At 47.9% G+C, this 55,908-nt stretch overlaps 2 protein-coding genes across 3 annotated transcripts; one reads left to right on the forward strand and one right to left on the reverse strand.

The window, feature by feature from the left end:
- The first annotated feature begins 629 nt into the window (after nucleotides 1-629).
- SSH3 (slingshot protein phosphatase 3) lies at nucleotides 630-36,227 on the forward strand. Of its 2 annotated transcripts, XM_072130245.1 has the most exons (15): nucleotides 630-789; nucleotides 13,613-13,650; nucleotides 13,762-13,921; nucleotides 17,061-17,179; nucleotides 20,657-20,728; nucleotides 20,809-20,874; nucleotides 20,956-21,138; nucleotides 23,463-23,544; nucleotides 24,091-24,219; nucleotides 25,115-25,161; nucleotides 26,653-26,799; nucleotides 27,524-27,721; nucleotides 29,998-30,415; nucleotides 35,408-35,678; nucleotides 35,764-36,227. In XM_072130245.1, exons 1-14 carry the CDS (start codon nucleotides 727-729, stop codon nucleotides 35,666-35,668), a joined length of 1,983 nt encoding a protein of 660 aa, XP_071986346.1. In that variant the 5' UTR covers nucleotides 630-726; the 3' UTR covers nucleotides 35,669-35,678; nucleotides 35,764-36,227. The 2 variants fall into 2 exon arrangements, with proteins under 2 accessions (XP_071986346.1, XP_071986345.1); XM_072130244.1 differs by having other exon boundaries at nucleotides 35,408-36,227.
- Nucleotides 36,228-41,452: 5,225 nt separating this feature from the next.
- POLD4 (DNA polymerase delta 4, accessory subunit) lies at nucleotides 41,453-44,812 on the reverse strand. The gene is made up of 4 exons (XM_072130437.1): nucleotides 44,566-44,812; nucleotides 43,517-43,594; nucleotides 43,325-43,436; nucleotides 41,453-43,103 (listed from the first exon to the last, which is right to left on the reverse strand). The coding sequence occupies exons 1-4, from the start codon at nucleotides 44,759-44,761 to the stop codon at nucleotides 43,079-43,081; spliced, it is 411 nt and encodes a 136-aa protein (XP_071986538.1). The 5' UTR covers nucleotides 44,762-44,812; the 3' UTR covers nucleotides 41,453-43,078.
- Between the last annotated feature and the right edge of the window lie 11,096 nt (nucleotides 44,813-55,908).

Below are 55,908 nucleotides of genomic sequence, written 5' to 3' on the forward strand. Positions count from 1 at the left end.
AAGGGAGAAAACGCCAAGTAAAGACACTTTAACTAGAAGCCAATTTGAAAAAACAAAGATACACAACTGATGCTTTGTGAGAAGATGCTAAATCGTGTTCACAATTACCGGAAAATACAAAGTTCTAAAACATGTTGGTTCTCATGGAGTTAATAATTAAGCGGTTCCGCTTTGAAGTACTTCACACCCCCCAGCTGGTGTAGCGAAGAGCTTCTGCAGCAGCTGCAGCGCTTGCTCCGGGCCCCAACGCCTCCATGTAGGGGCATGTTATACCTCCGCCTCACATACCTCCCCAGCGCCCGGCTCCTCCCCCTCACATACCTCTACGGGTCCTGCTCCTCCCCCTCAAGTACCTCCCCAGGGCCCGGTTCCTTCCCCTCAAGTACCTCCCCAGGGCCCGGCTCCACCCCTTTCGGTCCGGCTCTCCCCTTCCCTCATATATCTCCCCAGGGCCTGACTCCTCCCCCTCACGTACCTCCCCAGGGCCCTATTCCTACCCCTCACATACCTCTACAGGCCCCGGCTCCTCCCCCTTACATACCTCCCCAGTCCTGGCTCCTCCCCCTCAGATACCTCTACGTGCCCGGCTCCTCCCCCTAACATACCTCTCCAGGCCCGGCTCCTCCCTCGGGGGGCGGGCTTCTCTCTCTTCCTGGTTGCTGCAGGCAAAGTAAGGACCGAGAGCCCAGAAAGTCCGGGGGAGAGGCAGGAAGAACCGGGGGCGATATGGCGCTGGTCACCCTGCAGCTGTCCCCTCTGGAGGAAGGGGGCAGCACCTCACCTGCCCAGGTAACACCCGCATCCGTGTATGTGCACACGTCCTGTATAGCATATACGTGTCCCCGTGTCCCGTATATACAGGTTATATGGTGCTGGGGGTGTATGAGGAGATAGTATATACAGGTTATATGGTACTGGGGGTGTATGAGGAGATAGTATATACAGGTTATATGGTACTGGGGTGTATGAGGAGATAGTATATACAGGTTATATGGTGCTGGGGTGTATGAGGATATAGTATATACGGGTTATATGGTACTGGGGGTGTATGAGGATATAGTATATACAGGTTATATGGTGCTGGGGGTGTATGAGGATATAGTATATACAGGTTATATGGTGCTGGGGGTGTATGAGGATATAGTATATACAGGTTATATGGTACTGGGGGTGTATGAGGATATAGTATATACAGGTTATATGGTGCTGGGGGTGTATGAGGATATAGTATATACGGGTTATATGGTGCTGGGGGTGTATGAGGATATAGTATATACAGGGTTATATGGTACTGGGGGTGTATGAGGATATAGTATATACAGGTTATATGGTGCTGGGGGTGTATGAGGATATAGTATATACAGGTTATATGGTGCTGGGGGTGTATGAGGATATAGTATATACAGGTTATATGGTACTGGGGGTGTATGAGGATATAGTATATACAGGTTATATGGTGCTGGGGGTGTATGAGGATATAGTATATACAGGTTATATGGTGCTGGGGGTGTATGAGGATATAGTATATACAGGTTATATGGTACTGGGGGTGTATGAGGATATAGTATATACAGGTTATATGGTGCTGGGGGTGTATGAGGATATAGTATATACAGGTTATATGGTACTGGGGGTGTATGAGGATATAGTATATACAGGTTATATGGTACTGGGGGTGTATGAGGATATAGTATATACAGGTTATATGGTACTGGGGGTGTATGAGGATATAGTATATACAGGTTATATGGTACTGGGGTGTATGAGGATATAGTATATACAGGTTATATGGTACTGGGGGTGTATGAGGATATAGTATATACAGGTTATATGGTACTGGGGTGTATGAGGATATAGTATATACAGGTTATATGGTACTGGGGTGTATGAGGATATAGTATATACAGGTTATATGGTACTGGGGTGTATGAGGATATAGTATATACAGGGTTATATGGTACTGGGGTGTATGAGGATATAGTATATACAGGGTTATATGGTACTGGGGGTGTATGAGGATATAGTATATACAGGGTTATATGGTACTGGGGGTGTATGAGGATATAGTATATACAGGTTATATGGTACTGGGGGTGTATGAGGATATAGTATATACAGGTTATATGGTACTGGGGGTGTATGAGGATATAGTATATACAGGTTATATGGTACTGGGGGTGTATGAGGATATAGTATATACAGGTTATATGGTACTGGGGGTGTATGAGGATATAGTATATACAGGTTATATGGTGCTGGGGGAGTATGAGGATATAGTACACTCACCGGCCACTTTATTAGGTACACCATGCTAGTAACGGGTTGGACCCCCTTTTGCCTTCAGAACTGCCTCAATTCTTCGTGGCATAGATACAACAAGGTGCTGGAAGCTCCTCAGAGATTTTGGTCCATATTGACATGATGGCATCACACAGTTGCCGCAGATTTGTCGGCTGCACATCCATGATGCGAATCTCCCGTTCCACCACATCCCAAAGATGCTCTATTGGATTGAGATCTGGTGACTGTGGAGCCATTTGTGTCCAGTGACCTCATTGTCATGTTCAAGAAACCAGTCTGAGATGATTCCAGCTTTATGACATGGCGCATTATCCTGCTGAAAGTAGCCATCAGATGTTACAGGGGACATTGTGCTCATAAAGGGATGGACATGGGCAGCAACAATACTCAGGTAGGCTGTGGCGTTGTACCAAGGGGCCCAAAGACACCATGACATCACCACCACCAGCCTGACCCACTGATACAAGGCAGGATGGATCCATGACACCACCACCACCAGCCTGACCCGCTGATACAAGGCAGGATGGATCCATGCTTTCATGTTGTTGACGCCAAATTCGATCCCTACCATCCGAATGTCGCAGCAGAAATCGAGACTCATCAGACCAGGCAACGTTTTTCCAATCTTCTACTGTCCAATTTCGATGAGCTTGTGCAAATTGTAGCCTCAGTTTCCTGTTCTTAGCTGAAAGGAGTGGCACCCAGTGTGGTCTTCTGCTGCTGTAGCCCATCTGCCTCAAAGGTCGATGTACTGTGCGTTCAGAGATGCACTTCTGCCTACCTTGGTTGTAACGGGTGGCGATTTGAGTCACTGTCGCCTTTCTATCAGCTCGAACCAGTCTGCCCATTCTCCTCTGACCTCTGGCATCAACAAGGCATTTCCGCCCACAGAACTGCCGCTCACTGGATGTTTTTTCTTTTTCGGACCATTCTCTGTAAACCCTAGAGATGGTTGTGTGTGAAAATCCCAGTAGATCAGCAGTTTCTGAAATACTCAGACCAGCCCTTCTGGCACCAACAACCATGCCACGTTCAAAGGCCACAAATCACCTTTCTTCCCCATACTGATGCTCGGGAGAACTGCAGGAGATTGTCTTGACCATGTCTACATGCCTAAATGCACTGAGTTGCCGCCATGTGATTGGCTGATTAGAAATTAAGTGTTAACGAGCAGTTGGACAGGTGTACCTAATAAAGATGCCGGTGAGTGTATGTACAGGTTATATGGTGCTGGGGGAGTATGAGGATATAGTATATACAGGTTATATGGTACTGGGGGTGTATGATGATATAGTATATACAGGTTATATGGTACTGGGGGTGTATGAGGATATAGTATATACAGGTTATATGGTACTGGGGTGTATGAGGATATAGTATATACAGGTTATATGGTACTGGGGGTGTATGAGGATATAGTATATACAGGTTATATGGTACTGGGGGTGTATGAGGATATAGTATATACGGGTTATATGGTGCTGGGGGTGTATGAGGATATAGTATATACAGGTTATATGGTGCTGGGGGTGTATGAGGATATAGTATATACAGGTTATATGGTGCTGGGGGTGTATGAGGATATAGTATATACAGGTTATATGGTACTGGGGTGTATGAGGATATAGTATATACGGGTTATATGGTGCTGGGGGTGTATGAGGATATAGTATATACGGGTTATATGGTGCTGGGGGTGTATGAGGATATAGTATATACAGGTTATATGGTACTGGGGGTGTATGAGGATATAGTATATACAGGTTATATGGTACTGGGGGTGTATGATGATATAGTATATACAGGTTATATGGTACTGGGGGTGTATGAGGATATAGTATATACAGGTTATATGGTACTGGGGTGTATGAGGATATAGTATATACAGGTTATATGGTGCTGGGGGTGTATGAGGATATAGTATATACGGGTTATATGGTGCTGGGGGTGTATGAGGATATAGTATATACAGGTTATATGGTGCTGGGGGTGTATGAGGATATAGTATATACGGGTTATATGGTGCTGGGGGTGTATGAGGAGATAGTATATACAGGTTATATGGTGCTGGGGGTGTATGAGGAGATAGTATATACGGGTTATATGGTGCTGGGGGTGTATAAGGTTATACACATGCTGTATAGGTATTAGCATAGGATGCCCACCTGTGTATATGTATGTGATGTGGGGGCCCCCTGTGTATATGCTGCGGGTGCCCCCTGTGTATATGTATGTGATGTGGGGGCCCCCTGTGTATATGTATGTGATGTGGGGGGCCCCCTGTGTATATGCTGCGGGTGCCCCCTGTGTATTTGTATATGCTGCGGGAGCCCCCTGTGTATATGTATATGCTGCGGGAGCCCCCTGTGTACATGTATACGCTGTGGGTGCCCCCTGTGTACATGTATACGCTGTGGGTGCCCCCTGTGTACATGTATACGCTGCGGGTGCCCCCTGTGTACATGTATACGCTGCGGGTGCCCCCTGTGTACATGTATACGCTGCGGGTGCCCCCTGTGTACGTGTATACGCTGCGGGTGCCCCCTGTGTACGTGTATACGCTGCGGGTGCCCCCTGTGTACATGTATACGCTGCGGGTGCCCCCTGTGTACGTGTATACGCTGCGGGTGCCCCCTGTGTACGTGTATACGCTGCGGGTGCCCCCTGTGTACGTGTATACGCTGCGGGTGCCCCCTGTGTACGTGTATACGCTGCGGGTGCCCCCTGTGTACGTGTATACGCTGCGGGTGCCCCCTGTGTACGTGTATACGCTGCGGGTGCCCCCTGTGTACGTGTATACGCTGCGGGTGCCCCCTGTGTACGTGTATACGCTGCGGGTGCCCCCTGTGTACGTGTATACGCTGCGGGTGCCCCCTGTGTACGTGTATACGCTGCGGGTGCCCCCTGTGTACGTGTATACGCTGCGGGTGCCCCCTGTGTACGTGTATACGCTGCGGGTGCCCCCTGTGTACGTGTATACGCTGCGGGTGCCCCCTGTGTACGTGTATACGCTGCGGGTGCCCCCTGTGTACGTGTATACGCTGCGGGTGCCCCCTGTGTACATGGATGTGATGTGGGGGCCCCCTGTGTACATGTATACGCTGCGGTGTGGTCCCTCCTATACTGCAGGCAGCTGGTACAGCGGGCATCATACAGATGGCAGGAGGCAGTGATGCCAGGGTGATGTCGTGTCTCTGCTGCTATGAGAAGTATTTGTCGGCAGTAATTACATCTTCCTGACTTGTAATAGAATTTCCTGGCAGCTGATAATGCGGCCGCTCCTCGTGTGACTGGGCCCGGGCTCTCCTCAGCCCTGGGAAGTAGATTGACCATTTGTCATGTAGTCGCTTGTTCAGGGAAGGGACAGGACAAAGTGCAGCATAGCCCGTGGGGGTGGGTGCAGCATAGCCCCGGGGGGTGGGGGTGGGTGCAGCATAGCCCCGGGGGGTGGGGGGGTGGGTGCAGCATAGCCCCGGGGGGTGGGGGGGTGGGTGCAGCATAGCCCCGGGGGGTGGGGGGGTGGGTGCAGCATAGCCCCGGGGGGTGGGGGGGTGGGTGCAGCATAGCCCCGGGGGGTGGGGGTGGGTGCAGCATAGCCCCGGGGGGTGGGGGTGGGTGCAGCATAGCCCCAGGGGGGTGGTGGGTGCAGCATAGCCCCGGGGGGTGGTGGGTGCAGCATAGCCCCGGGGGGTTGGGGTGGGTGCAGCATAGCCCCGGGGGGTTGGGGTGGGTGCAGCATAGCCCTGGGGGGTTGGGGTGGGTGCAGCATAGCCCCGGGGGGTGGGGGTGGGTGCAGCATAGCCCCGGGGGTGGTGGGTGCTGCTGCCCTCTCATAGTCTATGTCCTTGTATAGCTATGTAATACATCATGGCTGCTGTACTGTATGTCCTGCTGCCCGAGGCCTAGATAACACAGGCCGGGGCAGCTGAAAGTATTAATGGGACTAATTTACCATCATACAATCCATCCTGATAAACCAGGGACATTACTCGTAGATCCGGGCTCCGGGACTGTGGTGTTTTTTATATCTGTTATCCATGGTCTCCTTCCTTCCATAATCAACTTTGATAATTATTGTAATGAGCCTAAGGGGCTCTGAGGCGTGTACCCAGAGCCCCTTCATACTGCAGCCTCTCCCCTTCAGCTTCCTGAGCACTTCCTCCCTCTCTCTGCCTGATATAATGTCACCGCAGTAGTGATGGGTCAGTCGTGAACGAGTCGGCTCTTTATGGTAAACGACAGGAATCGAGTAGCCCCACCTTTTTATTGGTGAACCACGCCCCTTTTATCCCAAAATGTTTAAGTTAAAAGTGGAGTGAGGATGTCTGTCTGTCTACATTCCCTATGTAAGTACACAGGGAGCCGTTTAAGAGATAGAAGAGCCGACTCTTTATAGTGAGCCTAGTTTAATGATCCAGCTCGCTACAAGGAGCCGGACTTACCATCACTACACTGCAGCAGAGGAAGTTTCAGGGAGTGCTTCCTGCACAGAGTAATAGCCTATGAATCTAACACAGAGGGGTTCATGTAACGTGTACTGTGGACTTACTGTAAAAGTCATGTCTGTAGTAGATGCAAAAGAGTTTAAAGGAAATGTAGCACATGGATGCAGCATTGTACCCCAGGCACACTTACACGTTGGTTAGTGTCCCTGGAAACAGAATCTGTTCTTACTTTATCCTCTAATGTCCTCGTTTTGAAGAAAATTGTCTGTTAAAAGTGAGCCTCAGGGGCTCCTGTCTATATCACAGAAGCCCCTTCTTTTAATTATAAACGCCTCTGTTTGGTGCTTGTGCCTGCCTTATCCCACCCCACCCCAGCCAGAGAGACGGTGATGTCATTATTAGCAGACGAACGAGCCAAAGAGGCTTCTGTGATGTAGACCGGAGCCCCTGAGGCTCATTTTTGTCACTCTTTAATAGTTGATTTTTATAAAAAAACAAGGCCATTGGAAGATAAAGGAAGAACTGATCCTATTTGATGGAACACAAAGTTATAGGTGTAGAAACTCCAAAGTTCTTCACCGTCCAGCTTGGGGAAATCAAGAAATCAAGTCCCGAAAAATACGATAGTAGGATTTCTTTAAAAGTACCCTCAGGCCGCGTTCACGCTATGCAGTTCAATTGTCTTTAGAAATGTAACTCTAGCGCAGTGGTGGGAGAACTACTCCTAAGGCTAAATTCAGACAGCCGTGTATCCGCCCTACCAGGGATAGGGGAAGGGGGTGAAAACCGCTCACCTCCGCCCCTCTCCATAGAGAAATATGGCGCACGGTGCCGTATTCTGGGAAAAGATAAGACATGTCCTATCTATTCCCCAGCTACGGAATGATATGGTGCCACACGTGTGCGGCACTGTACCTCTCCATACGGTGATGTGCGCCCATTGCCGCTGTATGGGGGTCATATATCCGACATATATACCTCCCCCAACGCCCGTCTGAATGGAGCCTAAATGCTTGTGTTTGGGGATTGATCCTTTTCATTTGAAAAAAAAAAACTAACTCTAAAAAACCTTCTGTCCAGTTTAGTTAATTGCGACGAATCTGTTGGTGAATAAAATGACATGTTTGTCCAGCCGGACGCCAGACTGCTTGTTCTAGTTCTGGGCTCCATAATTTGGAGCTTAGCCATGACATCTCTGTATATGTAGCAAGAAGTGCCTTGTGTTTTTAGCTGTTTTGCTTTATTACATACCTGTCATTGCCCCGTCTGCAACTTTGTAGTTGTAGTACCATTTGTTTTCATGCATTGTGAACAAAAAATACCTTGAGAATGCTGTAGAGACACTGATGCAGAAACATATCTTGTTTCATCCCTGAACTGAGTGGTTTTGCTCAAAAATGAATTATAAAATTCAGGACCTTGGGAAAGCTGTGTGCAGACTGGCTGCCCCAAATAAACCTATTCCTTCCACATACACAGGAGCTGCCTGAACTGTCAAGACATGACTAATCAACCTGAGCTGGATGACTCCTACACAGCAGCTGCGATTGATTACTTTTGCCTGTCAGGAACAACACAGGGATGACATATTCTCAGCAGGACAAAGCTGGAGCAGTGCAGCCACAGGAGCGAGCCTCAATATCATTTTATAATTGTTTTTTCAGCAAAACCTCTCAATTCAGGGATTAAACAAGATATGTTTATGCATCAGTGTCGCTACAGCATTTTCAAAGTATGTTTGGTTCATGTTTGTATTCTATTTTATTCTATTCGGAATAAATCTATCCTATCAAATTAGAGGCTTGTGTATATATGTTAAAAAATGTATTATTTAAAATTGTTATGATGTCTAAAGGGTTAAGAGGCCTTATCCTGGAAAAAAATCAAGCAAACCTCATTACTATGCACAAATACCAGAATTGTCAGTCCAAAGACCTTTTTATACCTAGACCTGTAACCAGGACAAGGGGAATATCCTCTACACCTAGAGGAGAGGAGGTTCTACCATCACCATAGACAGGGGGCATCCTCTACACCTAGAGGAGAGGAGATTCTACCATCACCATAGACAGGGGGCATCCTCTACACCTAGAGGAGAGGAGGATCTACCATCACCATAGACAGGGGACATCCTCTACACCTAGAGGAGAGGAGGTTCTATCATCACCATAGACAGGGGACATCCTCTACACCTAGAGGAGAGGAGGATCTACCATCACCATAGACAGGGGGCATCCTCCACACCTAGAGGAGGGGAGATTCTACCATCACCATAGACAGGGGGCATCCTCTACACCTAGAGGAGAGGAGGTTCTACCATCACCATAGACAGGGGACATCCTCTACACCTAGAGGAGAGGAGGATCTACCATCACCATAGACAGGGGGCATCCTCCACACCTAGAGGAGGGGAGATTCTACCATCACCATAGACAGGGGGCATCCTCTACACCGAGAGGAGAGGAGGTTCTACCATCACCATAGACAGGAGGCATCCTCTACACCTAGAGGAGAGGAGGATCTACCATCACCATAGACAGGGGACATCCTCTACACCTAGAGGAGAGGAGGTTCTATCATCACCATAGACAGGGGACATCCTCTACACCTAGAGGAGAGGAGGATCTACCATCACCATAGACAGGGGGCATCCTCCACACCTAGAGGAGGGGAGATTCTACCATCACCATAGACAGGGGACATCCTCTACACCTAGAGGAGAGGAGGTTCTACCATCACCATAGACAGGGGGCATCCTCTACACCTAGAGAAGAGGAGGTTCTACCATCACCATAGACAGGGGGCATCCTCTACACCTAGAGGAGAGGAGGTTCTATCATCACTATAGACAGGGGACATCCTCTACACCGAGAGGAGGTTCTACCATCACCCTAGACAGGGGGCATCCTCTACACCTAGAGGAGAGGAGGTTCTACCATCACCATAGACAGGGGGCATCCTCTACACCTAGAGGAGAGGAGGTTCTACCATCACCATAGACAGGGGGCATCCTCTACACCTAGAGGAGAGGAGGTTCTACCATCACCATAGACAGGGGGCATCCTCTACACCTAGAGGAGAGGAGGTTCTATCATCACTATAGACAGGGGACATCCTCTACACCGAGAGGAGGTTCTACCATCACCCTAGACAGGGGACATCCTCTACACCGAGAGGAGGTTCTACCATCACCATAGACAGGGGGCATCCTCTACACCTAGAGGAGAGGAGGTTCTACCATCACCATAGACAGGAGGCATCCTCTACACCTAGAGGAGAGGAGGTTCTATCATCACTATAGACAGGGGACATCCTCTACACCGAGAGGAGGTTCTACCATCACCCTAGACAGGGGGCATCCTCTACACCTAGAGGAGAGGCGGTTCTACCATCACCATAGACAGGGGACATCCTCTACACCTAGAGGAGAGGAGGTTCTACCACCACCATAGACAGGGGGCATCCTCTACACCTAGAGGAGAGGAGGTTCTACCATCACCATAGACAGGGGGCATCCTCTACACCTAGAGGAGAGGAGGTTCTACCATCACCATAGACAGGGGCATCCTCTACACCTAGAGGAGAGGAGGTTCTACCATCACCATAGACAGGGAGCATCCTCTACACCTAGAGGAGGGGAGATTCTACCATCACCATAGACAGGGGACATCCTCTACACCTAGAGGAGAGGAGGTTCTACCATCACCATAGACAGGGGGCATCCTCTACACATAGAGAAGAGGAGGTTCTACCATCACCATAGACAGGGGGCATCCTCTACACCTAGAGGAGAGGAGGTTCTATCATCACTATAGACAGGGGACATCCTCTACACCGAGAGGAGGTTCTACCATCACCCTAGACAGGGGGCATCCTCTACACCTAGAGGAGAGGAGGTTCTACCATCACCATAGACAGGGGGCATCCTCTACACCTAGAGGAGAGGAGGTTCTACCATCACCATAGACAGGGGGCATCCTCTACACCTAGAGGAGAGGAGGTTCTACCATCACCATAGACAGGGGGCATCCTCTACACCTAGAGGAGAGGAGGTTCTATCATCACTATAGACAGGGGACATCCTCTACACCGAGAGGAGGTTCTACCATCACCCTAAACAGGGGACATCCTCTACACCGAGAGGAGGTTCTACCATCACCATAGACAGGGGGCATCCTCTACACCTAGAGGAGAGGAGGTTCTACCATCACCATAGACAGGGGGCATCCTCTACACCTAGAGGAGAGGAGGTTCTACCATCACCATAGACAGGGGGCATCCTCTACACCTAGAGGAGAGGAGATTCTACCATCACCATAGACAGGGGACATCCTCTACACCTAGAGGAGAGGAGGATCTACCATCACCATAGACAGGGGACATCCTCTACACCTAGAGGAGAGGAGGTTCTATCATCACCATAGACAGGGGACATCCTCTACACCTAGAGGAGAGGAGGATCTACCATCACCATAGACAGGGGGCATCCTCCACACCTAGAGAAGAGGAGGTTCTACCATCACCATAGACAGGGGGCATCCTCTACACCTAGAGGAGAGGAGGTTCTATCATCACTATAGACAGGGGACATCCTCTACACCGAGAGGAGGTTCTACCATCACCCTAGACAGGGGGCATCCTCTACACCTAGAGGAGAGGAGGTTCTACCATCACCATAGACAGGGGGCATCCTCTACACCTAGAGGAGAGGAGGTTCTACCATCACCATAGACAGGGGGCATCCTCTACACCTAGAGGAGAGGAGGTTCTACCATCACCATAGACAGGGGGCATCCTCTACACCTAGAGGAGAGGAGGTTCTATCATCACTATAGACAGGGGACATCCTCTACACCGAGAGGAGGTTCTACCATCACCCTAGACAGGGGACATCCTCTACACCGAGAGGAGGTTCTACCATCACCATAGACAGGGGGCATCCTCTACACCTAGAGGAGAGGAGGTTCTACCATCACCATAGACAGGAGGCATCCTCTACACCTAGAGGAGAGGAGGTTCTATCATCACTATAGACAGGGGACATCCTCTACACCGAGAGGAGGTTCTACCATCACCCTAGACAGGGGGCATCCTCTACACCTAGAGGAGAGGCGGTTCTACCATCACCATAGACAGGGGACATCCTCTACACCTAGAGGAGAGGAGGTTCTACCACCACCATAGACAGGGGGCATCCTCTACACCTAGAGGAGAGGAGGTTCTACCATCACCATAGACAGGGGGCATCCTCTACACCTAGAGGAGAGGAGGTTCTACCATCACCATAGACAGGGGCATCCTCTACACCTAGAGGAGAGGAGGTTCTACCATCACCATAGACAGGGAGCATCCTCTACACCTAGAGGAGAGGAGGTTCTACCATCACCATAGACAGGGAGCATCCTCTACACCTAGAGGAGAGGAGGTTCTACCATCACCATAGACAGGGAGCATCCTCTACACCTAGAGGAGAGGAGGTTCTACCATCACCATAGACAGGGGGCATCCTCTACACCTAGAGGAGAGGAGGTTCTACCATCATCATAGACAGGGGGCATCCTCTACACCTAGAGGAGGTTCTACCATCACCATAGACAGGGGGCATCCTCTACACCTAGTGGAGAGGAGGTTCTACCATCACCATAGACAGGGGGCATCCTCTACACCTAGAGGAGAGAAGGTTCTACCATCACCATAGACAGGGGACATCCTCTACACCTAGAGGAGGTTCTACCATCACCATAGACAGGGGGCATCCTCTACACCTAGAGGAGAGGAGGTTCTACCATCACCATAGACAGGGGGCATCCTCTACACCTAGTGGAGGTTCTACCATCACCATAGACAGGGGGCACCCTCTACACCTAGAGGAGAGGAGGTTCTACCATCACCATAGACAGGGGGCATCCTCTACACCTAGTGGAGAGGAGGTTATACCATCACCATAGACAGGGGACATCCTCTACACCTAGAGGAGAGGAGGTTCTACCATCACCATAGACAGGGGACATCTTCTACACCTAGAGGAGAGGAGGTTCTACCATCACCATAGACAGGGGGCATCCTCTACACCTAGAGGAGAGAAGGTTCTACCACCACCATAGACAGGGGCATCCTCTACACCTAGAGGAGAGAAGGTTCTACCACCACCATAGACAGGAGGCATCCTAACACCTAGAGGAGAGGCTGTTCTACCATCACCATAGACAGGGGACATCCTCTACACCTAGAGGAGAGGAGGTTCTACCATCACCATAGACAGGGGACATCCTCTACACCTAGTGGAGAGGAGGTTCTACCATCACCATAGACAGGGGGCATCCTCTACACCTAGTGGAGAGGAGGTTCTACCATCACCATAGACGGGGGACATCCTCTACACCTAGTGGAGAGGAGGTTCTACCATCACCATAGACAGGGGGCATCCTCTACACCTAGTGGAGAGGAGGTTCTACCATCACCATAGACAGGGGGCATCCTCTACACCTAGAGGAGAGGAGGTTCTACCATCACCATAGACAGGAGACATCCTCTACATCTAGAGGACAGGAGGTTCTACCATCACCATACACAGGGGCATCCTCTACACCTAGAGGAGAGGAGGTTCTACCATCACCATAGACAGGGGGCATCCTCTACACCTAGAGGAGAGGAGGTTCTACCATCACCATAGACAGGGGGCATCCTCTACACCTAGTATAGAGGAGGTTCTACCATCACCATAGACCGGGGGCATCCTCTACACCTAGTGAGTACTTTGTGTTAATATATCTTATAGTCCTGTTAACTTCTAGATCTAATCTATGAATAAGCTAAGATTGATGGGAAGTGTTTTTCTATTTTTTAAGATGTAATTTTTTTTTCAGGATGATGAAAAAAGCAGAAGGAAGCGAATGCAAAGACGGTGAGAGATCTCCCTATCTCTAAGTGGCCCTGTGTGACCTCTATTTAACCCTTTACTCTGTTAATTTTGGGGTTTGCATGATGTCTACCATACGTGTCCATCTCTTTGCAGGCAAAGCTTTGTCATGGTAAAGGGTGCTGCCCTTCTTCTACAGGAGGAGGGTGAGCCCGAAGAGATTGCGGAGCCTCCCCAAACATCCGGTCCCAGTGAGCAGGAGCTCCACCTACAGTCCATGTTAAGACTTCTTTGGGAGGAGGACACTTTGAAACTGGTGAGATTCATTGACTTGACATTTGAACATCGCATGGAAGAAATGATAGGACCTGCATGTGGTTGGTTGGATGTATAGCTTCTTATAGAGTAACCATCTTTGAAATTGTGTGGGGGGGGGGGGAGTGTTGTGAACATTTTTCTAATATACTTCATTAAGAAATTCTGCTTGGTTTCTAAAGAAACCGACTGCAAAGTGCCCTCTAGTTACAATGTTACTTCTTCGTCTCTCTCCTCCGCTGTTTGTAAAATAAGGGTGAAGAAAGGGGGAAGGGTAACATTTTTGTTTTCTGTATTTTCATGACTTTAAAAATTGGAGATTCACGCTCAAGGCATCAAAACTAGGAAACAACTGAGAATCTGTCTTATATTCCAGGTTCCGTCTGCTGTTATTACTGCTTTGCACACTCTTGGCTTCTCTTGATGAGATACAAGAGGTAGTGACCTGAAAAGGTTTTCACATCACAGGTGCCCTTTCAGGGGTAATAAGTGGAATTTTTTGCCTTATAAATGGGGTTGGGAGCATCAGATGTGTTGTGCAGCCATCACGTGGATACACGTTTGATGGTCCTACTGAATAGTAGGAGTACTCTTGTCGTAATCGCCGTTGCGTAGGGTAGGAGTAGGGGGGGTACGGGTCGCCGCTGTTTGAAAGGTCGCCAGTGGGGGGGGGGGTGTTGGCGCTGTGGGTACGGGGTGGCAGCGGTCGCCTCTGTGGGGGGGTAGGGGTTGCCGCTGCAGGGGCTAGGGGTCGCTGCTTACAGGGTTACAGCAGCTAAGAGGAGACTGTACAGCAGCCTTCATGGTAACATCGCTGCTAGGAAAACACTAAGGACCGGCAACAAGCATCAGAGATACACGGAATGGACATTCCACCAGGGTAAATCTGGGCTTTGCTCAGATGAGTCCAAATTTAAAATCTTTGGTTTCAACCACCATGTCTTTGTGCAGCATCGAAAAGGTGATGGAATGGACTCTACTTGCCTGGATCCCACCGTGAAACATGGAGGAGGAGGTGTGATGGTGTGTGTGGGGGCTTTGCCGGTGACACTGTTGGGTGTGATGGTGTGGGGGGACTTTGGTGGTGACACTGTTGGGTCTGAAGTTGTGGGGGGACTTTGCTGGTGACACTGTTGGGTGTGAAGTTGTGGGGCGGCTCTGCATGTGACACTGTTGGGTGTGATGGGGGGGGGGGTCTTTACTGGTGACACTGTTGGGGATTATACTGGACCAGCATGGTGACCACAGCATCTTGCAGCTGCTACTTTTCCATCCGGTTTGCGTTTAGTTGGACCCTCATTTATTTTTTAACAGGACAGTGACCCCAAACACCTCCAGGCTGTATAAGGGCTATTAGACCAAGAAGGAGAATGATGGGGGCTACGCCAGGTGACCTGGCCTCCACGGTCACCAGACCTGAACCCAATCCAGATGGTTTGGGGCTGGACCACAGAGTGAAGGCAAAAGGACCAAAAATTGCTGAGCATCTATGGGAACTTCTTCTAGACTGTTGGAAAACCATTTCAGGTGACTACCTCTTGTATCTCATCAAGAGAAGCCAAGAGTATGCAAAGCAGTAATCACAGCAGAAGGACCTGGAATATAAGACAGATTTTCAGTTGTTTCACACTTTTTTCTATAATTCCACATGTGATAATTCATAGTTTTGATGCCTTCAGTTTTATAGTTAGGAAAATACAGAAAACTCTTTGAATGAGAAGGTGGGTCCAAACTTTTGGTCTGTACTGTATAAAAACACAATAAATAAGGATAAATGTTCTACCCATGAAGCGCATCATGGATAAAACATTTCTCATTTTTTATTGTATTTTTGTACATCTTTATCACCACATTGTATTATTACTTTACTACTATTCATTTTATATATAAATTTTTTTTAGAATTTTCTTATTGTTTTGGTTTGTATTGTTTTTAGTATCTGATTTGACAAAGATGTCAGTTTGTTGTCAAACACCTAAATATAATAAAATTTTCAAATACTAATTTATGATATTATCTCTCACCCAAAAGCGCAAATTTCACCCTTCCTCCTTTTTCACTCTATATTTTACTTATTTTATTTTCTCATCCACTACCGGAACATAGGGTGTGTGCTGCTTCCATTGGTTGAAACAATGAATGATTTTATGATTGAGTCCTTAATACTTCTGACAACAATACTCCTTTTACCACTCTACACCACTAGGCGTCTTCTTTTAAAATTTTGTTTTTATGAATACACTTCCCTGTTTGTTAACCTCTCCTGCTCTCTCCCTGATCGTAATATTCTATTCTGAAAGTGAATCTGTTAATCCTCCCTTCTCAGAGCTGTGTAACCAAACACAGGGAGATTAGATGTGAGCTCATGCAGCCTCCATAGTCACATGGTGTACATGCTGTATATACACATCTCTATGGGAAGGAGGAGTTGGCTTGAGAGCAAGTAAACAGAATGTGTTAATGAAGTTAATCCTTCCTCCTTAGAGCTGTGTAACTAAACACAGGGAGATTAGATGTGAGCTCCTGTAGCCTCCATAGACACCCACCGTACAGGCTGGATATGCACATCTCTATGGGAAGGAGGAGTTGGCTTGAGAGAAAGTAAACAGAATGCGTTAATGAAGTTAATCCTTCCTTCTTAGAGCTGTGTAACCAAACACGGGGAGATTAGATGTGAGCTCTTGTAGCCTCCATAGACACAGATTGTACAGGCTGCAATATACATCTCTATGGGAAGGAGGAGCTTGATATATATATATATATATATATATATATATATATATATATATATATATATATATATATATATATATATATATTACAATCTACGCAGACTTTGTTAATGAAGTATATTAGTAAAATGTTCACCACATCCCCCTACACACAATATACAAATTATCTCAAATTACGCTTTATTGCCTGCAGTTCATGGTTATCCTGAATTTTTCTTTTTGTATTGTTTCTCCACTTCAGAACTTTGGCCAACTTCTATTTTATCCCTGCCACACATGCGAACTTGACTACCCCAAGTTTCTTGAAAAAAACATTATTTTTATTGACTTTTTGTTCCAGTTGTTCTTTGCATTTACTCCATCCTTCTTAGCAACCCAACTCAAGTCATGGTTATCTGTTCCCAACAGGCTATCCGCTTGGAGCCCGTCCGGTCCTGTCTAACTAGATATCTGGTTGTGGTTTCCTCTAAGGGAAGATCTACAGAAGAGCTGACAATTCTGCTAGGTGTGGACTTTGCCCATGATGGGTAAGACTCTCTAACTTCCGTTCTATGACTGGACAGAAAGTTGCTGTAACAAAACGTGGCCACAAAAAAGGTTTTGTCCAAATATTATTATGGTATTTAAAGAGAACCTGACATTAAATTAACCTACCCCAAAAATATCTAAATATCCATAAAAATTATGTACAGCAGTAACCTGGTTGTCATACGACGGCCGGGCCCCTGCTCCAGCAGTCCGGATCGGAGGGAGTCCTGAACTGGACTGCTTAACCATTTAGATCCCGTGGTCAACTCTGTGATTGCGGGATCTACTCCCTCTCCTCCCGGCACCCTGCGATATGATCACAGGGTGCTGTATTCACTGCCGGACAGCCGGGGAACAAATTAAGGTCCCTGGGTCTGTCCGAGTTAAAGCCTGCCATGGGTGACCATGTAACTGTACCTCAATCACAGCAGGTACATAAGATCAAGGGGACCTTTTCCTGCAGGTCCTCTAATGTGGTCTACCTTACTATGTGTGAACAGTGTCCAACCACAGGCCTTTATGTTGGGACTCCATCAACGTATGAACTCGCACAGATCTGATATTAAAAATGAAAGGAAAGATCTCCCAGTGGCTGCACATTTCTCCAGAGAGGACCACACTATGGAAGATTTCCAGAGAGGCGTGCGTGCCAACAGAGAGGGCTCTGGGTGCCCTGTCCGGCACACGTGCCATAGGTTCGCCACCAATGACCTAGGGGGCCTGAAAAAAAAAGTTAAATAAATTAAAAAATCCTTAAATTTCAAATCGCCCCTCTTTCCCTAGAACTGATAAATATAAACAGTAAAAATCATAAACATGTTGGGTATCGCTGCATCCCAAAATGTCCAATCTATCAAAGTAGAATAATGGTTATTGCCGTGTAACCCCATAACGGGAAATAGCTCCCAAAGTTGAAAATGGCACTACAGTCCTAAAAATGGTAGAACTGAAAACATAATGGGCCAGATTTACTTACCCGGTCCGTTCGCGATCCAGCGGCGCGTTCTCTGCGCTGGATTCGGGTCCGGCCGGGATTCATCAAAGCAGTTCCTCCGACGTCCACCAGGTGGCGCTGCTGCGCTGAAGTCCGCTGGAATGCCTCGAAATACACCGGCCTATCCAGGATGAAGGTAAGTGTAATTTTCGCAACACAATTTTTTTTTTAAATGCGGCGGCTTTTCCGAATACGTCGGGTTTTCGTTCGGCCACGCCCCCCGATTTCCGTCGCGTGCATGCCAGCGCCGATGCGCCACAATCCGATCGCGTGCGCCAAAAACCCGGGGCAATTCAGGTACAATCGGCGCAAATCGGAAATATTCGGGTAACACGTCGGGAAAACCCGAATCGGGCCCTTAGTAAATGACCGCCAATCTCGTCTGACAAAAAAAAACCGCAGCTCTCTACGCTGAAGCATTAAAAAGTTATTAGCGCAAGAAGATGGCAAAATAAGGAAAACATTTTTTTGATACCCGAGGTTTTATTTTTTGTAAATGTATGAAAACATTATAAAACCTTTTATAAATTTGTTATCCCCATGATCGTACCGACCCAAAGAATAAAGTAGACCTGTCATTTGGGGCGCTCAGTGAAAACTGTAAAATCCAAGCCCACAAGAAAATGGCGCAGCTGGTCTACACTGTGAATCACGTTTTGGAGCACCCTGACTAATTTCCATATGGCCATGTCCACTTTCTTAAAAACCACTCCCATTTTACGCCCTCTTTATGTGAGAAATAGGAAAATGGGCAAAAAATATGTCCAAAAGCCTTCATAAATGTGTCAGAAGGCATTTTAGACAATTTTTTGGTGCAAGTTTGTCATTTTCTGACATAGGAACAATAATGAACCCCCCCCACTGTGAGTAAGATCACATGAACATGGATCGGGTGTTTATCTACAGGAAGTAAACATAGAAGCTTCCTGTTGCACGACAGAGCAGAGAGCTAGAAAATGAAGAATTGATAAAGGTGTATAGGAAAATTTGACAACTTTTCATTCGCCATATTCTGTAAATAGCTTTTTCATACTTTGGTGAACAAAACTATATAAGGTGTAAGTTTTTGCAGGGCAAGATGATGTTTTCATTGCCACCATATCAGGACTGTATGACCTTTTTGATCACTTTTAGTTCCAAATATTATGTGTTGGAAAATGGCATAAAATTGGTGTTACAGACATTTGGGCGCTATTTTCGATTACAGGGTTCACTGCCAGGAATAGCCAATTTTACATTCTGATAGATTAGGATTTTTGGGATTGGATGATACCCAACATGATTTTATTTGTTTATTTTTATCTGTTCAGTTTTTAAAACTTTTTTTTTTGTACTGTATTTGCAAGCCCCCTGACTACTTTAACCCTAGAGGGTCTGATCATTTATACTATATGCATATATATATAGTCCCTGAGTTACTTACAAGATTTTGTAGGTTTGTTCTTAGGTTGAATTTGTATGCAAGTTGGAACTGGCACTGGTTCAGCCTAGAGCTTAAATTGTAGTAAATTACCAGCACCCTGAGTTCTTCACCAGAGGTCACAATGAACAGAGAGGTTCTTTTGTAACTAGGGGTCAACTGTAAGTCGATCTTGTTCTGCAATACATTTTTCAGTACATGGTGGATTCACTGATGATCTGTTGAAATGTGCCACCGCCACATTGTAACAGATATTCAGAAATGACAATACCTACAGACTCCAGTCTGGTATGGCGATGAATCGTCACTCCCTAATGACGTCATGGGGACATCGATCCCCACTAAGAATTTAAAGAACATCTACCTCCAGGATGAAGGATTGTAAACCAAGTACACTGACATACTGGTGTGTGCCCCCTCTGGCAGGATCTGCTCTTCTTTTAGCCTCTTATGCCCTGTTTTTTTTTCTTTGGGCTTTTAATGGTTTCAGTGTTGACCCTTTGCGCTACTTCCGTTTTGGCTTCTGTTACTCTGGACAGAAAAAAAACAACACTGCAGCTTCCATCCAATTTTCTTCTGAAATAATGGAAGCGCTTGTGTAACTACCGGGAGTCCATTGTAATTAAGGGTGATGCCACACATGGCGTTTTGAAACCGTTTTTGCTCCATTATTAAGCAGTCCGTCAAAAAACGCATGCGTTAAAAAACGTATCTGGTTTTGACCAGTTTTAATTAAGATAATTGGTAAAATATGTCAAAAACAGATGCGTTTTCCAAAAACGCATGTATTTTTAAAAAACGGATGTGTTTTTTAACGCATGCGTTTTTTAATGGACTGCTAAAAAACGGACCAAAAATGGTTTCAAAACGCCATGTGTGCCATCCCCCTAATGGACAACCATCCGGTTACGCTAGACTTCGGGTATTATCACTTTATTGACGTAGATAATAATAAAGGTGTGAATTGGGTCAAACAATGTAACTGGCTTTTTGGTCCTCCTCCTTGTTGGAAAGTTTCTATGACATTGCCCCGGAATCGCCTATTTTTGTTTTGTTTTCAAGGTCCAACGTTTGCACGATTGGCTCAGTTTTACCAGTGGGGAGCAACACTCAGGTCTTCCTAGATGGAGATGGGTGAGTGCACTGCCAATGCCATGGATGTGCTATGGTAACTCTTGGCATTCGATGATTTACCTTCTTCTTTGTACTTCCAGAGGGTTTAGTGTTACGAGTGGGATGGACCTCAGGGCGTTCAAACCTATATCTGTGCAAACAATGTGGTGAGTTAATAATCTGAGCCGCTGGGTCCCTGTGTGTTTCATACTGTCCTCGTATACTCAGGTAGTTGCATGTTCTTGTAGGTCACTGCTGCAGATGCTCCACAAAGCCTGTGAGGCTGCAGAGGCAAATAACTATATTCCAGGCACCAGTCCTGGGCTGTCCTACTACCTGGATCATCACCGCTCACCCCAGGTGTGTATTAATGCATGGACTGCCACGTCTGACATGACTTCTACACGGAGAGATGCCACCACCCCGGAGAGGTGAGAAACGAGGAGACTTGGGCTGATGAATGGGAACATTTTATATGAAAAAAAAAGATTAAAAAAAAAAAGTTATTTTTTCCATGTAACCGACCTTCATGACTTATGCATCAATATAATATTAGAAGGGGGTCCCAGACCTTTTACAATACTACCAGATTAAATCAGCCTTATAGAAGGCTAAAACTCCAATTATGAAATCCTATAAGATGACAACTCCGATATCGTCTAAGAAAATCGGCTATTAAAGTAGATATGAAAATTGAGAATAAACAATGGCAAATAGCATTTAATATCCCCTCTCAGATATCTACCGTATTTTTCGGACTATAAGGCGCACAAAAGGTGCGCCTTATAGTCCAGTGCGCCTTATATATGAACCGTACTTACAGACAACAGCTGCCTTGTACTGCGCACAGGTCTGCTACCTGCTGGTCATTCATCATTATAATCCAGTGCCCCTTATATATGAAACTAGATGTTTTAGCAGGCATTTATTGATGGTGCTCCTTATAATCCGGTGCGCCTTATATTCCGAAAAATACGGTAAATGTATAAACCATTTGGAAAATGCAGTTAAAATGAGATATTGTTGGTATCTGACGCCTTGCAGACTGTCACATATATAAACAATGACTATAGGTGTCCCAAAATAAATAGGCGAATATTGGAGAAACCCAGACCTGCCGCACATAGCGGAGATAATAGGAGCAGTTAATGAAAATTGCCTGTAAGAAAAAATTATAGCCCACTGTATGCATGAAGTAAATGCGTTCCAGAACAACTGGAATCTAAGGATTAATTCTACATATAACAAAATAATGTCCCCCTGGTAATATCTCTATTATACTTTGCTGCTGTAACTCATAAGAATGAATTTAAAACGTTGCCAAGTTACAGTTTTGGTTATGTTCTATTTTGTCTCCCCCCTTCTTTCATCCTTCCCTTATAACATGACCCCCGTTTCCCTTCCCTTTCCCCTTTATACCTGTAACAACAATGAAGACGCTGAGCAGACCGTTTCGGTTAATTGACTTGTAACTTTATTACCTTATTACTGTAAATTCATTGTATACATTGTACAAACAAAATCAGTGTACAAAAACAATTGTTATAGTAACTTGTGACCCCACCAGCCTTCAGCCCCAAAATAATAACGGAGAACTTAGGCCGAGCTCCTGCTCCTTAGAAAGGCGTCTTACTGTAATGTCCGGGGCTGACTACTGAAGTACCCGGGCTTCGTAGATCTCGCTAGGTGCAGTATTCGGGAGATGGATGAAATGTGGGTGAGAAGGATAAATGGTTTTACTTCCTAGTTTTGTGTCTGCATTCAGAAGAGGAAGGAGATGCAGCAACACAACTATCTATATCAGGGGCGTCACTCATTTCCACATCAGTCTTTTGGTTTTCCTAAAAGGGCTGAATTTTATTACTGTATAAATGTTTTTACTCGAGCTGTTAAAGGGGTTTTCCCATCTGGGCATTTACATTTAATTAAATTCAATTACCATATGTAAACATTTCTTCAATTAGATGTTATTAAAAAAAATGTTCCTGTGTGAAGATAATTTCTCATAAATGTAGTGATATAGTCCCTTAGAAACGAGACTGCATCCTTGGATACGGCCACCTAACACTCTGGCAGCAGTGGCCAGACATGCGCTATTGAGCCCTGCCTGACCACCTGGATTCGGCAATCATTACTACAGGACGGCTGTGCGACATGCAGTCACTCTCAGACATTTCATATACAAAAACAATTTGTTTGTTTGTGCACTCAATCCAGCAGAGGTGGTCGTATCCAAGGAAGCTATCTCGTTTCTAAGGGACCAAATCACTACATTCATGAGAAATTATCTTCCCACAGGAACATTTGTTTGAATAACATCTAATTGAAGAAATGTTTACATATGGCAGATTTATCAAACTGAATGTGAGTGCCCAGACGAGACTACCCTCTTTAAGAAGTTACATTTATAACGCATTACCTCTACAACCAACCATTTGAGGGCATCCACAAAGTTGAACATACTGTTAAATAAACTCTGCCATGCGCCCCTGCAACCAGTAGTGGCAGCGCCCCCCCCCCCCCCGCCGCGGCCAGCAGTAGTAGTAGCCCCCCCTCCCCCGCGGCCGGTAGTGTATATTGACATTGATTGTGCTTAAAGTGTAAGATTAAAAATGTGTCCTCACGATATAATTAGTACAGTGTCCCCACCTATCTGATGTTTTTCTGTATGTTACAATAACTATACGGTTGTTCCTATCATGTAGTAATAGTAAAGGTGAATAAGGCCTGTTCTTGGCAATTTTTTGTTGTGTAGGGAAGAAACTGAGAGGATCATCAGGAGAAAGCTGAGAGACATCCTACGAGAGAGCGACCTAGAGAATATAACCTCAAAGCAGGTAACAAGTGGGGCAGATACAGGAGCACATTTGCTTTTATTATACTAGGTTGTTGGCTATTTGGAAGGCAAAATATGGTGAATAATGATATCCTTGATATCACTAATAATATTATTACTATAGATAGTCGGGTGGGGGGGAGATCTTACATCCTAATATATCCGGAGGGCGGCTGCACAGCATATATTTGTATGTCGGGTCAGTAATTATAGCGAGTGCAGGTGCGGTGCTAACGTGCCCTACGCCGGCCCACGCTTCTGCTGGCCACGACCCACGGCGGCCCACGCTGCCGTTGGCCACGCCCCTGGTAGACGGCTTCATGGGGCAATAATCACAAGTGTTGGCGGTTCACTAGCAATTGCGGATACTTCAGGGCTTCTGATAAATGTGTCCCCCCTGTTATTTGCTGATACCCCTTTAACATCTAACCGGACTGCACCCCTAAAGGACATTTCCTTGAATTGCCTGAACATACTGCTCCGTCAGGTTCTTCAGCGTCGCTGCATTGGGTGATGACGGTTTTCCTGCTCTCCCGCTCTTTTTCAGGTGCGCACGGCTCTGGAGCAGCACACACATTGCGCTCTGCAGGATTACACAGAATTCATTGATAATGAGATGATCATGATCCTGGCTCAATTGGACCGGCCCTCCGAGATCTTCCCCTATCTTTATTTGGTAAGGAAGCCCATTGCTCGTCAGGGCTGGGATTGGATGTTAGCTGTAGTGTAGCATATGCTGCACCTATAGAAACGACATGAATAATAACCGGGCTGCATCATATTACCTGTGGTCCCAGCTACAGGGTAGATTTTGAGTAATTGTCATTCAATAAAATAGGCATACATATAAGTTTTAAAAAATGTCTGAATGCATGAAGGACTGTATGCAAATGAGCCTGAGAGGCTCCAGGCTCCAATTAACACCTATGGAGCCTAGAGCCCCTCAGGCTAATTTGCATACAGTCCTTCATGCTGGAGGTAGATGTCCTTTAAAAAGACATGACTGAAATTTGAGTGCAACATGGCACAAAATGCAACAAGATAAACTGCAGCAACATATGGAAAAGATGTTATCCAGATTGGCCAACAGCGGCCATAACTAAAGAAAAAGACGAGACACATAAGGTATAGGTAAGGTAATTGCATGGGGGTTGGAGGGAGTCCAATGGATACTCCTTAAGTGTTCACTACAGACATGGCGCTGCCCGTAGTAAAGCAAGTAGTAGTGGGGGAGGTGGGCTGGAAAGTAATCCAAGGGGAACAGATTTTATCTGCCGTTGTCACTGGCATGTAGCTCCTCCATGTACACGATGGAGTCAGGAGCCTCTGTCCACTGCACCTTGGACGCAGCCTTGGTGGACTGTAGGGATTAAAAAGTGCTGGAGAATACTCTTTTTATATTTGGAAATATGACCAGGGAACATGAACAGAAGCGCTAGTTAGCGGAATGAAAATTATTAATAGAGACTTTTGCTTATGAAATGATTATTAATGCTGTAGTCCTGCAGGTGAGTAAACCTTTGTCTTCTTTGTCTTCTTTCTCCTCTTTCTCTATTCTTCACCTGTTGAAGGGATCGGAGTGGAATGCCTCTAATTTAGAAGAACTTCAGAGGAACAAGTACGTTTTCGTATTCCTTATGTGTCATATGTCAATTATCCTACTGATACCCATGAACTATCAAACTATCTATAAATCAATTCCTATTGCTTTTAATAGACCAAATAAAATACCCTTCTTGAGATCATTGATTCAAAACATCCTTCTTGCTGCTTATAATTGTTAATGGCTGTTACTTACAAGATATACGGCACATGATATATCCATCATATATACAACTATATAACTCCAGGAAAATCAAACTTCTGTGAAATCAAACTGTCCACTTAGGAAGCTGCACTGATTGACAATCAATTTCACATGCAAATGACAACGGTGGTTCTGCAGGTGGGGACCACAGACCACTTCTCAGTATCTATGCTTTCCAGATGATGTTTTGGTCAATTTTGAATGTTGTTGGTGCTTTCACACTCGTGGTAGCATGAGATGGACAACCCACATAAGTGGCTTAGGTAGTGCTGCTCCCAGGATGGCACATCAATGCGAGCTGTGGCCAGAAAGTTTGCGGTGTCTGTCAGTGTAGTTCATTCTGTCACATCCCCTCCATGTCACACACAGCCCGCACCCCCCACATTCCCCCCCCCCCCATGTCACACACAGCCCGCACCCCCCACATTCCCCCCCCCCCATGTCACACACAGCCTGCACCCCCACATCCCCCCATGTCACACACAGCCTGCACCCCCACATTCCCCCATGTCACACATTCATCTAGGAGGTGTCATCTAGGAGGTGTTCCCTTTATTTTTTGAGCAGTGTATATATGTGTGTATATTTTTTAATTATATTTTTAATCATTACTGTGGGCAGGGTGGGCCACAGGTGAAGTGGGCGGGCCGGCAACATGCGAGGTGGGTAGTGCAGGGCGGGGCTGCTAAGGTCCTTCAGCAGCAGTCAGGGGAGGTGGAATTATACTTTGCCCCCGGGCCCATCCCACTACCTCTCCGCCCACCTCCTATGCGGCCTGAGATCAGCGGCGAACCTGGGCCCCATAATACGGCGCCACATCGTCGTGGTGGGCCCCTTTTGGAGCTCTGGGGCCCCAGCACGCCGGGCCTGAGCAGGATACACGTTTCTATGTATTATAGAAGCGGCTTCTGAATTGACACTACCCCTGCAACCACCTAAAAGGCCAAATTTTGTTTGCTTGAGAGACATTTATCTGTTCAATAACGTAAAGCCGAGGACTACGACTGTATATCCCATGTATAATGATATAAAATACCCTCCAGAGGTTTATCCCTGCTGGACAGAAACACATCTACAACAATCTGCCTGCTCTAAACTAATTATAAAATCTGTTGAAAAGCCTAACTGAACTTGCATAAAACAAGCCCTTATGTAACTGTATATACGAGGGGGGAAAAAGAGTTACCATGATGGAAGGTGAGGCAAAAGTTTCACTTCTGCCCTTTAATGTGGAGCAGTCTGACCATAAAAGATGGAGCCCTGCTGCTTTTGTGTCCTCTCACAGTTTGTTTTCCTCCTCAGGGTCACTCACATACTTAATGTCACTCGTGAAATTGATAACTTCTTTCCTGAGACATTTACCTATTTAAATATCCGGGTCCTGGATGAGGAGAGCACAAACCTGTTGCAGTACTGGAAGGAGACGCACAATTTCATCTCTGCTGCTAGGTAGGTTCAAGCTCCATTCACAACCCAATTAAAGAGACTTTGTCATATAAATCACTGATGAGCCCCCGAGGTCAAAGTGTAGGCATCTTTTTAAAAAAAATTGTTATGGATATGCAATTTTAAGCCTTTCTGTAATTGTATTAGTTACCTGAATCTTGCTCCTTTCACTGCTATTCAGTAGACTTCTCCCTGCTATCAGTGACTCCTCAGATGGCTGTTGCTAGGCAGCTTGCCCCTGTCCCCCAGGATATAGCATGCAGCCCCCCAGTATTTAGCCTGCAGCTTCTGCCCTCCCTCCCAGTATAAAGCCTGCAGCTCCTGCCCCCCCACCCAGTATATAGCCTGCAGCCCCTGCGCCTCCCAAGTACATAGCCAGCCAGCCCCTACCCCCCAGTATATAGCCAGCCTATCCTCCTCCCCTCCCCCCAGTATATAGCCAGCCTATCCTCCTCCCCTCCCCTGCAGTATATAGCCTGCAGCCCTTGCCCCTCAGTATATAGCCTGCACCGCAGTACATAGCCAGCCAGCCCCTACTCTCCAGTATATGTAAATATATGGGGTATATGTAAATAGGAAGTATATGAGCGGGTGCTTGGTACATTTGGGCACCTGGTCTTTCCTGGGATTTACTTTTCCCTTTGGTTTCAGATGTAAAAACGTTGTATGACTTATGCTGGAGTATGTCTGCCCTTTCTTATAGCAGCCGTCCCCTTTGTCCTTACAGACAACAAGGCAAAGTCCTGGTGCACTGTAAGATGGGCGTCTCTCGATCAGCCTCCACGGTTATAGCTCACGCCATGAAGGAGTACGAGTGGACATTTGAGGAAGCTTTGAAACATGTCAAAGACAGAAGGAGCATTGTGCAGCCAAATGCTGGATTCCTCCGCCAGCTTCAGACTTACCAGGGCATCTTAGGAGCGAGGTGGGTATGCAACAAAATAAAGCAAAATGACCCTCCGTTACCACTGTGACGCGTCGATATGTGACTGGTACAGGCTGAATCACATACCGATTCTGTGTTACATTTACTTTCTACATACATCATGTCTAATGCATTGTAAAATAAACCCGTTTCTAACTTTTTTTGTGCAGCAAATGGAAAAAAATGCAATTTTTAATCCTCAGTGTTTCTTGATGATGTTTTTCTGGGTCAGTGCCATTCTGCAAAGTATATTAAACTTTTGGGATGGTGCGGAGGAGAGGAACAATTAATGAGGAGACACAGGCAACACATGGGGCTCGTCACACGCTGCTGGCAGGGAGCCAGGTGATGTGAAATAAGCTTATATAAGCTACTGAAATGATTCAGAATGCTGATATAGGCATTTTTTTAAAATCCACATATCTTAGGCTATTGGAAATCCTGAAAGATCCAACTTGTATTGGTAACATTTAGAAACACAAATTTAAAATGGTTTGTGAGGTGTAAGCGGAAGATGATAGGCTCCCCTCTACGCATTTTGGGTGAAACCGTCCTTATGCATGGCGCAGAGAACTATACACGTGTAATGTTAAAAACGCATTTAAAATGTGCAGCAATGTCACAATTATAATATCCCAATATAATAGCAAATCTTATTCCAAAGTCAATGCAGAACCACCGGAATAACGTAACTGAGAATGGTACCATACGGACACATGAGGTATTACGAATATAAGAGAGGATAGAGTATGGGGTTATACAGAGGAATAACATATTTCAGAGGTATAATCTATTAGATTACTATAACATAATGACAGTGGAAATTGAGCCAGGGAGGTGGGATGGTACGGACCATTAGATGACCTGACACATCACCTAATAAAAAAAAAAGACACTCGTCCAACAAGTTCAACCAAGGAAGGGAAGGGATTGGTTGAGGAAGGGATTTAGGGGAAACAATTCTATATAACATAACCATCAATGTTATTTAGATGTAAAAAGTTCATCTAGACCCTTCTTGAAGCTCTCTGCTGTCCCTGCTGTGACCAGCGCCTGAGCTCTCTGCTGTCCCTGCTGTGACCAGCGCCTGAGCTCTCTGCTGTCCCTGCTGTGACCAGCGCCTGAGCTCTCTGCTGTCCCTGCTGTGACCAGCGCCTGAGCTCTCTGCTGTCCCTGCTGTGACCAGCGCCTGAGCTCTCTGCTGTCCCTGCTGTGACCAGCGCCTGAGCTCTCTGCTGTCCCTGCTGTGACCAGCGCCTGAGCTCAGCTATTCCACAGATTGACAGTTCTCATAGTAAAAAAGCCCTGTCGCCTCTGGTGATTAAACCTTGTTTTCTCCAGACGGAGACAGTGCCCTCTCGTCTTTTGATTTGATTTAATCTGGAACAACTTACCACCATATTTTTTGTATGGACCATTCATATATTTATATAAATTAATCATGTCTCCTCGTAGTCGTCTCTTCTCCAGACTAAATAAATCCAGTTGTTTTTATCTTTCCTCATAACTAAGACCCTCCATACCCCTTATCATTTTTGTGCCTCTCCAGCTCCAGGGCCTCCTTTTTATGGACCGGAGCCCTGAACTGGACGGCATATTCCAGGTGAGGCCGAACCAATGGCTTGTACAGTGTAATATTACATCCCTATCACGAGAGTCCATACCACTTTTGATACATGACATGATCCTACTAGCTTTAGAGGCAGCTGATTGACATTGCATGCTGTTATTTAATTTATGATCTACTAGTCACCCAGGTCCTTCTCAACAAGGGACTCTCCCAGATTAACCCCCCAAGGACATATGTTGCCTGTGGATTGATAGCCCACAGGTGCATAACCTTATATTTATCCACATTGAACCTCATTTGCCAAGTGGATGACCAAACACTCAGTTTTGGGTATGTTGTATCTAACTCTATGATCCAAAATGCCTCCCTGTTCAAAAGTTCTCCAATCCCCCCACCCCTGCCCCCTGTCTCCTAGGACACACAACATACCTCTGACATGTATAACCCCATACACTATCCTCCTTCTGGAGGTTCTGCATATTTTATGCATTGTAATAAGATATGAGATCCTTCAGTTCTCAGGATAGAAGACTTCAGAAGTCCCTTTACTCTTTGTAAAATGTGACATATCCTAGTCATATGCTGTACTTTATGCCATTTACGTATTTTTTATAGCATCTTGTATATATCAATGTAAAAGCTGTATACAGAGTAAATATGATATTATTTTTCCTAATTAACTTCTTAATGTCCCGGTTTCCTGCAGTAAGCAAAGACACAGTTATTTGTGGGACCCAAGCTCCGCACCCCCACCACCGCCACCATTAACTACTCCAACAGAACCTCTGTTGGGCTCATCTGTTGTATCAATTGGTCTTAGACAGAGAAAAATGAACTTGCGAGCTCTAATGAGATCCATTAGTGAGATGGAGGGAACAGACCCTGCACCAGAGGAGAAGAACAAGCACGAAGATGAAAGACGCCCAGAAAAACTAGGTACTGTGTCCGAAAGTCAGGAGAGCATGTCAGAACAGCGGGACAGTGTATCTTCCATTGACCTGACATTATCCAAGGAACAGGAGAGTTTTATGGACCAAGAGGAGAGTTTACAGAACGAAGAATTGCTGGAGCAGAATCTGGAGCAGAGTTCTGCATTGGTGGAGCAGAGTCTCTCTCTGGATGAGGTAAGGACATGTATGCTTAAGACATATGTGCAATTCTGGTACCAAAAAGTAGTAGTAGTGCACCTGTGGAGCTAGCTGTGGACGAGCGTGGGCAGGAATTTCAGACAGTCCCCCATAGGACTGCGGCTGTGAGGAGGCGGGGGAGCTTAACTGGATCCAAGAGCTCTCCCACCTCCGTGGCTAGATCCAAGAGCTCTCCCACCTCCGTGGCTAGATCCAAGAGCTCTCCCGCCTCCGTGGCTAGATCCAAGAGCTCTCCCGCCTCAGTGGCTAGATCCAAGAGCTGTCCCGCCTCAGTGGCTAGATCCAAGAGCTGTCCCGCCTCAGTGGCTAGATCCAAGAGCTGTCCCGCCTCAGTGGCTAGATCCAAGAGCTGTCCCGCCTCAGTGGCTAGATCCAAGAGCTGTCCCGCCTCAGTGGCTAGATCCAAGAGCTCTCCCGCCTCAGTGGCTAGATCCAAGAGCTGTCCCGCCTCAGTGGCTAGATCCAAGAGCTGTCCCGCCTCAGTGGCTAGATCCAAGAGCTGTCCCGCCTCAGTGGCTAGATCCAAGAGCTGTCCCGCCTCAGTGGCTAGATCCAAGAGCTGTCCCGCCTCAGTGGCTAGATCCAAGAGCTGTCCCGCCTCAGTGGCTAGATCCAAGAGCTGTCCCGCCTCAGTGGCTAGATCCAAGAGCTCTCCCGCCTCAGTGGCTAGATCCAAGAGCTCTCCCGCCTCAGTGGCTAGATCCAAGAGCTCTCCCGCCTCAGTGGCTAGATCCAAGAGCTCTCCCGCCTCAGTGGCTAGATCCAAGAGCTCTCCCGCCTCAGTGGCTAGATCCAAGAGCTCTCCCGCCTCAGTGGCTAGATCCAAGAGCTCTCCCGCCTCAGTGGCTAGATCCAAGAGCTCTCCCGCCTCAGTGGCTAGATCCAAGAGCTCTCCCGCCTCAGTGGCTAGATCCAAGAGCTCTCCCGCCTCAGTGGCTAGATCCAAGAGCTCTCCCGCCTCAGTGGCTAGATCCAAGAGCTCTCCCGCCTCAGTGGCTAGATCCAAGAGCTCTCCCGCCTCAGTGGCTAGATCCAAGAGCTCTCCCGCCTCAGTGGCTAGATCCAAGAGCTCTCCCGCCTCAGTGGCTAGATCCAAGAGCTCTCCCGCCTCAGTGGCTAGATCCAAGAGCTCTCCCGCCTCAGTGGCTAGATCCAAGAGCTCTCCCGCCTCAGTGGCTAGATCCAAGAGCTCTCCCGCCTCAGTGGCTAGATCCAAGAGCTCTCCCGCCTCAGTGGCTAGATCCAAGAGCTCTCCCGCCTCAGTGGCTAGATCCAAGAGCTCTCCCGCCTCAGTGGCTAGATCCAAGAGCTCTCCCGCCTCAGTGGCTAGATCCAAGAGCTCTCCCGCCTCAGTGGCTAGATCCAAGAGCTCTCCCGCCTCAGTGGCTAGATCCAAGAGCTCTCCCGCCTCAGTGGCTAGATCCAAGAGCTCTCCCGCCTCAGTGGCTAGATCCAAGAGCTCTCCCGCCTCAGTGGCTAGATCCAAGAGCTCTCCCGCCTCAGTGGCTAGATCCAAGAGCTCTCCCGCCTCAGTGGCTAGATCCAAGAGCTCTCCCGCCTCAGTGGCTAGATCCAAGAGCTCTCCCGCCTCAGTGGCTAGATCCAAGAGCTCTCCCGCCTCAGTGGCTAGATCCAAGAGCTCTCCCGCCTCAGTGGCTAGATCCAAGAGCTCTCCCGCCTCAGTGGCTAGATCCAAGAGCTCTCCCGCCTCAGTGGCTAGATCCAAGAGCTCTCCCGCCTCAGTGGCTAGATCCAAGAGCTCTCCCGCCTCAGTGGCTAGATCCAAGAGCTCTCCCGCCTCAGTGGCTAGATCCAAGAGCTCTCCCGCCTCAGTGGCTAGATCCAAGAGCTCTCCCGCCTCAGTGGCTAGATCCAAGAGCTCTCCCGCCTCAGTGGCTAGATCCAAGAGCTCTCCCGCCTCAGTGGCTAGATCCAAGAGCTCTCCCGCCTCAGTGGCTAGATCCAAGAGCTCTCCCGCCTCAGTGGCTAGATCCAAGAGCTCTCCCGCCTCAGTGGCTAGATCCAAGAGCTCTCCCGCCTCAGTGGCTAGATCCAAGAGCTCTCCCGCCTCAGTGGCTAGATCCAAGAGCTCTCCCGCCTCAGTGGCTAGATCCAAGAGCTCTCCCGCCTCAGTGGCTAGATCCAAGAGCTCTCCCGCCTCAGTGGCTAGATCCAAGAGCTCTCCCGCCTCAGTGGCTAGATCCAAGAGCTCTCCCGCCTCAGTGGCTAGATCCAAGAGCTCTCCCGCCTCCGTGACTGGGTCCATTTAAAAAATTGCGAGGAATAAGACTTTTTTGCAGCACATCAGCAATGTAGAAAAAACATACCCGAAATATTGAGACACCCTCGTACTACCTTCTGTAAGGTAGGTGGGGTTGAGTAGCCAGGTTTTCGGTGATGGGTTCCCTTTGAACATTGGCATAATATTCATAATATCCAATATAATATCCAATTTCCTTTTTTTAAATTTTTTTTTAAAGAAAAATATTGTAATGTTAAATTTAACTCCTTGTGCCAACCAGAGCTACTACGTTGGGTACGGAAAGCATTTATACCCCTTTAAATTCTTCATTTTTTTAATTGCAGCCTATTGGTAAGATCAAAAAAGTAGTTTTTTTTTTCTCATTACTGTACACTCTGCCCCCATATTGACAGAAAAAAACTAAACTGTAGATTTATTTTCCTAATTTATAAAACAATAAAAACTATTCAGCCCCTTTGCTGTGACACTTACCGTATATGTAACTCACATGCTGCCAATTTCCTTCTGATCTTCCTTGAGATGGATCTACTCCTATATAGTCCAACTACTTACAGATGGATCTACTCCTATATAGTCCAACCTCTTAGAGATGCTCTGGACCTCAGACTGGACCGAAGGTTCACCTTCCAACTAGACAATGACCCTAAAAACACAGCTAGAATAACACAGCAGAGCCTTCGGAATATCTCTGTGACCATTCCTGACCGGCCCAGCCAGAGCCCGGACCAAAACCCAACTGAGCATCTCTCGAGAGACTTGTAAATGTTCTTTACCAACATTCACCATCCAACCTGAGGGAACTGGAGAGGATCTGCAAATCCAGCTGTGAAAAACTTGTTGTATCAATCCCAAGAAGACTCATGTCTGCACCAGCTCCAAAGCTGCATCGGCTCAATACTGAGCAAAGGGGCTGAAGTTTTTCTTGTTTAATAAATTACCGTTTATACTCGGATATACTTCATGTGCACCGGCACATACTCCTGCTCCACGACCGCTCCGTGCACAGTTGTGCGCCGGCCGGGCCGTGCATACGGAGCTGTCGTGGACCTAGTGTTGGCGCACATGGTGAGAGAAGGCGCTGTCCGCGGCGTCGGAATGGTGAGTACTCAGTTTTTTGGTTTTTTTTATTGGCAGGCTATATACTACAGGGGCTGGCAGGCTATATACTGGGGGAGGATGGGATGGCAGGCTATATACTACAGGGGCTGGCAGGCTATATACTGGGGGAGGATGGGATGGCAGGCTATATACTACAGGGGCTGGCAGGCTATATACTGGGGAGGATGGGATGGCAGGCTATATACTACAGGGGCTGGCAGGATATATACTGGGGAAGGATGGGCTGGCAAGCTATACACTACAGTGGGCTGGCAGGCTATACACTACAGTGGGCTGGCAGGCTATACACTACAGTGGGCTAGCAGGCTATACACTACAGTGGGCTGGCAGGCTATACATGACCAAAAATATCACCACACCATGACAGCTATCGTTACCAATGCATCATGACTGAATATTACTACCACACTATTACCCCTGCATCATTACTGAATAATACCACCACACTGCTACCATTTCCAGATCGTACAAATGTTTACAGTATCTGATTCCTTTCCCACATGATGCGCCGCCCCTGTCCACTCTTGTAGTGTAGTGATGATTCCTTTCCATCAGCCAGAGATCTTCATAAGGACTCCTCCAGCTGAAACATTTGAATTTGCCCCGATGTCTTTGGTTTTTGTGTATTGTGTGCCTGTGTGACGGCCATGATCTGGATGCCGTTTTTGCCACTAGCTCATGGAAGCCATATACGGATGTACTGATTTACCCAAAGTTTGCTTGTTTTGTGATGAAAAAGATCCAATTTGTTTCTAAGTAGCTATCATGGAGGGTTTGGAGGATCCGGGTTGGTTATCTCCAATGTTATACAACTCGGAATAGAATTTGGAGGGCCATCTCTGTGTTTAGAACAGATGACGCCTGTGGGGCGCACTGACGCGATAGCAGCTGTGTGGTCTGCTTATATTAGAGCCATTTGAAAATGGCACTTTTGCCATTTTGAAAAATATAAAAAAAAAATCTATAAAAAGTGATCAAAAGGTTGTACAGTCTCAAAAATGTCCCAAAAATTACACCACCCACAGCTCCATATACTGAAGATTTTTGACAAGATGACAAAAGGAGGTTTTAATTCTTCTAAATGTATGAAAACATTATAAAACCTATACAAATTTGTGATCCCCGTGATCGCACCGACCCAAAGAATAATGTAGACATGTCATTTGTGGCGTACAGTGAAAGCTGTAATATCCAAGCCCACAAGAAAATGGTGCAAATTCGTTTTTTTTCACCAATTTCACTGCATTTGAAATTTTTTCATGCTTCCCAGTACACGGCATGGAATAATAAATACCATCACTGAGAAGTGCAATTTGTTACGCAGAAAACAAGCCGTCACACAGCTCTTTACGTGTAATAAAAATAAAAAGTTATAGAGTTTTGATTGTGGGGCGTGAAAAATGGAAATGAAAAAACAAAGGGGCGGGTCTTTGTAGTTTTGCTTCTAGCAACATTCACATTAACAGACTCAAACTTCGGGATCATTGCACAAAGAAACCAACTATAGGGGAATTTATATGAGCAGATGTGTGTATAGTGAAAGGTGTACAAACCATCCCCGTGCTGAAGTGTTCCATTATTTCCAGGTATTTGGAAGCAGCGCTCCTTCTTCTCCAGTCTCCTGTAGTACATCATCATCCGCACGCCGGAGATCGAGGCGCAAAAAGAAGCTTGTCAGCCAGCAATCTACTGAGACTTCCCACCCAGGATCTCCTATAAAGTCTCAATCGGTTTCGGATCTTCAAGGAGCTGCACTTGTCAGCAAGCGCCTGCAGGAGGCAGGACATGGCCGCAAAGTCCGGATCACTCGGCAGAGCAACGTGGGAGAAGCTCCGGGGGAACTCTAGCTGGCGGGAGGTGTGGAATAGTCTTGTCATAGGGAGATGATTTTTTTGGAAAGTGTATTATTTTTATCTTGTGTCTTATTTTTCTTAACACACAGTGTTGCCATAAGGAATGCAAGCGAGCTTTAACACGAGACTCAGGGACAGCATGACGACAATCTGTCGCTACCATAGAAGACCACGTCGCTATAAATATGGATCAGGGCTTGTGCTGCTTGCAGGACGGCTGCCGCTGTGGCCTCACTGACTGCTCTGTCACCTGGATGCACATGGACAGCTTTTGTATTTATACATATATATATATTTTTTTACAATTGCCCAAACTGCCCTGCAACTCCTAGACTACATTCACACTAACGTGTGCCCGCCGTGCTGCACCGTACCGCTCCGTGCGCCCATTGCCAGCCTATGGGGGGCGCATATACGGCCACAAGCTTGCAACCGTCTATACGTCCCCCAACGATTGTGTGAATGTAGCCCTAGATCTATTCAATGCCTAAACCTGCAATATACTGATTAATATGGCATGTTCACCTTGATTATAAAGAGCATTTGTCTTCTCGTTTTCCGTACATGTTTTTTACTGGCATATCTTGTAGAAAGTCTGCTGTGCTTCTGCAAAGTTGTGCTTTAGATGTACCATGAATTTCACACCAATACTGATGTGAAATCGGATATAAGAGTTTCTGAAGCAGAATGAGCAAATGGCAGGTGTCTGCTGTATAATACAGAAGACACCTGCTCTATATGGAGAGGGCACCGCCCGAGATCTCACCGTACATCCTTAACAACCACATGGTGAGCAGTTACTCCATGACTTTATGGGACACATTTACTTACCCGTCCCGTCGCGATCCCTGAGGTGCGTTGTCCGATGAGGATTCGGAGCTGCCACGATTCACTAAGATCGTGTGTCCAATTTCCTGCATGTGTCGCTTCCCCGCTCAGGTCCCTGGAGTTCACCTTCTTCTTCCCCGGTGCATGTAAGTGCATGGCTTGCGACACAATTTTGAATGTTAAATCCTGCGCATTGTCCAAATCTGTCGGATCGTCCGTCGCTCACGCCCCCGATTTCTGTCACATCAAAGTCGGCGCAAAAAAACGATCGAGTGCGCCACAATCTGCTTTTAAATGTGGCGCAAAACAGTAATCAATGGAATATCCGACGTTTGTGCAGTCTGCGGACCCTTAGTAAATAAGCCCCTATGAGTCAAGAAGGGTAAGGGTGAGGTGCCCTGCTCCATAAGCGTGCCTTTCTTGAAACAAACTGTGTCCCCCTGGCCAATCATAGCCATGGCAATTTGCCGGATTGGCTGTTCAGCCACCAATTCAGCAATATGTTTAGGTTATGCGGCCAAACTCATATCCAGAATGAGAATATCGGATCTCCTCATCTCTAGTCAGGAGTAGTAGGATGTAAGGTCCCCCTGATGTATCCGGCGGGCAGTTTTCTGGCTGTCCTGAATGGTGGGGACCATTTTGTATAAAGTAAGTTCCACCTTTACTGTGTTCTGGTGTAACTGCATTGTGTGAACCCAACATTTATTCTGTACATTACCACAATGAATTATGAACAAAACTATTCGGATGAAGTTAAAGTTCAGACTTTTAGCTATAATTTTTTGGGTTGAACAAAATGGTGTAAAGGGCTTCTGCTGTGAATCAGACTCCCCCGTGCTGCTTTCCACTGGTGTCCCGTCCTATGATGGCAGCACTGCGGTCCGAAAAGTGCCCCAGGCCCGTGCAATCCCCTCTTCCCATCGGGCATTGAGTTGTTTTAGCTTTATATTTTGGGCCATTGTCAATCTGTATCAAACACTGACCAATCAGTTTGGCTGCATTTGGCTGGATTAGAGCAAAATGAATGTCTCCATTACCTCAGAAGTTACCTGGCTCCTTCTGTCCTGTGTCAGATCACCAATAACCACTATTGACCCAGTGCCACTGGGAGCCATGCCCCGGCCATCAGACTAGTGACCCAGTGCCATTGTTAGCCATGCCTGCCCCACCCATCACACTAGTGACCCAGTGCCCCGGCAGCCATGCCTGCCCCACCCATCACACTAGTGACCCAGTGCCACTGGAAGCCATGCCCCGGCCATCAGACTAGTGACCCAGTGCCATTGTTAGCCATGCCTGCCCCACCCATCACACTAGTGACCCAGTGCCCCGGCAGCCTTGCCTGCTCCAGTGACTGTGGGGGAGTAGTCTGCACACGCTCTCCGCCACCATTCTGCGTTTGGTGGTGGTGGACAGCAGAGCGCTTGTGAGCTGCCCTATACTGTAAAACAGAACACTACTACACCCATCATCCATCCCCTCCCAGTGTGATCTCTCACCATCTGAGTGATCACACTTGTGTACTACCCCCCATCATCCGTATTCCCTTTCCCCCAAACCACACTTTTAAGTACGTTATTGAGGTAGTAGTGTGGAAGATGTATAGTAGTCGGGTCAAGGAGTAGTCTTGTCGAGGAGTAGTTGTGCCAAAGAGGAGTTTGGAGTGCGGTAGAGGTTGTAGTGTCTTCAGGTCTGGGAAAACCTACAAGGCCTTAGAGACATATAGTTATATTGCCACCGAAACCGAATCCGCTAGTGGGGATGAGTGTCCATTTTATTTGTCCACCTCGTCATCCCAAATTGACCCCGAGAAACCCTCAAGAAGGCGTCTTCAGACTAGTGCTGAAGAAGTGCCTGGGGCTTCTGACCTCACATGGATGACCCCCAGTAACTATGCCTCTCAGGTCCCTAATTTTACGGGCAGTCCTGGGATACGCAGAGACACAGCAGCGCTCGGACCAGTGGACTGTTTTGGGTTTTTTTTAGCGAGGACCTAATTGGTCTGGTTGTATCCCAGACCAATCTCTACGCTGCACAATATGTTGCAGAAAACCCTAATTCTTTTTACGCACAACCCCACAGTGCAGCAGAGATGGAGAAATATTGGGGCATATTACTTCTTGGTAAAAAAGCCCACAATCAATGAATATTGGAGCACAGACTAAAGACATCCATAGGTTTTTGCATTTTGCAGACAATGCACAGTGCCCCAGAGGTGACCCCAGTTATGATAAATTGTATAAGGTCAGGCCCATCATAGATCACACGAGTGCCAAATTTATGGAAGTGTATACCCCCGAGCGGCACCTATCGATAGATGGGTCTCTGGTACATGTCAAAGGGAGACTTCAGTTCTGCCAGTACCTGTCCAATAAAAAGGGTAAGGTATGGCGTGTAGATGTATAAGCGTTGTGAGAGTGCATCAGAACCTGCATCATGATTTTTGGGGTGTTTGTCTCCTGTGGCAGGAGCGGGGCAAAAGATGACATAATGGATATTTTGTACTATGCACACTATCCATTATGCGTCATCCTTGGCACGAAAATGCTCACTACTCCCCTAGATTAATTCATGGAGGGGTGTAATTTCCAAAATAGGTTCAGTTCTCAGGGGTTTTAACTGTACTGATCCCTAAGGGCATCAACAAATGCGTCATAATGCCAAAAACAAAAAATATGTAAAATGTCTGTGCTCCAAATGCCAAATATTCCCTTTTGAGCTCTGCTGTGTGCCACATATGGGGTATTGCCATACCCGGGACAACCCGCATGATTTTGGGGTATTTGTGTCCCATGGCATGATTTGGGCTGCGATGGCTACGATGGCATATTTGAGAAAACATTACAATTTTTACGCTGCCCCATTCACTTTGTATTACATTTGGGCCAGCATCTCAGGGGTTCAAATGCTCATACAACCGTAGATACATTCCTTTAGGGATACCCTTTCCAAAATGGGGTCACTTTAGGGGCTTTCTATTGTACTGGTACCTCAGATGCTCCCCAACACCAATCAAGTAAAAAACAGAGCTCCAAAAGCAAAAATTTTTATTGTTTCCTATTGAGCCCTGCCATGTTCCAATTCTCTAGATTATTGCCACATATGGGGTATTGCCATATCCAGGATAACCCTCTTTTTGACATGTTTGTCCCCAGTGGGATGAGTTGGGCTGAATACATTTGACACTACAATGGCATATTTGATAAATTGTAATGCAATTTTTACTCTACGCCATTCACTTTGTATTACATTTAAGCCAGCATCCTAGGGGTTAAAATGCTCCCACAACCCTAGATAAATTCATTGAGGGGGTGCCCTTTTCTAAAATGGGGTCACTTAACAGGGGTTTCTATTGTACTGGGGCACGCCAACACCAATCTAGTGAAAACGGAGCTCCAGAAGCTAAAATTTAGCTTGCTCCCCACTGTGCCCTGGCATGTGCCCAGCCTGTCAATATTTGCCACATATGGGGTATTGCCCTACCTGTAATAATCCGCAGAATGGTTTTTGACATGTTTATACCAAGTGGCACGAGTTGGGCAAAATCCACTGGCACTAACATGGCGTATTTGAGTAAATAAAATAAATTTTTACTCTGCACCATTTACTCTGTATTAAATTTTGTCCAGCATGTTGGAGGTTAAAATGCTCACCACAACCCCAGAAAAATTCTTTGAGGGGTGTAGTTTCCAAAATGGTGACGTTTTAGGGGGTTTTCTGTTGTACTGGTACTTTATGGGCTCTATAATTACACTGTGGCACCACAAAACATTTGTAGCCAAATCGGCCGCCAAAAACGCGATAGCACTAACTCTGTTCTGGACATCGCTGTGCGGCGAAACATCCACATATCAGGTATTGCCGTACACTGAAAAACAGGCCAAGGATTTTGGGATGTATATTTACCTCATATTCCTTCTGAATGTGTCCATTTTAGGGCTAAATGAGAATATTCTTATACAAAAATTTAAATGTAAAAATTTCCAATTTATTTTGTTTGATTCTTGAGAAAGAATTAAAGGGTTAACAGACTTCTCAAATGCTGATTTGAATAGGTTGAGATGTAAGGTTCATAAAATGGTGTTACTTGTGGGGGTATATACCGTAATATATACCGTATATACTCGAGTATAAGCCGACCCGAGTATAAGCCGAGACCCCTAATTTTACCACTGAAAACTGGGAAAACCTATTGACTCGAGTATAAGCCGAGGGTGTAGTATACAGCCAGCCCCCATGTAGTATACAGCCAACCAGCCCCCATGTAGTATACAGCCAGCCCCCATCAGTAGTATACAGCCTGCCCCCATCAGTAGTATACAGCCTGCCCCCATCAGTATACAGCCAACCAGCCCCCATGTAGTATACAGCCAGCCCCCAGTAGTATACAGCTTGCCCCCAGTAGTATACAGCCTGCCCCCATCAGTAGTATGCAGCCTGCCCCCATCAGTAGTATACAGCCTGCCCCCATCAGTAGTATACAGCCTGCCCCCATCAGTAGTATACAGCCTGCCCCCATCAGTAGTATACAGCCTGCCCCCCATCAGTAGTATACAGCCTGCCCCCCATCAGTAGTATACAGCCTGCCCCCCATCAGTAGTATACAGCCTGCCCCCCATCAGTAGTATACAGCCTGCCCCCCATCAGTAGTATACAGCCTGCCCCCATCAGTATACAGATAAAGAAATAAACTTAATACTCTCCCTCCGTTGTCCCGATGTTCGTCGCGGCTTCCGATCCCCATCGCGGCTCCCGGGGGCTTCTTCACTCTTCTCTGGCCGGGAGATCGCGCTGGCCGTCGCACACTGTGATGCCGCGCTGTCGCCGCTGATGACGTCATCCGCGGCGACAGCGTCACATCACAGTGTGCGACGGCCAGCGCGATCTCCCGGCCAGTGAAGAGTGAAGAAGCCGCCGGGAGCCGCAACAGGGATCGGGAGCCGCGAGGAACATCGGGGACACCGGAGGGTGAGTATTAATGTATTTATTTTTATCACTGACTCGTGTATAAGCCGAGGCGAGGTTTTTCAGCACATTTTTTGTGCTGAAAATCTCGGCTTATACACGAGTATATACGGTAAACCTTTATAGGGCACTTCCAAACCAAAAATGAAGCTTTTTTCAAATCTTGTTACTAAACCTTCTAATATTTGTAAAAAATGCAGAAAATTAAAACAAAGTATGGAAATAGAAAGAAGACAAATGGCAAACGGTTTCTGCCCAAAAAGATTTATGGTGTGACTTTTTGTCTAAAAAGTGGAAGGCCTGAAACTGAAACTTTCAAAAATTGTGATTTTCTTCACATTTTTCCCAAATTATTGAATTTTTACCCCCCCAAAACACTAACTGATCATCAAAATTATACTACTATTATAAACGACAAGGGGGGAGATTTATCAGAAGAGTCCGGGAGCAAAACAGTTCTAGTTGCTCATCGCAACCAATCAGAGATCAGCTTTCATTTTTCCACAGCAGTTTATGAAATGAAAGCTGAGCCCTGATTGGTTGCCATGGGTAACTAGAAAGGTTCTGCTCTCAGACACTTGTGATAAATCTCCCTTAATTTCTCATGAGAAAACAATCTCAAAATCAGAGGGAGATGTTAAAGTGTTGGAAAGTTATTACCACAGGATGAGACGCTGGTCAGATTAAAAAAAAAGGGCTAAAGTGATAAAAGAGACACAAGACATTCTGTGCTTAAAGAGGACCCGTCACCCATATAAAAGGCACTAGGAGCCTAAAGTATTACTAAAGTAACTAAAGTAAGCAGCTCCTAGTGCTACAACAGATGGCGCAGTGTTACACCTCCGATAATGCTAGCAGACACTGCCGAGCTGTACAACAGGAACGCCGGACCAAGCTCAAAGTGGTCCGGCGTATTCATGAGGGGGCGGTCCGAGGTCCTGCTTCTCACCCAGACCGCCCCTCCCACTCAATAGGCCAGCAGTGACTGCTAGTAATAGCCTCCTAGTCCCGCCCCCTCATGAATACGTCAGACAGCTTTGAGCTTTCACCTCTTCATCTTGATCTTGGCGCTGGTCGTGCCACAATCACCTAAAAAAGAGAATTATAAAAAGCAGCTGCTAATTATTCACACCTCTAGCCACCTCCCTCTTCCATGCTGAAAAAAGGAGGAGATGTCACATGAGAGAAGTGATTTCATGCCTCCAGCGTGATAGAAGCGTGATGCAGAGGAGGGAGGTGACATCACACAGGAGGTGTGAATAATTAGCAGCCCGGAGTGATGGACATCGCGCCCCTTCGCCCTGGGCTGATCCCTGCATTTCTTCCTTAGTGAAGACCAGTGTCGGGATCAAGATGAAGAGGAGAGGCGGTGACTATTTTCAGTGGAATTTTTTTTACATTTTTCTGATTTTTTTTAGATTTTCTATAAGAAATATACAGTAAACTTTGGACTGATATCCTTCCCAAACTTCCAAAACATAATCATTAGGACCAGGAAAGCCAACGAACCTAGGAATAGAAAAGGAGAGCACAGTCCATCCCTGAGTGATAGAACAGCAGCCGTCTTCTTCTTCTGAACGGGTGTCCCTCAATATAGATTGGGAGATCTCAGAGGGCGTATGAACTCCACAAGCTGAAAGGACAATAAAACAAAAAGGGTGATGTATGGGGACAACTCGGGCACACGGCAGCTATTATATACATTACAGATTATGTGTGGGGTGGGAGACCTGACACCATTTACAGAACCCAACATGGGTCTCCAAAATTGCCCCACCAGCTTATGTGAGCTACTGTTCTCTTCTGTCTATCTCCTTGTACACAACCTTGTCATGTCATCCATGCCCCTCTTACTTGCACTGGTACTGAGCCTCAGCGTGGTGGGCCGTGAGAATGTCTCTTATGTTCTTTGGCGGTGTCAGACCCAGCTCCTCGGCTCTCCTCCACCGCTCTAATCGTGTAATACCTAAAGGGAAACCAACAGTTTGTATCATCAAAATGTACAAAACAGATACAATACCCAACACACAAGCGCTGCCATGTCACCTGTGCAAGGTCCAAAGCGCCAGTCCAGATCAAACTGAATGAGCTTGTCCAAGGGAGATGGTTCTGGAGGCCGGGCCACTGCAGGAGGAGACGAGAGTAAGCAAAGGGCCATGCACACAATAACCGGATCAAGGGGAGTATTGCACATAGTACTACACACAGCACATAACACTACACACATAGTACTACACACAGCACATAACACTACACACATCACACAACACACACAGCACATAACACTACACACATAACACTACACACAGCACATAACACTACACACATAGTACTACACACAGCACATAACACTACACACATAGTACTACACACAGCACATAACACTACACACATAGTACTACACACAGCACATAACACTACACACATAGTACTACACACAGCACATAACACTACACACATAGTACTACACACAGCACATAACACTACACACATAGTACTACACACAGCACATAACACTACACACATAGTACTACACACAGCACATAACACTACACACATAATACTACACACATAATACTACACACAGCACATAAGACACAATGGGGCACATTTACTAAGGGTCCGCGGACCTAATTTCCGACAAGCGCAGCATTTAACAGGGGTTTTTGGCGCACGCGATCTGATTTTGGCGCAATGGCCGTCGGACAACCTGACTGATTCGGACCAAGCGCAGGATTTAAAATTCAAATTGTGTCGCAAGACAATGCACTTACATGCACCGGGAAGAAGAAGGCGAACTCCGGGGACCTGAGCGGGGAAGCGACACATGCAGGATATCGGGCGCACAATCTTAGTGAATCGCCCCAGACTTCATCCTCGTCGGACAATGCACCTCGGGGATCGCAACGGGACCGGGTAAGTAAATGTGCCCCAATGTATTTTTTTTACAATTACCATTTTGGGGGAAGGGGTGATCTTGGGGGGGTAAACCTTCCAAAATGACATTTCAGTGCCAATAACTGACTTGTTACCAGTGCTAGCAGCAGCTCTCACATAAGTGACAGTTCACACAGAGCTCATGCAGGGAGCGTTACCGTCTCCTTGCTCCGTGTCCCCCGCTGTGTTGTCGGCTGTCGGACTCCTGGCTGTGCTCTCCCCATCGTCTGTCTCCTGCTTCCCCTTGACCAGCCTGTCCCTCTTGTTTCCATGCCTGGCCACAGGCAGGTAGTCTGTCAGTTTGCGTTTTCTCCCCATGTTGTGCAGTGTTAGGAGCTGTTCAGACTTGTCCATGGTTCTTCCTTGTTTACCAGCGGCTCCTCCTCCCCCGCAGCCCGTACTGTACACGCTGCGCCACCTGGTGGACAGAAGAAGGGCAGGCAGGACATTATGGAGCACAGGCTCTGATCCTGTCCTGTCCATCCCCTTGTCTTACACTGAATTGTTGTTAGTGTTGATATTTCCCTAATCCCCTGCCCCTCTATCTATATACAGAACACTGCGCTTTATTATAGCCCCCAACTATTGTAGTGGTAATAAAGTCACAAAAAGTAAAGTCCAGAGCGCCCCCCCCCCCCCCAAAATAAAAAAAAATCCTAGCCCTGATTTACTCCTATAATCAGCCCATTGAATTTACAGACAAATCTTCAACCTGATTAAAGTCTGCTGATAATAACTGGATTTTGGACATTTTCGGGGTCTGCGGCGCTGTGACAGGTATTTAGAAAGGGATTGTGTCGCACGCGATCGGATGTTGGCGCATCAGTGCCGGCTTTCATGCAACAAAAATGGTTCATCTGTAACTTGTTCAGCTGTTACGTGCAACTCTATACACTGTACATATACATTACTCTTGTATGTATTGTGTTTGTCTAGTGTGCACTTATAGCAATGAAATATCTAATTTATTCACAAATCCGCACATCCGTGTTCCCAGCTATAAACATTCCTGGGTTGGCTTCTGGGCAATATAATCCCTTTACGGATTGGGTTTATATCTAAAAAGAGGCCGGTGGCTCTATCTCACCGTGTGAAAATGGACTCTCAGCCACTCTCACTTCCTGTGCCACCCTGACCCTGTGTGTCAGTGAAAATGATAGCTAATTGATCTTGTGCACTGGTGCTGTATCTATGTAGTTAGCTTGGCACTGGTGCTGTATCTATGTAGTAAGCTTGGCACTGGTGCTGTATCTATGTAGTAAGCTTGGCACTGGTGCTGTATCTATGTACTAAGCTTGGCACTGGGGCTGTATCTATGTAGTAAGTTTGGCACTGGTGCTGTGTCTATGTAGTAAGCTTGGCACTGGTGCTGTGTCTATGAAGTAAGCTTGGCACTGGTGCTGTGTCTATGTAGTAAGCTTGGCACTGGTGCTGTATCTATGTAGTAAGCTTGGCACTGGGGCTGTAGCTATGTAGTAAGCTTGGCACTGGTGCTGTATCTATGTAGTAAGCTTGGCACTGGTGCTGTATCTATGTAGTAAGCTTGGCACTGGTGCTGTGTCTATGTAGTAAGCTTGGCACTGGTGCTGTGTCTATGTAGTAAGCTTGGCACTGGTGCTGTGTCTATGAAGTAAGCTTGGCACTTGTGCTGTATCTATGTAGTAAGCTTGGCACTTGTGCTGTGTCTATGTAGTAAGCTTGGCACTGGTGCTGTGTCTATGAAGTAAGCTTGGCACTGGTGCTGTGTCTATGTAGCAGAATTGATTATGGTGTGGTTTCTATGTATGTAGTAATCTTGGATCTGATTATGTATCTATGTATCTAATCACCTTCACCCGAGCTCCACCGAACGCAACAACCGCCACGCCACTCTTGGCACTATGTCCGACCATACCACCAACACCTTGCCAAACGAAGCCCACAATCTCAAGAGATTGTGTTTTACATCCCTTATCAATTCCCTCGAGGATCTGTTCCCCAAATTGTTCCCCCCCAAGTGCAAAACCCCAATTCTAGCAAACATGTAGGCAACATCCTACTCCACACCATTCCCCGAAAACCGAACCATCGAACGGTCACCGCTTCTCTGGAGAAACCCAGTTGTCTGCCTTCAGGCCACATTACTGCCCTCTGTGTTCCCCAGTGCACGTAAGAGTGGCCTAGAATCCAGACTAGTCGGCCATTGCCACCTGTAATAGAACCATAACAATCAACCAACAACATCACACTACCAAACTCTTAACATAGTATATAAAAAAACCTCCCTTTTATCCTTTTCATCTATCAAACACTCTCTTTTGAAGCCCCACTAAACCCGGCCTAACGTAATTCTGATACCGTATTGATTCCCACCTCCCTATGCGCTTTACCACCACAGCATCTAAACCCCAACTTGCTGCCGCCGTCCCAATTCTAATTGAATGAAGGGCAAAACCGCTGGGATCCAAACCCAAATGAACCAGACCAGAACCAGGTGCCTTAAAGGACACCTATCATCAGGTCTGTGTCACTAGTCCTGTCACTACTACCTGTTGGAGCAGCTCACAAGGATCCCATGTAAATGAGGCTGTGATGTAAAAGAGGCAGTGATGTCACCCCTGTTACCCCTCCCATCTCCTCCCCCTGCTCATGTCTGTGTGTAATGTATAGTAAAGCATTGCTAGTGTGTGTGCTGCATCTGCTGACATGCTGCATCCTCCTAATACACATGTGTGAGACACAGACATCAGCTACACATGAATCTGACATGTTCTGCTGTAACATGGCTGCCTGGAGCTGCTGTATCTCTCCTATACACACACACATGTGCAACATCCCCCACCGGGGCCTAGCCCTTGAGGTGAGGCCTGGAGACAGCCGGGGCCCGCTGTACCGGAGTGGCTGGCGGTTGCGGCCTAAGCACGCTATTGTCACGGTGCTTGGTACGGGGGAACCGGAGGGCTGTCCTACAGCCTGGCAGGTCTCCAGCAGGGTGGTGTTGGCAAGAAATGATGAGGGAGAGGCTGCTATAGCGGATCTCCCTGGGGCAACCCCTTAATGTCCCGAGTGTGAGTCTCTGTGTGGTGGACAGGGTGCCCGTGATGATGGAGGTTGTAGTAGCAGGGACCAGACGGAGGCAGAGGTTGAAGAAAACAACTTACAGTTCTTTATTGGAACCGCAGGAACTTCAGCAAACGTGCCGTTAACAGAGTAGATGGAGTGCTGGAGAGGTACTTGGAGGGAGCCGCAGGAGCAGAGCACCAGCCTGGGTGCAGATGGCAGGCTGGGCGGTAGCTGTGTCCTAGTAGGATGCTTCAGCTTGTTCTCAGGGGCTTCAGGTATCACCCTTAAAGGTAGGATGATACCCCTTTCCTCACTACACTAACTCCTAACTTCCCTCTTCAGAGGCAGGGGCTAGGCTCTTCCTGCTCTTGGTCTGGTATGCTGACTGACGAGAACTCTAGCTGGTGTCCTGCAGACCCTCAGGTCTGACCAGGACCGGTCTCTTCTCCCTTCTGGGAGAGACTGCTCTCTTCTCTCTCCTGAGAGAGACTCCTCTAGAATATTCTGAGCAAGGGGTTTTATCATCTCCCCTTGGTCAGGTGGTGGCTGCTCCTCCAGTTACCTCTCAGCTTACAGAATACATACTGCAATACATGTGATTGGTTATTAGACTCTTACATCACACATTACATTTAACTTCTGCCTTGCCAGGCAGGATTAACCACTGCAATGTCCCCTGTGTTATGTGATGACCTCCTGTGGGGCTCATTCGCAAGCACTACCTCGCCATTGCATCGGCGAGGGTGTTGCATACCCCGGGGGCAATTGAAAGAGCCGCCCTCGGCTCGACTACAGATGTTTTGGGGCACAGAGGGGGCTAAGGGCACTTCTGGGAAGTGCAGGCTATGTGACGGTGTAGGGACAAACCGCCCATGGTCCTGGAGACAGGCACCTGGGTTGGTGTCGGACTAAGACAAAGATATGTAGCTGTACGACAGTTGGTCGCTGACGCCATTAAACCAAACTGTACAGTAGGAAAGGTGTGGTGTCATGTCCTGTAATCCACTCCTTGCACCAAGGCCTGTATATTTGTTTTGTAAACACTTCTTCCCTGGCGACAAATATATAATGTGTCTAACTGCATTGCATTAGCACATGCGACACGAGTACCTCCTGACGTCCTTACCCATAGGATGAGTGGCATCCAGGTGCTATCTCTGTAACACCCCCGGTCCCCGAAGGACCCGCGGTTTACGGACTACCCCCATGTGCAAACCTCGGTTTGGGGTTAAGGTAACAATCAGTGTTTTACACAAAAAGACGGTCCGACACAGCCACACTACAACCTGGAAAGCCTATGAAAGGGTTAATGCATACTACTGGCAAACAGACAGGGTACAAGCATATTGTAAGCTCACATTGGCTTAGGAGCTCAATGGGTACATCTCTTAAACGTTGCAAACGTTACATAGGTAAATAGGCTACTCAGGGTAGCACGGTAGCAAATGTCTCTTTACCTGAAAAGGAAAGGCATGAATGTGCAAACAGAATGTCCGTACCTAAAAAGGAAGGCATTAAGTGCAAAGTAATAATAAATAAAGTGGCAACTTTTCCTCAAGATTGGCAACAGTCTCTCAGAAGGTCTCCAATAGGAAAGTCCATCTTCTGGGCACAGCCCTTGATGTGGGGAAAAGTGCAATAAAGTTGCAAAGGGTCTCCTCTAGTGTAGAGGGACAGAGTCCTTTGAAGAAATCTCTTGACTGAGATAAATAAGGGTAAGAGTCTCAGGACAGTTTCTGGCTCTATAGGGTATAGGACAAAAAATAAATATTTACAATAGACAAAGTACCTGAAGAGGGCTTTCAGCCCATCAGGGGTCACTCAGTATCGCTGAGTTCAGCAAAAACAGGATCCAGTGGGGAATCCTGTATCTCCCAAGCAGTAGGAGATTCCGGCTGGGGACACCCGGTGGCAGTAGCGGGTACTGCAGGTGCAGCAATATCCTCCTGCCTTTCAGGGGGAGGAGCGCTGTCGCCCGGGATGTCGGCTGTTCCAGCCGGGGGCTCAACTGAGCCAGGGACCACAGAGGGGTCCAGCAGTACATAAATGGGGGCCTGCGGCAGCGCCGAGGCTCCTTCCAGCTCCGGTTCTTCCGGGGCCAGGTCATCACCCCATTGGTAACCAGCAAGGGGAGATGCGGGCCTAGACGAAACCTCCGGACAAGGTTCGCCAGCCGGGACGTCTTCTCCCACAGAGGAGCTACGGGACCTAGCCAGGCTCCCAGCAGGGGAGACAGCGGGGGTGGCGCCCTGTATCATGCCCGGCCCATGGATGGCAATGGGACCCGTACTCACGATTATCGTGGATGGGGCATTCACGTGGGTCACCGCCTGTGGACTCGCAGCCGAAGAGGAGGAAGTGTCTGGAGACTCCGGCCACTCGTCGTCCTCGTACGGGAAGTAGTGGTCCTCATCTGAGTCAGGGATCCGGATCACCCCAGCCGCCCACGGTCCTCGGGGACCCTCCTGCAGGGAGAACTCAATGCACTCGCCCGGCTTCAAGTTGTGCTGGCTCTCCGGCAGATCAGGCCTCTTGACGGACCGGCGGGGTATAAAGACTTCCCGTCCGGTGTAGTCCTGGGTGGCGAAGCCATAGCCACGTTTTTTGTCAAAATACCGGACCATGCCGGTGGTGCGGTCCTTCTCCACCCAGGCTCCAGCTGCCGACCGGCCGGCCATATACCGCTGGGCCTCCTTCTCACGACGGCGTTGCTCCGAGACAGCGTCCCGGAGTCGCTGGCGGGTGGCCTCACCTCGGCCTCGAGGCTGCAGAGGTGTCGGTGCTGGGGCCCGTGGCTCTGGTGCAGGCTCGGGCCTCCGCGTGGGTCGGGCAGTTGCCGGGACAGGAGCAGGAGCAGCCGGAGGAGCTGGAACCGTCTCGGCAGGGCTGGCAGGCCGAGTAGCAGGGACAGCAGGCCTCCTGGCGCCTCCACGTGGGCCCGGGGCATCGGCATGGCAACCGGGAGAGGAACGAGGAACCGCCCGGGTGGTAGCTTGTACTCTGTCACCGTCTGGACGTACCTCCGGGTGACGAGGGCTCGGGTCAGTCCTCGATGCAGCCGGTGCCCAGCAAAGGGCCTCCGGACCGGCTGTGCAGAAACCACGACCATGGTCTCTAACATTTCGTAGAACTCTGGACGCTCCACAGGAGGAAATGGCGGAGGACCCCACATGATGCAGTCCTCACTGTCCAAAATCTGCATGAGTTCTGGCGTTTCTCTGAGGCGGGGCAGGAAGTCCGCGTCGCGCCAGGGGGAGGAGTCCAAGTTCTTCCCGCCAAGAACTGTGGCGGACTCTAATTTTTCCTGCGCCACAGGAGGCGGGGTTCGCGCCCTTCGCGCGTGGGTGGAGCTTGGTGCGTCGTCTGGGTTTCCCGCCAGCGAAGATTTTGGCGGGCTGGAATTACTTGCTGCGCCACAGATTCTCTGAGGTAAAATCTCGATGTAGCAGAGCTGGTACAGTTCGTGCAGGGATTAACCTCCTGTGTGCTGGAGCGGCGCTCGACAGCACGTGGCAGCAGTAACACAGTCCAATGCAGAAACACACAAAGTCACTTGGGCCTATACCCGAATGGCAGCAGGGTTAGGCAATGCAGTTTTTAGTAATAAAGGATAGTCTTTGAGCCGTAATAAAGCACAGAAGTAATGATCCTGTTCGTGACGCCACTTGCAACATCCCCCACCGGGGCCTAGCCCTTGAGGTGAGGCCTGGAGACAGCCGGGGCCCGCTGTACCGGAGTGGCTGGCGGTTGCGGCCTAAGCACGCTATTGTCACGGTGCTTGGTACGGGGGAACCGGAGGGCTGTCCTACAGCCTGGCAGGTCTCCAGCAGGGTGGTGTTGGCAAGAAATGATGAGGGAGAGGCTGCTATAGCGGATCTCCCTGGGGCAACCCCTTAATGTCCCGAGTGTGAGTCTCTGTGTGGTGGACAGGGTGCCCGTGATGATGGAGGTTGTAGTAGCAGGGACCAGACGGAGGCAGAGGTTGAAGAAAACAACTTACAGTTCTTTATTGGAACCGCAGGAACTTCAGCAAACGTGCCATTAACAGAGTAGATGGAGTGCTGGAGAGGTACTTGGAGGGAGCCGCAGGAGCAGAGCACCAGCCTGGGTGCAGATGGCAGGCTGGGCGGTAGCTGTGTCCTAGTAGGATGCTTCAGCTTGTTTTCAGGGGCTTCAGGTATCACCCTTAAAGGTAGGATGATACCCCTTTCCTCACTACACTAACTCCTAACTTCCCTCTTCAGAGGCAGGGGCTAGGCTCTTCCTGCTCTTGGTCTGGTATGCTGACTGACGAGAACTCTAGCTGGTGTCCTGCAGACCCTCAGGTCTGACCAGGACCGGTCTCTTCTCCCTTCTGGGAGAGACTGCTCTCTTCTCTCTCCTGAGAGAGACTCCTCTAGAATATTCTGAGCAAGGGGTTTTATCATCTCCCCTTGGTCAGGTGGTGGCTGCTCCTCCAGTTACCTCTCAGCTTACAGAATACATACTGCAATACATGTGATTGGTTATTAGACTCTTACATCACACATTACATTTAACTTCTGCCTTGCCAGGCAGGATTAACCACTGCAATGTCCCCTGTGTTATGTGATGACCTCCTGTGGGGCTCATTCGCAAGCACTACCTCGCCATTGCATCGGCGAGGGTGTTGCACATGCACAAACAGGCTGCAGGGGGCGTGGCCACCAGCACCAGACAGCAAATGGCCTCAAGAGGCAAATGCATAAGACGGTATTTATCTTTTACCTTTTTGGGTACCACACCTAATGGGGACACTACTAAATTCACCACCGGAGGGTCAGAAAACATCCCTGCCATTCTTCCTAGCTCCACCTCCTTATTCAGCTTTGCAGTGACCACCGCCCCGTACTGGTGCGCTGACTGCAGATTGCCCATTGTAAATGGGACTACTTGTGGCAGCGCCTTCGGGTATTTCAATATTCTCATCACGCCATATTTTTCTTTCACCTCTTGTTTCAGATGCGCTCCCAAATCACCTTCGTAACACACGTAAACCTCACCGTGTGCTCGATCGTCTATCTTCACCCTGTCCCCTTCCGTCTCTTTCCCCTTCTCTTTCTACGTTTGCACCGTCACCGCCTCCCTACTGCTCCCCGCTGCCTCCAGCCCAGACCCCATCACCGGTAACCACGGTCATATCGGCGATCCCCCAGAACGCCCTTGAAGTCCTCCCCCGAGCTGTGATAAGAACTATTGTATCACCACAGGCTCCCCCATCCATTACCCAGGGACTCATCCTACAGACACTCAGGGGTTGCCCCAGGGAGAACCAGTGCATCAGCCTCTCCCTCCATATTTCTTGCACACATCATCTGCTGGAGACCTGCCAGGCTGTAGGACAGCCCTCTGGTCCCCATACCAAGCACCGTGACTAGGCCGCAATCGCCAGCCACTCCAGTATTCTGACTCCTGGACTCAGTTCCATCTGAACCACCCCAGCCTGAAGCTACGTGTCAGGCTGCGTGTAACCTTCCTGTGGACCGGCTCTCCATGACTCTCTCAGCCACTACGGTATTCTGGGCCTCGGCTGCCTCCAGGCCACCAAGAAACAGCTGGGTCCCGGTGGGGGATGTTGCACATGCATATAATTGATTATCAGAACGCGTGGGAAGAGGCATGTCTATATCACATAGTGTGACTTGGCTGCTGTGGAGGACACTGTGACTTGGCTACTGTGGAGGACACTGTGACTTGGCTACTGTGGGGGACACTGGGACTTGGCTACTGTGGAGGACACTGACCTGACTCTACTTTGGTTACTTTGGGACAATTTGACCATTCTAATATTATAACCTAATAATAACACCCCACAGCCTAATTATATATATAAAAGGAATTTCCCACCATTGCATCTGTGCATCTGAAAACCTACCATGAATGTAGCTATATTTAATTTGCTTGTGCTGGCCCCACCTTCCGACAATTTCAACCAACCCCCAACATGGGGCCACCTTTAGATTTTTTTCTTTAGGCCCACTTTAATTTCCCAGTTTGCACCTGGCTCTAACTTTCTGTTTGGTTCTGTTCCTGTATCTAGGTAATAATATCCCTATCATAGTAGCCTCCTATTCTCCATCCCTCTGATGTAATGGCCTCTTCTCCTCCATCCCTCTCATATAGTGGCCTCCTGTCCTCCATCCCTCTCATATAGTGGCCTCTTCTCCTCCATCCCTCTCATATAGTGGCCTCCTGTCCTCCATCGCTCTCATATAGTGGCCTCATGTCCTCCATCCCTCTCATATAGTGGCCTCCTGTCCTCCATCCCTCTCATATAGTGGCCTCCTGTCCTCCATCCCTCTCATATAGTGGCCTCCTGTCCTCCATTGCTCTCATATAGTGGCCTCCTGTCCTCCATCCCTCTCATATAGTGGCCTCCTGTCCTCCATCCCTCTCATATAGTGGCCTCCTGTCCTCCATCGCTCTCATATAGTGGCCTCATGTCCTCCATCCCTCTCATATAGTGGCCTCCTGTCCTCCATCCCTCTCATATAGTGGCCTCCTGTCCTCCATCCCTCTCATATAGTGGCCTCCTGTCCTCCATCGCTCTCATATAGTGGCCTCCTGTCCTCCATCCCTCTCATATAGTGGCCTCCTGTCCTCCTCCATCCCTTTCATATGGTGCCCCCCTGTCCTCTATCCCTCTCATATTGTGGCCTCCTATCCTCCATCCCTCTCATATAGTATCCTCCTATCCTCCATCCTCTCATATAGTGGCCTCCTGTCCTCCATCCCTCTCATATAGTGGCCTCCTGTCCTCCATCCCTCTCATATAGTGGCCTCCTGTCCTCCATCCCTCTCATATAGTGGCCTCCTGTCCTCCATCCCTCTCATATAGTGGCCTCCTGTCCTCTATCCCTCTCATATAGTGGCCTCCTGTCCTCCATCGCTCTCATATAGTGGCCTCATGTCCTCCATCCCTCTCATATAGTGGCCTCCTGTCCTCCATCCCTCTCATATAGTGGCCTCCTGTCCTCCATCCCTCTCATATAGTGGCCTCCTGTCCTCCATCGCTCTCATATAGTGGCCTCCTGTCCTCCATCCCTCTCATATAGTGGCCTCCTGTCCTCCATCCCTCTCATATAGTGGCCTCCTGTCCTCCATCGCTCTCATATAGTGGCCTCATGTCCTCCATCCCTCTCATATAGTGGCCTCCTGTCCTCCATCCCTCTCATATAGTGGCCTCCTGTCCTCCATCCCTCTCATATAGTGGCCTCCTGTCCTCCATCGCTCTCATATAGTGGCCTCCTGTCCTCCATCCCTCTCATATAGTGGCCTCCTGTCCTCCTCCATCCCTTTCATATGGTGCCCCCCTGTCCTCTATCCCTCTCATATTGTGGCCTCCTATCCTCCATCCCTCTCATATAGTATCCTCCTATCCTCCATCCTCTCATATAGTGGCCTCCTGTCCTCCATCCCTCTCATATAGTGGCCTCCTGTCCTCCATCCCTCTCATATAGTGGCCTCCTGTCCTCCATCCCTCTCATATAGTGGCCTCCTGTCCTCCATCGCTCTCATATAGTGGCCTCCTGTCCTCCATCCCTCTCATATAGTGGCCTCCTGTCCTCCACCCCTCTCATATAGTGGCCTCCTGTCCTCCATCCCTCTCATATAGTGGCCTCTTCTCCTCCATCCCTCTCATATAGTGGCCTCCTGTCCTCCATCGCTCTCATATAGTGGCCTCATGTCCTCCATCCCTCTCATATAGTGGCCTCCTGTCCTCCATCCCTCTCATATAGTGGCCTCCTGTCCTCCATCCCTCTCATATAGTGGCCTCCTGTCCTCCATTGCTCTCATATAGTGGCCTCCTGTCCTCCATCCCTCTCATATAGTGGCCTCCTGTCCTCCATCCCTCTCATATAGTGGCCTCCTGTCCTCCATCGCTCTCATATAGTGGCCTCATGTCCTCCATCCCTCTCATATAGTGGCCTCCTGTCCTCCATCCCTCTCATATAGTGGCCTCCTGTCCTCCATCCCTCTCATATAGTGGCCTCCTGTCCTCCATCGCTCTCATATAGTGGCCTCCTGTCCTCCATCCCTCTCATATAGTGGCCTCCTGTCCTCCTCCATCCCTTTCATATGGTGCCCCCCTGTCCTCTATCCCTCTCATATTGTGGCCTCCTATCCTCCATCCCTCTCATATAGTATCCTCCTATCCTCCATCCTCTCATATAGTGGCCTCCTGTCCTCCATCCCTCTCATATAGTGGCCTCCTGTCCTCCATCCCTCTCATATAGTGGCCTCCTGTCCTCCATCCCTCTCATATAGTGGCCTCCTGTCCTCCATCCCTCTCATATAGTGGCCTCCTGTCCTCTATCCCTCTCATATAGTGGCCTCCTGTCCTCCATCGCTCTCATATAGTGGCCTCATGTCCTCCATCCCTCTCATATAGTGGCCTCCTGTCCTCCATCCCTCTCATATAGTGGCCTCCTGTCCTCCAT

This window comes from Engystomops pustulosus, chromosome 11 (assembly GCF_040894005.1).
Source record: "Engystomops pustulosus chromosome 11, aEngPut4.maternal, whole genome shotgun sequence".
Lineage (NCBI taxonomy): Eukaryota > Metazoa > Chordata > Amphibia > Anura > Leptodactylidae > Engystomops > Engystomops pustulosus.

Coding starts and splice junctions, on each gene's coding strand:
- SSH3 (XM_072130244.1), top strand. CDS start 727: ATGGCGCTGGTCACCCTGCAGCTGTCCCCTCTGGAGGAAGGGGGCAGC. Junction 13,922..17,060: donor AGGAGGACACTTTGAAACTG/GTGAGATTCATT, acceptor TGTTCCCAACAG/GCTATCCGCTTGGAGCCCGT. Junction 24,220..25,114: donor TCTTCCCCTATCTTTATTTG/GTAAGGAAGCCC, acceptor CACCTGTTGAAG/GGATCGGAGTGGAATGCCTC.
- POLD4 (XM_072130437.1), bottom strand. CDS start 44,761: ATGGACAAGTCTGAACAGCTCCTAACACTGCACAACATGGGGAGAAAA. Junction 43,595..44,565: donor GGACACGGAGCAAGGAGACG/GTAACGCTCCCT, acceptor CTCCTCCTGCAG/TGGCCCGGCCTCCAGAACCA. Junction 43,104..43,324: donor GAGGCTCAGTACCAGTGCAA/GTAAGAGGGGCA, acceptor TTGTCCTTTCAG/CTTGTGGAGTTCATACGCCC.